The 72,089-nt window shown below is 33.3% G+C and overlaps 6 protein-coding genes across 6 annotated transcripts; 4 read left to right on the top strand and 2 right to left on the bottom strand.

The window, feature by feature from the left end:
• Positions 1–11,919: 11,919 nt before the first annotated feature.
• K441DRAFT_549609 (uncharacterized protein) lies at positions 11,920–12,126 on the top strand (the record flags this gene model as incomplete). Its single annotated transcript, XM_067643014.1, has 1 exon — positions 11,920–12,126. A coding segment is annotated over one exon (207 nt), but the record flags the coding sequence as incomplete, so codon positions are not given.
• Positions 12,127–27,814: 15,688 nt separating this feature from the next.
• K441DRAFT_549252 (uncharacterized protein) lies at positions 27,815–28,042 on the bottom strand (the record flags this gene model as incomplete). Its single annotated transcript, XM_067642996.1, has 1 exon — positions 27,815–28,042. A coding segment is annotated over one exon (228 nt), but the record flags the coding sequence as incomplete, so codon positions are not given.
• Positions 28,043–33,432: 5,390 nt separating this feature from the next.
• K441DRAFT_549501 (uncharacterized protein) lies at positions 33,433–33,594 on the bottom strand (the record flags this gene model as incomplete). Its single annotated transcript, XM_067643007.1, has 1 exon — positions 33,433–33,594. A coding segment is annotated over one exon (162 nt), but the record flags the coding sequence as incomplete, so codon positions are not given.
• A 12,513-nt stretch (positions 33,595–46,107) lies between these two features.
• On the top strand, positions 46,108–46,725 carry K441DRAFT_505774 (uncharacterized protein; the record flags this gene model as incomplete). The annotated part of the gene is made up of 2 exons (XM_067642049.1): positions 46,108–46,275; positions 46,675–46,725. Coding segments are annotated over 2 exons (219 nt in total), but the record flags the coding sequence as incomplete, so codon positions are not given.
• Positions 46,726–57,527: 10,802 nt separating this feature from the next.
• On the top strand, positions 57,528–57,728 carry K441DRAFT_550045 (uncharacterized protein; the record flags this gene model as incomplete). The annotated part of the gene is made up of 1 exon (XM_067643037.1): positions 57,528–57,728. A coding segment is annotated over one exon (201 nt), but the record flags the coding sequence as incomplete, so codon positions are not given.
• Positions 57,729–63,489: 5,761 nt separating this feature from the next.
• Positions 63,490–63,645, top strand: K441DRAFT_549581 (uncharacterized protein; the record flags this gene model as incomplete). Its single annotated transcript, XM_067643012.1, has 1 exon — positions 63,490–63,645. A coding segment is annotated over one exon (156 nt), but the record flags the coding sequence as incomplete, so codon positions are not given.
• Between the last annotated feature and the right edge of the window lie 8,444 nt (positions 63,646–72,089).

The following is a 72,089-nucleotide window of genomic DNA, read 5'->3' as shown; positions in this document are numbered from 1 at the left end:
TCCGTGTGGCGTTTCTTGGTAAGAATTTGGCCAATTAAATAACTTTAACCGCCGGTTAAAGTTCTATAACATCTTAACTACCACAAATTTTAATGCGGTAGTCGGCTGTGATCTTGGCGTGACTTTTCCTTATCTTGTACCCAGTCTGGGGGTCTTAGCTTCTTAGGGTGTTGCTTATAAAAGCGCTGTATAGCTTATTCGCAACCCTTTAGGTCTTCCTCTAGCTGCTAGGTTATATCCTTATAATATTTCTATTTAATCTTATAAGTTAGGCCCTAGGGGTCTTTATTGTGTATATTAAGGATTTTCTTAAACTCCCATTTGTCTTCTATGTTGCCGTTATTATCTCTCTCTGCCACTCGTCCTTATATATTACGGCGCTCTGCGGTATTAATATTTACTTAACTAGGGATCTCTTTAGCAGCCTAGAGGCGGACCTTAGATGTATAAAAGGATTTATTTACTCGGATATAGTCCGGGAGGTCTATTATAACTACCCCTTGGTATACTGCGAGTACGGGGTACAAGCCGTCCTATTTGTCGTCCTATTTCTTCTTAGGTCTATTTATCTTTATATTTTCTAAGCTAACTATAACTATATTACCTTCGTAGAATAACGCACTCTTATCCCTACGGGTATTAGCATTATCTTTATAGCGTTACTATAAAATCTAGGCTAGGGCCTTAAGCTGTATTAATATCCGCTTAAAGCGGTTGGCTATAGAGTCTGCGCGGAAGAACTCCTTCTTTACTTGTACTAATAGTGTCGGTAGGTAGGGGCCAGCAGGCTTAATTCTAAGGCGAGGGTTAAAGCCGTAGTTTGTAAGAGATAGGAAGATGCCTATACTTTTATTAACTTAGTTATTTATAGCAAACTCGGCGAGCGGCAGGTAGTTAACCCAGTCGTCCTATATAAAGCTAACAAAAGCACAAAGGTATTTATTTATGGCGGCGTTAATAATTTTAGTTTAGCTATCCGTTTCTAGGTGCTAGGCTAAGCTTAGTCGCAAGATTGTCTTAAGGCGTTTACTTAGTCGTCGCTAGAAGTCGCTGACAAATTATATACCGCGATTAAAGATAATTGTGCTTAATACACTATAGAGCTTATATACGTTGTTAATAAAGCCATTAATTAACTCCTCTATTAAGAGTCCTATTACTAGAATAAGGTATTATATTTTAGTTAGGCGGTCTATAATAATAAGGATATATTCGTATACCTTACTATAGTGTTAGCATACTAGCAGCGTTGTAATATAGTTAATTAAGATATTAGTTTACGGGCAGGCGGGTAATTCTAGTAGCTTTAGGAAACCGGGCGGGGCAGAATAGGGGGTCTTAGTGTGAAAGTATAGGGTATAGTCTTTAATAAAGGTAGCCGTAAACTAGGAGATTCCTAGCTACCAGTATATTTGGTTTAAGAGGTTAAGAGTCTTAACCTAGCTAGGGTAATTAGTAGGGCCGCTGCTATAAGAGCGATGGGTAACTTTTAGGTAGAGGTCTAGGGCGTTAGGGACGAAGAGATGTTAGCGGAAGTAAATCTATCTGTTAATGATACTATATTCTAACTTATCGCAACAGAGTAATTTCCTAATTTTCTTTAGCTAACGGCGAGCTTTCCAATTACGTAGGGCTGCTACTATATCTCTTACAAGTTCGTTCTCCTGGTATCTTAGCCGGATTAACTTATCTAGTAACTTTTCGGCTATTTTAGGGTCTAGAGCGGCTATAAACTCTACGTCGTTAGAGTTACGGGACTTATATAGTAATTCTTTTAAAATTATAGGGTTAACTTTTTAGGGCGGTATAACGACTTAGGCTTAGTGGCGGAGGCGTTTATTATTAGCGTCCTTAGGCCTTATTCCTAGTAGCTAGCTTAGGGCATTAGGGAGCGTAGCTTTGCTGCCAGGTCTATATATAATTATAAAGTTAAACTATAAAAGGAACTCTGCCCACTAGACTTAGCGCTAGTTTAGCTGCTTAGTAGTTATAAACGTTTATAGGTTTTTATAGTCGGTAATAATTTTAAACGGCTCCTTAGTCCCTTACAGCTTAAGACACTATTCCTCTAAAGCCTTAACAATAGCTAGGAGTTCTTTATTATAGATCTTATAGTTATATTCTAGCGCGGAGTGCTTTACGGAGAAGAATGCGACTAGTTTTAATTTTCCGTTGTCGTTATACTAGGAAAGGACTTCGCTAGAAGCCTAATTCAATACATCTATCTCTACCACTATTTTCTTCATATAGTTATAGTATACTAGTACTAGTGCCGAAGTAAAGGCTCCCTTAAGGGCCTTAAACAATTTGGCTTGTTCTAGTCCCTATAGCCATCCAATATCCTTCTTTAGAAGTTTTGTTATAGGTATAGCAATAGCAGAGTAGCCTTAGATAAATTGTTGGTAGAAGTTCGTAAAGCTAAGAAATTGTTATAGTTCTTTAATTAATGTTAGGTCCTTCCATTCCTATAAGGCCTGTATCTTCTTAGGGTCTATAGTTATACTATTAGTTAAGATAATTAAGCTAAGATATTTTGTTTTAGTAAAGTAGAACTTAAACTTATTAATATTAATCTAAAGTCCAGCATTGCCAAGTCTTTAGATGACTTCATTTATATACTTAGTATGCTCGGCGCGTGTTTTAGAAAAGACAAGGACGTTATTAAGGTAGGCAGTGCAGTAGTTATTAAGGGCGTTGTATAGAATATAGTTAATATAGTTTTAAAACATAGCGGGTGCGTTATAGAGGCCAAATGGTATAACTAGTATCTTATAGAGTCCAAACCGGGTAATAAATGCTATAAGCCATTTATAACCCTCCGCAATCCGGATCTGGTTAAACGCAGCAATTATATTAAGTTTAGTAAAGTACTTAGCGCTATAAAGTACGTCAAGTGTCTTATAGATTAGTAGCAGTGGGTATTAATTCTTAATAGTGACTGTGTTTAGGCCTTAGTAGTTATAGTAGATTTATATACTACCGCCGGGCTTAGTAGTAAGGAGGAGTAGTACGGTAGCTGGTAAGGTTAATTCACGGATAAAACCCTTATCCAGTATCTTATTAATCCACTTCTTTATATACCTAAGTTTAGTAGATAAGAGTGGTCTATTTTTATAGTATAGGGCTTAGTTTCTAGGGGTAATCTTAATTTTATAGTCCTATGGTTAGTAAGGGGGCAGCTTATCTACATTTTTAGGGAGAAAGTGCTTAATATATTTACTAAACTCCTTTAATAGGCGTTGTAGAATGTCTTCGCGGGTTAATCCTGGTTTACCTTTTAGGAATTTTTTAATATTAGTATCGACTATCTTCCAACATAAAAGCTTAGGTTTAGTTTTTAGATTTATTTTAAGAAAGTTATAGAAATAGGGGGGGAGCGCTTTACGGGCTTTCTTTATTATATAGTCGCCTTCTACTAGCCAGCGAAAAGACCTTTTTAATAGGTTTAGTACTTCTATTAGGCCTATAGGCAGCTCTTTAAACAGCTGTCGGTGCTTATCTTATTTAACTAGTTTTACCAGCTCTGCCATATAGATCCTTATTACCTTTACGTTTTTTTATTTACAGAACTAGGTAAAATTAATAGCATAGGTGCATTTAATATTGTCTAGGTTAGGGCATGTTTAGCTCTCTAGTGCTACGGCTAGGCTGGCATAGCTTAGTTAGCCTAGGGGGGCGGAAACGAGGCGGTAGCTCTGTATGGTACGCGCGGGAGACAGGTATAAGGTTGGGCGTTACGGTGGCGCGGTTTCTATTATCCGGGTTTTAGTAGTTTTATAGCCAGTCCTTGCTATAACGCGAGCTATAGTGTGCGTATATAGCATATAGCTTAGTTTTAGGTATCAGGCTAGGCGGCCAGGGTTTAAATAGTGCCTAGGTTAGGGTTAGTTTCTTAGTAGTAGCGGTGTAAAGCGAACCTTCTTCCTTAGTCTTAGTAGGGCTAGCTAGCTCGTCGTTTTGGTCTTAAGTGCTAGGTTAATCCAGTCTTCTATTATTTTATTTCTTTGCAGCTATACGGGCTCCCCTTTATTAGGAACGTCTTCTACTATTAGGGCTTTATATATAGTCCTAGGCACTAGGCTTAGTAGTACTAAGTGTCCATATAAGGCGTCCCTACTAACATTAGCTATCCCCTATAAGAGGTAGTGCCTAAAGTAGTAGTCTAAGTTAAAGCGGATTTTAAGTTTTCTAAAGCTAGGACGGGGCTTATGCTTCTAAAGCTAGGGCATACTTAGGATAATTAGGGTAGTAGGCAAGAGTTTGGTAATAAAAAAGAGTATAGCTTTAGTATGGAGGCCGATTAATATTTAGGCGGTAAAGTAGTCTATAATAAGCAAAGTTAGGATACTATCTGCAAGGCGTAGTGGCCTAGGTGCTAGTAGCTTCTTAGTTATAACGTTATACTTTCTTATAATAGACTCTGCGTCAGCAAATGCTATTATAGTACTACTGGAGTCTACTAGGCTTACTATATTAATATAAACTTGGGGGTATAGGTTACGTAATAAGGAGAGTTGGGTTTAAATAAGGATTAATTTCTTATTACTATTTGCTAATCTAAGATTAAGTAGCAGTTTACTAATAGAAAGGACTAATTAATTTAGTAATAGGGACCTAATCTTCTCGTCTTCCTCCTTATATGGTTTAAACCCTTAGGCGCAACTTAGTTTAAGGGTCTGCCTTTTAATGACTAGGGTATAGAGCTGTCTTAGCGGGGCGGTCTAGTGTCCGTCTAGCTGGCGGTGTTTATCTCTATTTTGGTCAGGGTATAGGAAGATAATACCTCGCCAATAATATAGCCGTGTTCGTATTTGCTAGCGCGAAGTCGCCAATACTAGGCGTTGTTAACGGGTTGGGCTCCTATATAGGGCATAGTTTAGAGTAACTAAGCCGTAGGGTTAAAGGGGGGGGGTCGTCCGCCGCGGCCATAATAGGCTCCGCGGTCGCCGCGTCCATAATAGACTCCATAGTCGCCGTATCCGCGGTTATTTATTCACGTTGTTTAACGGGGTGGCATTAGGACTAGGTTTACTATCTTAGTGGGGTTATAGGTATCCTTTTAGTGGCTAGGTAGGCTATAGGCAAGGTATAGTCTATTATTAACACGGCGCTTACGCTCCGTGTTTAAGATTTTATTAAGGTCTATAGGTTCTCCAGTTACTACTAGGGTCGGGGTTAACATAGGGGCAGGGGCTTAGGCAGGTAGGCGGTGGTTAGCGTTCTTCTTAAGGTTAGCTTAGTGTGCATAGTTCGCGAGNTTCTTAGCGAATATATCTATCTGCTTACTCCAACCTATATAGTCGCTGTTGTTAATTTTATAGGCTAGTTTAAGTACCAGCTCTTCCATCTTTAGAGAGATNAACTTTTAGAGTAGGTCCACCTTCTATTCGTCTGTTTTCTTAGCGCGGACTATTAGCTTATTAAGCTCTCCCTTTTAGGACTAGTAATTACGCTCGCCTTAGGGGAAATGGTTAAGCTTATTCTTTACGACTTAGGTTATATTAAGGACCTCGTAGTAGGCAGTAAGGTCTTTAAGCATATCTTCCTTGGTAGGCCATTTTTACGCAAATATATTATTTAGGTTCTTGTATATAAGCTCTAAGCCCTACTTAATAAACTTATAGGCCTTATCCTCTAGCATATCCGAGATATAAAGGATCTAGGACTAAACTATGTTAAAGTAGTCCTAGTCCCGGTTGAAGACTCCCTTAATCTTAATGTGCTAGGTCTTAAAATTAGCTTATCATTCTAGCGGGGTGCCTTTTCCGCTAAATATTAGCGGGTCTTTAGATCTTCGTTTTTTCTGCTAGGTTACTACCGTTATTATAGGGGTTAATTATTTTAGAACGGTAATAGTCTCTGCCTAGGAGTTAATAGTTCCTATCTAGGAAGCGATAAGGGCACTAAGGTTTTCGTTGGCTTTCTTATTGGCGGTGTTTATATTATATATACACTATAGTCCTACTTTAATGTTATTAAAAAACTTATTAGTATAGTTAATAAGGGTAAGGTAAGCTTTGCTAGGCTCAAAAGTCTTAGGGTATAGTAGGGAGCGGTGGATTGTCCACGCGATATTAGGGTATGTCTCTATAAATAGGTCTACAAAAACGTCGCGGGGGTTCTAGGTTTCGGCTATTTCGGCGTCGTTAGTGTCGCCTATTTAGGTACTAGGTAAAAACTAAGGATTGTTCTAGAACTGTGCTAGGGATATATCGGTTTTAGCAGAGGCGCGCGCAGGTCGCGATTGCTCTAGGGCGGAGGTTAATTAGCTAGGGTATAGGGAATTAGTAATTATGATGGGGCGCAAATTAAAGATACCACAAACTATTATAGTGCTGCAATAAAGTAGACTAAATAACTACGTTATGGTATAAAGAGGGGAAGAAGGTAGAAAGGGGGTATTGTATATAAATAGTAGGGCCGGCCGCTAAGTCGCTAGTGGTGGGCTAGCCAACAGTAGGGAACAGTACGAGACAGTATAAAACAGTATGCGTCAGGTCAGTGCCGTGACACATAGTATTTAGCTAGCCTAGTAGGAACGTATATAGATAGAGTTATATAAGAAGGTAATAAAGGTAAGGTAATAGAGCGGGGCGTAAAATATAGAGTAATTAGGTAAATAAATATTCACGGCCTTATAAGCCAACGTTTGCTATATAGTAATAGTACCAACCCCTAACTTTAGCTAGCTTTAGCCACCTTAAAACCTAAAAGCCTTAACACTTTCTTAAGGCGCTAATACCAAAACCCCCTAGTTATAGACGTCTGTAGAGGAGATCACTATTATCCTAACTATCCGTATTAGCCGGTTCTATTAACTTACTAATTTCGCAGTCTTATTTGTTAATGCGATAATAGAAATAACGGAGAAGCGGGTAATAAACTCTATTTACTTAATTTTATAGGAAAATAAATAGAATAAGTGACGACGGAATGGATAAAGTGGAGAAGATATAAGGATAATTAGGCTATAAATGCAAGCGGTAAAATAAAGGGATTTAGACTAGCTTAGCCAATAGGTATAAAATGAAACTAACTGAAATAGTGTCTAAAATATTCTAGGAACATTTTAGAAATACCATTTCGGCTAAGCCTGTACTTATTTATTTAATCCTAACTACCCTCCTTTACTCTAAAAATATTAAGTAAACTAAAAATAGTTAACCTTATAGCCATTCTTAATAAGTATTACTCTAATACTATATTACGCACTATATTTAAAGACGTAAGCGGAATATCAATCTTTAGCCCTTTTTATTTAGCTAACTTCTTTTAAAAAAGTGGAAATCCTCTATAATATTATTAAAGCTATTAATCCTAAAAAACTCTTAAACCCTAATATAAGGTTAAGGACCGTACGTGCGCAACAAGCTGTAAATAAAGTAAAGACTCTCGTATTTAGGACTTCACTTATACCTTTACTAGCTAAGTAGAAAGAGGAACTAGCAAAGTTCTTTAAGCCTTAGAGCCTCTAGCCTAATAACGCTAAGTTTAAGTCTAATAGTATTAAGCTTAGTAGTGTTAAACCTAATCCTAGCGGCGTTAAACCTAATCCTAATAGCACTGTATCCAATCCTAGCGGCGTTAAATTTAAGCTTAATAATATTAAGTCTAAAACCAAAAGCACCAAATCTAAACCTAAAATCGCTAGACCTAGACGGAGGGATATTAAATCTAAGTTTAAAAACGTTAAAGCTAAAACAAAACAATCCGACCTAAAGGCAGAATTCTACTAAAAAATCTATAACATATAAAAAGTTATATATCGAAAAGAAGCTAACGCCATCCATTAGATTTTCTATATACTATTCTTTTATAATCTTCTAATCCAGTTTACTAATAGGGAAAAAAACAATATAGGACTTCTACCCTATGGAAAGGGACTTGGTTCACTTATTAAAAAGGTTTATATATAAGTTATAGGTAAACTAGCACTTTCTATAACGGCTAATAATATCGCCACGTAGGCAAAATTTAGGTAACTATATTATCTTATCGGTGCTAAGGTAGGAGAGAGCGCTTAGTTCCTACTTATGGATTATATCTCTAGAGATAAGTAGGTCATATTCCTAAGTTTACGTTATTTAGTACTTACGTACTACCTTAAATAGATAGAAAAGGTCTTAAAGACAGCCTCTAGCTTAGCTAGCATTTTTAAACCTATTAAGAAACTAATCCCTAAAGAAGTAAATAAATATAACGCGAATAAAGTGGTGAAGGGGATCCGCGACTTCTAGTTAGAACTATACCGATTTTACTTAGAATTACTAGGGCCTACGAAACGGTATCTAAGTATAAATAACTCAGGATTAGCTTGTTTAAAGCGGCGTTAAATACCTAAATAAACTATTAATTAAACCTTTCCTAAGTCTAGCTCGCAACCCCCAGCCAAACTAAAAGCGTATTTAGTAAATTAGACGGCGTAAGAATAAGTAGGCAGAACAAATTATCTAGACTCTATTAAGACGAACAGTTATAGCATTTCTAGTAAGATTTAGACAATATTAGTTTAAAACCCTACTAACTTACTAGGCAACGTATATTAATAGACACTACTTAAAAACTTCGATTTCGCCAATTTCCGGTTAAACTTCGTAGACTTCGGTTTAGATTTTGCTACCTTTACGCCAGAATTAGCCAACTTTAATCTAGACTTAGATAACTTTAACCTACTTAATCCCAGTATAAAAGCATCTTAACTAGGCTAATAGGAGATAGAATACTACGTCCCTGCTAATAAAAGCCGGCTTGCCGGATATATAAAAGATAGTATACCTAGGCGATAGGACGATATGTTTATAGGTGGCTTTATTAATAGATATATCTTTATTAATAGATATATCTTTATTAGCGGATATATCTTTATTAGTAGATATATCTTTATTAGTAGATATGTCTTTATTAATAAATATGTCTTTATTGGTAGATATATCTTTATCGGTAGATATATATATAGATAGGCTCCGGATATTAAGAGGAATAATAAACTAATCTTTTAGTATTCCTATTCTGGCTTTATCTTTTAAATAAAAAACTACCTAGCTTTTTAAAAGTAGCTTAGCAGTTAGCATATATACAGAAACCTATACTAGCTCCGCTTATAGTTATATAGAGCCCAGTTATAGATAAAGTCCTAATTTTATTACCTAGCCCTTCTGTAACGCATTTCTCCAAATTAGGCTCTAAAGCTTTAACCCAAACATTTCCTCTATTACTAAGATACGAGGACACTAATTTAATATAGTTAAGAGCGTCTAGTAGGACCTCCTTTAAATATTCGGGTATGGATAGCGTCTATATTAGGGAAACTATTTTTATAAAAAGGAAGGGTATTATATAGGGCGTTATATAATTAAGTAGCTAGAATAGCAAAGTCTGCCTAAAGATCTTAGCATTTAAATTAGTAAAGTTTAATAGAAGTATAACTACCGCTTTACAAGCGTAAGTTACCGTAGTGCAATAAAAAGGATTTAATAATGCCTTTCGGTAGAGGGGCTTAGTAGGGCTTAGTTAGGCATTCGCTGGCCGGCTCGTTAGGCTTATTTTAGTTAGGCTAAATCCAATAGCTTCGCTTATATTCTGCAGTAAGCCTTATTAATTAACTAAGCCCCTTATAGCTAGTGATAATTATAAGGCTAAAGTCGCGCGTGGCGTCCTATTACTATCTAATAGGCTATTAATATCGCCTTTTATACCATCTAGCCTCCCAAAACGGCTTTAAGCTATCCTTAACTTTACGGATTACCAGTAGCCCTGCATTTAATTACTTCTATAAAGCGAGGCGGTATTTACCCTTTTTTTATAGCGTTTACCATCTCTATACATAAATAATACTCTATTATCTGCGATCTCAGCGTATATACGCAGGTTAGTTAATCTTAAGCACACTATACCCTCTATTACGCACTAGATTACATTCTAAAACTAAGAATTACCTATTTAGGCCTTTAACGGCAAGAATTTACTTTTAATCTAGATTATAGAGTTACATTACTAATACCTTATTTATTTTAACACCAGCTCTTAACAGTTTACCTACCTATAGGATTAAGCCATATACATATAAGTTTAATCCAAAAACTTCCAACTAAAGCGCCCTTATTATTATAGTGCCGACTAAAGGTATAGGCCGTATTTAGTATAGCCCAATCCTTATTTACCGCATAAATAGTCGTTCTAAGACCTCCCGCCCGACCCTTATCTATTATTACCTCCTTACACCAAAATATTATAGAGAGTAAACGTTAAAATCTTCTATATCCCTATATCTTATTCCAAACCATAAAGCGATTTAAGACATTTGATTATATTTATCTCTTCCTTCTAACCATTTCCTTCCTTTTCTACACCGTCCAGTCTTTAAGGTTGTAGTCGTTATCAATTATATAGAAAAAGCAGCCCGCTTATATATTGTGGATAGTAGCAGGAGTTATAGCCAGCTATATAAGAGTTTAAATTTTATAACTACTAGCAGATTTTAATGGTACTGCTAGGTTATAGAAGGTATTCTCCACACTATATCCTAGCAAATTACTATATATATATGCGTATAAACCTACTCTATATAGAATATAGCTCTATACTAATTGGATATTTAAACCTTCCTAGAAGTTCTAATACTTATATAAAGTAGCATTTAGATACTTTTATATCTTGAAATAGTTCGGTTACCTCGGAAAAGAAATTATTATTTTAGTTTTTTCCTAACCTCCTATACCCTTAAAGCCACCCATTTAATCCTCTTCGCTGTTAATTAATTAACGACCAATATCTATAGAGTTTGGCGTCTTATAACACTAGTTTTATAGATATTTCTAATAGCCGGGCTCTCTATCCCACATAAAATACCTTAGCTTACTAAAGCTAAGCCACTACTTATAGAACAGCCTTAAGCTAGTAACACTAAAAGCTAGGGGGATTATATAGAGGATCTTTTAGTAATCGTACCTTACCTGCGGCCAAAGGGCCTAGAAATATAGTTTTTAATTTATATAGTGGGTATCATATAAGTCTTAAATAGGCCACTAGTGATTTTACTATTAATATTAGTGGGTACACTTCTGACTACTCTTAAGCCTTTTAGTATATGTATTTATGCCGTTTTTTAATAGTATTTACTAACTAGTTTTTAAAGGTCCCTTACCCGTTTAAGAACTTTAGTTCTATATAGGGTCGCTACTTTACTTTCTTATAACACTGCCTATACCACTAGTAAAAGCGCAAGTTATAACGTCTTTAAAGCGCAATATTAAAGAGGGAGCCCTTAGATATATTATAAAACTATTAACGGACTTCTATAATGATAAAAGCTCTGTAGAAGTTATAGAGGTTATAAACCTAGGAGAACGGTTTATTAATTTTATAAATTACCTATTGTTTAACACAATGCCTTCTATAATTAATATTATCACTATTACAGTCTATCTGTCGCACTTTATTAATGGATATATTGGACTTATCGCAATAGCCGTAGTTGTCTTGCAAATCTGGGCCGAACTCGCTAAGAATCCTAAGCTTTTTTGGATGCGTTAAGATTATACCACAATGTGATATAGGGAAAGCCAGATTAAATATAAAGTAATAAAACATTGGGAGCTGGTAATTTCAGCTAACTGTTAAGATTATAAGAACCGCTAACTTTCCTCTATATTATCGGATTTCATCATACTAATACGGCGAATGTCTTGGCTGCGCTTATTTGCCAATTTAGCGGCGCATATAACGAAAACGATCGGCCTAGTAATCGTAGTATAGCTCTTAGCTTTTCGTATTATAAAGGGTCTCGCACCTCTAGGCAGCTTATTTATTCTAATTCAATCCTAGCTAAGCATATTTGAATTTATAAACTTTAACATAAGATTATATAATATTCTTATAGATTGCCTTAGTTTAGAAAAGCGCTTTTCCAAACTTCTTTAAGCTAGGCCATTTATTGTTAACAAAGAAGGAGTAATAAGCCTTAAGGTTACCACTAGGCGTGTTAAATTTACTAATATCTTATTTTCCTACGCGGATAGTAACCGGCCGGCGGTAAATAAGATTAGTTTTACAGTTAAGGGCGGGAAGACTGTTGCGCTTATTAGACAAAGCGGAAGCGGCAAGTCTATAGTCTTTAAGCTCTTATAACGGTTTATTAACCCTAATAAAGGGGACATTAAAATTAATAGCCAGAATACCTATAATGTCACGTTGAGTAGCCTATAAGATAATATTGTAATTGTCCCTTAAAGCCTTAACTTACCAAATAAGTTAATTAAGGAAATTATTGTATATGGGCTTAACACTAAGGCTAATAAGATTAAGGAAGCCTATAAAGCCGCTTATATATATAACTAGATAATAGGTCTTAAAACCTAATATAATACCAATATTAGGGAAGAAGGTGTTAAACTATTAAGTAGTAAGCGTTAACGCATTGCTATCACGAGGGCCATTTTTAAAAATCTAAAGATTCTGCTTCTTAATAAAGCCTTATTTGCTGTGGATAATCTAACGGAGGTACCAATTTGTAAATTACTTAAAAGTTAAGCAGAATGCCAAATAACTTTAATTATTACTTATCGTCTTAATATAATTAAGCACGCCAACAATATTATTGTCTTAGAAAAAGGAGAGATAATGGAAAGGGGAAGCTATACCAAGTTACTTAGTTAATGTGGGCTATACCATATAATATAGACTAGTAGTAAAAAGTAACGGATAGAGGTGGGGATAGGAGCTAAACGAAATAGAAAGCTAGCATATATACCTTATAGATAGTGATAATTCCACATTAGTAGGCTAGTAGCACGGGCGCGCTAAACTTATAGCATATACCGAGACTTCTATTTCCTACCTTACCTACTATATAAATTCTAGGCTTTTAGCTTTTCGTATTTAGCAAAGAATTTTTCGGTATAGAGAAGGTCTTAACGCAACTTAGCTATATTAAAGATATACTTATTAGGCGGGGGAAAGATCCTATATATATAACTAAATCGAAGAAAAGCCTAATAAAACCTCTACGCAACTTAAGTATTAAAGAAAACTTTAAAGAAAAGCCTAATTTTAGTTCTAGATCCGCCGAGAAAGTAATAAATAACGCAAGTTTTAAATCTACTAAAGACGAATTAGATGGTGGAATAGAGGAACAGTTATAGGAATTTGTAAAAAAATAAAAATAGAAATGCGTAGAGGAACGGGTATAGGAATGCGTATAGGTACCCTTTATAATGGTATTATATAGTCTAATAGTAAGTATAGTGTAAATATAACTATTACGCAAAGAGGGAGAACTGTTACTGTTATTAACATCTAAATTATGTAATATGCCGACCTATTTAGAATCTAAGAGGAATAAAATAGGATCCGCTTTGACCGCTAATATTACTATTAGGTACTAACCTTAAAGGCACTACCCTATTAGGTACTAACCTTAAAGGTACTACCTTATAACTTACTACCCTATTTCTTGCTATTATATATCTTACTACCTAATTCTATTACCTATTTATTACCTATTACCAACTAAGTAGCAATATCGACCTAGTAGCAATTAAGTAACAGTTAAAAATCATTATTAGCCTTTTGCCACCTATTTAGTGTATATAGTAAGGCTCTAGAGCCTCTTATAATAAGACAGAGTTCTTATAAGTAACTTGTCCGTTTAATAAACTATAAGTATTTTTAGTGTTCCCTATTCCATTATAGTATAAGACGGCGAGCGTAATTATATTAAGGATTCTTGATTAATTTTGGAATTTCAATCCAAATATGTAAGGCGCTTTATATTGTTTATACAAGAGGCTTTAAGGCTAAGCTAGGATATCGTATAAGGCGTTATATAAGGTGTTGTTGGACTAGTAGCTACGCCTAGAATCTTAGCTAAGATAAAATATAACTTCGGCCATACTCCTTACTATTAATCTTTATGCCCCGCACTGCTTATTATTATTCTTTATACCTAAGCTATCTTAGCCATATGCAAGATAAATAAAACGTGCTATAATGTAAGTCTGCCCACTATATTCTTACGCCATAATGATTAATAGATTAGTATAAATATAAAAATGGGTTAAATCCGTATTAGAGCAATCGCATCTATAATATATCTACAGAAATAGCGTTGGCATAACTAGCACTAGTATAACCAGCGCTAGCATAACCGGCGCCAGTATAATTAGCACTAGTACAATTAGCACTAGTATAATTAACACTAGTATAATCAATACCAGCTTAATTAGCACCTGTATAAACTTAGTCCTATATAAGAAATTTTATACCAAATATAGTCTTTCCTAATGAAGAAGATAGTATTAGTGTAAAAGCGCGGATTAACCTATAAATAATTGTTATATATGCGGCCATACTATATACGTGTATTGTTTAAATACAGGGAATAGAGAATAGTATTATATAAGTTCGGCCATTCTAATTACTAAGCTTATCCTAATTACGGAGCCAGTGTAATTGCGGAGATAGTCTATATATAGAGATAAAAGAAAAATGTCTAAATTGTAAATATAAAGCCTATATAACTTATAAGGGGGGAATAAAATAGAATATAATACGGGATGTAATAAGTTGGACCTATATAAGCGTACCTACTTATAGTTTTATAGCACTGCTAATAGCGGAATAGTGTAAATATTAAAACGTATAAAGTCCTTCTGTTGGGTCTTATAAGTATTAGCATAATTGGTATTTCTAGTGCTATCTCTAGCGAGGTTAAAGGATACTTTTAGTTAATAATAGAAGGTTTTAGCCAGGCGGGTATTACAACAAATAACATAAGCTAGCTAATAGGTAGAGACACAAAATTAAATAAGTGATCTCTTTTATTTAAGGTGGCTCTAAGAGCCCTAATATACATAAGGAAACAACCCTAGTTCGACCTTTAGTATCCGTAGTTGTTCGGAGTCCGACGCCTTAGCAGTAAAGCTACCTCCATGGCCAATAGAAGGAATCGCTCTAAGTACTAAGATATTTTCGTTGCTAAAGCCCTAAAAACGTAACCTAAGTAGGGATCCCTACGATAGAACTATTCTTAAGTCCGTAAATAGTATAGCGAAAGATTTATATTAATACTACTAACTACGGCCACCTCTAATGCTTAGAATTCACCGCTAAAGTAAGCCATTATATACTGTTTTCGCATCTCTATACATATTTATAGTAAGTTCATATCCCCTAGTGGCCGCACATCTTATAGCGGCCCCGTTTAGCGACCCTAAATCAGGCCTCGACCTTTACCAACCTTTACTACCCACGGTATAGCGGGAACCTAGTGTGTAAGCATAAAACGTGTCACAGTAAGTAGCGTCTTCTTATATTTAAGGTTTAATATCCCTTTCTATAGGCTTATTAGTATCTTTACTCCTCTATTTCTACCATTACTTACTTATCTAACTTATTACTAAGACTTTTGCCTTTAGCCGCTAGGAACAACCTATATGGTAAAGCTTTTATTATAATACTATAGCAGGCAAAAGAGTGCTAAAACTACGCTAAGCTGTAAAAGTAGGTCAATATTATAGCTTAAAATGTAAAAGCCTCCTAGGAAATATAAAGCACTATATAATAAGAGAACGAGCAACTCTAGGCCTTGCTAGTAATTAATAACGTCTCTAAGGACTAGATAAAGACCTTTTGTTTATAATATCCATACCAGTCCAATAAAGAGACGTTAATAGTTATTTTAGAGATAGAGATAAATTATAGGCACTTTCTTATAACGCATCCGGAGTCTTAATTATCTATATAGCAACACACCTTAACGACTTCTGATAATTGTTGCGGTAATACCACTTTAAGCTTTATAAAGGCCAAGCAGGTTACCTAAAATTAGACTCTATTAGGCACACAGTTCTAGGATATAGGAGAGTAATTTCAGTTAAACTAGCTCGCCCTACTAATGGCTACTAGGACTACTCATAACGGAGAAACTTTAATTTATGCCGAACCCACTCTGGAAGGTCCTAAAGTTAAGCATCGATTACTGTGTTCTAATTGCCGGGTTGTGAAGACGAAATGCGATAGGAACTCTCTATATAGTTGCTGTTAGATATATAGTAAAGAGTATAACTATAAGCGGCTGTACGTTTAACGTAATACTATAGTACCTCTTAAGCAGCAATTGGAAACAAGGGCCTATTAGGCGCTAAGCGGTATCCAAATGTCTATATATTCTTATTTTAGGCACTACCGCCTTTTTAGCTTAGGGGTCTATTTCTAGTAATTCTTACTTAGCGGAAAGATAAAGGGCGGGGGTTAGTAAAGGCGAGTTTAGCATTAATGAGGCGATAAAGCGCTAGCTATAAAAAGCGATAGTATGGCTAAGCTAGGGATTCTTATTAGCTTAGGACTTCGTAATTAGGATAGCTTAATTAGGGTTCATTAATTATAATCTTTTCTATTTCTTTCTTTTTTAGTAATAGTAAAGGAGGAGCGCTTTATCCTCACTTTTCTAAGAAACGATACCTGTTATATATATAAGCATATATATAGACTTGTAAGTTAGGTATACCATAGTGGCTACACAAACGGTTTTGTATAATATTTGCCATTAGTTATATCCAAGATATCCTAAACTATAATATTGAAAAATATTAATTCAATTTTATAGCTATAGGCTTAGGACTAGAATACCTAGAAGCGCTTTTCTTTAGAAAATAATATACGTTAAGGTAATCTAGTCACCTTATCCACCCTCCCCCGTTTTTCTCTAAGCCCCGTATCCCTAATCGCATCTTAAACCGCATCCTAAAGCCTATGCTTTTGTTAACGGCGTATAATTAGAAACAGGACCAGTGCTATTAAAATAATAGTAGTGATTATAGTAATCCCCGTAACGACTATACCGCTTATACCACTAGGACTTTTCTTACCTATATCTACTATATCAGCTTATATCGCTAACTTTATTATAGGGTTACTCACTAAGATAAGAGCTTTTAGAGTCTTATAGAGTTTTTTTAAGGCGTAGTATAGCCTTTGCAAGTTTTTATAAGAAAGATTAAGGTTACGGTTAGTGTAATGTGTATTATAATCCTTGGTAGCCGGTAATTACACCTTTTAACTACACGCCGTCCCTAATAGACCGTTAAAGTTAAAACTTAAAATCGGAAAATTATTTTAATATTTCCATTTAGTCTTTTTAATTTCTTGTTTTACGATTTAAGTTTTATATTTCTCATTTATAATTTTTTCTCGTTTCTCGCTTCCTATTTCTTACTTCCCGTTTCCCATTTCCTATTTCCCGTTTTATATTTCTGAGATTAGTAATACCAGATATCTTTAATAAGAAACTAGAACAAATCGCTACTAAAAATATCATTTCACAGCATTCAAGAATATAAAATTATATTCTTTTACCTTTACACCAGAAACAAAATGTAAAAATATTCTATCTCTAAGTTTCTCCTTTAATCTATCTTCTCTGTCTCTTACGCTAGTGTTTTGCTTATACTTAGGTAGAGCGGACATTAATTTTAAATAATTATAGCGTCCTAGAAGGATCTCCCGGTTTCCCTTAAGGAAATAGTAAACTATACTATACGCTAGAAGCATTAGCCTTACTAATACTAATATTAAGTTCTCCGTATCTTACCTTTCTTTATTAGTAATAGAGACGCCTATATAGCCTATCTCCTACCTCCTAATAGCTGTGATGGTAATGCTCTCCTACCTATAGACCCTATATGTAAACAAACTTAGATAAATTATAATCAAATATTAGGGAGTCCTATGTTATCTGCACTAATAGGAGATACTATACTGCTAATATATTAAAAAAATGGCCACGTTACCCTACTAAATCAAACCTTAGGTAAGGCCTCCTCTAGAGAAGTTTTTGTTTATAAAATAGCAGTTCCTTCTCCTCCTAACTTACTATTAGCAATTTATTAGGTATAGAATAGTGACGGAACTAGGGGGGATAGTTGTGGGCGCCTTCTTACACAAGCACCTTTTGATAATAGCAGCTGCTATTAAATAAACAGCAGTCCTAAGTCTCTTCGCCGTTAGAACCTGCTATAGCGACAATATAAGGACTTTAAGGGTAATAGTTTATAGTGTAGCACCTAAGTTAAGCTGCCCCAGGACCTTGTTTATAGTAGTGTATATACACTATACTAAGTTTAAAATTGGCCTATATCGCCAAATCCGCCAGTTTTGCCAAACGGAAAGCAGGAGATATACACAACTTACGTAGATGTTTAGATAATATAATGCGTCTTAGATGCTAGTTTATTTATAGTAGCTACTAAAAGTATAAGGAGGAATTGAGATTGGATACGCTAACAGATTGTTACCGTCTTATTTAAGCATTTATTATATATTTACTGCGTTAACTTTAAAATCTAGTTATCTAGAAATTGTTTTAAATCTATATCCTAAGCTATAGGTTAAACGTTTATTTACAAATTCTATCTAAAATATAAGCAGTACTTTTAGGAGTTAGGTCCTTTTAAATCTCCTTTAAAACACACGCTTTATTGTTAATTAACGTCTATTAGAAGTGATAGCTAGTAATACTTAAGCTAATATTTAAAATAGTTAAGGCCGTTAATCTAATTTGTTAAACGGTTAGATTAAGAATAAGAACTCTGCTACATTAAACGTAGCTTTAGAGCCTCTATATATACACCAAGAAGTCGTTATTAGCTTTATGTAATCTACGACGTATTTAGTTAATTAGTTGGAGCTTTACACGTCAGTCGTTTAATTAAGGACTAATGCGACGTCTAAAGTTTTGTAAGTTGACACCCCCTAGCTGCATAGAGCTTTCCGAGCTGTAAAAAAGGTACAAAAAGTCACGATATTAATTTGGTGTTAAGTTAAATATACCCCTAAGAGCTCTTAATTAAACGTCCCTTAAATTTATTCCTTTCCTCAATATTAACCAGATTTAATTTGCGAACAAACGCCTCATTCTTTTAATGCGGTAGAGCCTTTATTAAATCGTCCGCAGCTATGCTAAATATAGGCGTCTAATTAACCTTAATTCTTCCTATTAATCATAAGATCAAGAGATAAAAAATTAATAATTCTATCTATTAAACGTGGCTCTAGGGCCTCTATATATATATAAGGAAGGTATAAGGAACAGAAATAGGTGGTAAGTTATAGGGTAGTAAGCAGTAGGGTAGTAGGTTATAGGGTAGTAGGCAATAAAGATAGTAGTAAGACGGTGGTAAGCAAACCCAATTTAGGTCGACACTTCCTTTCTTAAGCTTTTTATTAGCTCTTCCTTAAGGGCCCTCGGCTTAAGCTCGTGACATTTAAGGGTTAACTAATTGCTATACCAACCGCAATAGGCGTACGTTTATCGATCGCCATAGTATAGTAAGTTGTTCTTATTGTCCCAAAAGACTCTATATTTATTAAACTTTTAAAAATAGACTAGGCTTATATAAAAGTTCGGTATATATACTGCATTCTTAAACTAGATTCTCCTAGTTCCGTCTAATATCTAAATTGTAATCTTAGCAGTTCTAAAGTCCTTAATTAAATCTAGGCCCATTCCGGCGTATATAAAGTCATTACTCAGCTAGAGCTCATTAACGAATCTTAATTAATCGTTAATAGTGTATATAGTGGTTCCAGAATTAAGGATAACATTATTACGGAGTAGATAACTAGGGAGTGTTCTAGTATTTCCCTCCTTTATTATAAAATTATACTCTAATATAAGGTTAGTTTGTAACTGGTAAAGATATAAAAAAGTCTAACTATCTACTCCTATTAACTTTGGTACTAAAGGATACTCTAACAGAGCTAATCCGAGGCTTATAAGGGCTCTTAAAGTATTATCCTCTTTCTTCCACTCCTATTCTATAGTGATTCGCTCTATTACTTGTCCTAGTCTTTCTATAGCAAGTTTCGTATGTTTAACAACTTTATTATTTTCGTTAAGCTTTATCTTAATCATTTCAAGTTTACGCTAAGTTTGTAGCTAAAAGTCCTAAAACTATAACTTAGTTCTTAACTGCTTATTTTATAGAGATATAATAGTAACATAATCTTTAACAAGCTCTTCTTTAAGCGTATAAGTGTAGAGATATATCTAATAGCGATATATATTAAGTTCAATAATAGGTTTAGGAAGGCTTTGGGTATAATCTATATCGGCTACAACTTAAGTAAGGCAAACAGTATTAATGGGAGAATTTGTAAAATCCTTACTTATTTAAGACGAATGTAGCTAATCTATATAAGTTACTCTTAAGTATAGGGAGGTTCTAAGGCAAAGAAATTCTAGCTTTTAATTGATTTTAAATAGAATTGTGCTATAAGCAGTAGCTAATGGTGACCGATTTCTAATAATATTGCATTTATTTATAGGCTCGAATTAAAAAATATATCACTTAATCGGTATATACGACTATGGCTTCCACTAGGCTAAAACCCTTATAATAATGTAGCTTAATTACCCCTAGCGTTTTAAATGCTTAGATTATGCCTCTTTAGCGCCAGAATCTGGGGTCTCTATATCCTTTCCCTACTTTATGGTCTTGGGCGCTTAAAATATATAATAATATATAAGTAGTATGCAACCTCCTTATTTAGCTGCAGCGTAGACTATAAGGCACGCTAAGATAGCCGCTAATATTATATTAAATGGCATTCTCTTCCAATTCTACTTACCGGCTAAAGCGACCTTTAAACTCGCTAATAAGATATATTTCAACCGAACTATATAACCAGTCATAAATAACAGTATTATTAGTCTTTACTTAAAGCGCTGGCAGCGCCACTTATTCCTTACTAACCTTCCATTTTCGTTACTCGAGCCATAGCTTAAGTATTTTTTAGTATACTCTAGACCCGCTAGTATTTAACACTAGGTAATTTACTAAAGTTAAACCTTACACCCTCTATTAGTAGGATTTAGCGGCATTACTATAGAGAGGTGCTAGGAGGTTTACCCTAGACTATGCATTAGTTAGGGCTTTAAACTGCTAAAAGACTTGTTTAAATATTATAATATTATAATATAAGTTATCTTAATAGACTTATTTTTTAAATTAAGGGGTTAGGGCAAGGCGGGGAATAGATAATTTCCCTAGTATTATAGAAATAGAAAAGTAGTCCCCAAATAATTTAATTCCGCTTCTATAGGGGCAAAAAGCCCTTATAGTAGCTTCGTAGTGGGTTACAAACGCTAAGCCCAGCCCCTAAGCCTAACTATCCCGCCTAGGAAAGTGGCGTCTATAGGCTTATAGCCCATATAGGTTACGCAATCGCGTAATTATTAATTAATGCGGGGTATACGCTAGTAGGGGAAAGAAGTTTATGCGCTAAAATAAGCCGTGCGTAATAAATTCCCGTGCGGGCGAGTGGACTACGTAGGCTCTAAGTTAATGCGGGGCATACGCTAGTAGGGGAAAGAAGTTTATGCGCTAAAACAAGCTATATACAACAAATTCCCGTGCGGGCAAGTAGACTACGCGGGCTCTAAGCCCACAAGGGGCGTAAATACGTTAGCGTAATTGCTAATATAGGAAATAAGCCCGTAAAGAAATAAGCCTACGCGCTAAAAAAAGCTATATATAATAAGAGCCCCTACGGGAAACTGCCTATTAATTCGCTTAACTAATAACTAAAAACCTAGATCCTAACCAGAAACTTAAAATGGAAAACTAACTTTAGCTAAAGTCTAAAACTAGGTAAGAATTAGTAAAGCAGAAATCGGAAACCCAAAATTATATTTCAGGTAAATGAAACGCTATTACTTTTCGTTTTTTTATTAAAAAAATAACATATAAAACTTGTCGCTTTCTATATTTATATAAACAGCACTATAGCTATAGGGTCCACTATACACGGTTTAAAATGGACATAACTAACTTACTATAGTATAAAGATAGTCTCGACAGCGAAGGCAAGTACTATAGAAAAGTGAGGTTAATATGCTTACTAAATAAACTACAGTTATATGCTTTTTACGCATAGAAATCCGGAAGCTTTATAGTATAGAGTAATAGCATCATGATTATGTTATAAAAAGCTTAGATGCGATTAAAAGACAGCTATATTTTGGCCGAGAACTAAAAGATAGAGGCAACGGAGAAAGTACTTCTATTAATAGTAACAGTTATACCTCTAATAGTCTTCTATATCTAACTAATTACATAGCATTAAAACCCTTAATAGAGGGTAAGACGATTTTCAAGTCACTTATAAAAGGGATTAGCAGACATATTTTTTAGGCCCTAATTTAAGAAGCTTCTTTAAAAGAAAAGGGTAGTAATTGGAAAACTATTCTAGTAAGTGCAGGCATAAAGTAGGTCCTAAGAAAGTACTAATAGTAGATATATGAAAATGAAAATAACTTTAACACTATAAAGAAGAAGCTGTTTCCGTATAAAGAGCCCTATAAACCTAGCATACTAGACAAGTTCCTATATAATAGATCCTATAGGCTTAAAGAACTAAAGAAATTCCTATAAGAGAAGCCCAACGAATTTGGTAATAAGTAGAAGTCCTATTACACTTCCTCCTAACCCTTTCCTACTATACTAGTAGAGGTATACAATCCCACTTAGCAGATTGCAATAGATGGAATAAGCGCTAAAGAGTATACACTAGATATTATTCTTTAACTCTTTAATATATAAATCTATAAGCCTACTAACCTTAAACACTACTAGTACTTACTTAGGATGTAAGTATTTAAGCTTAGAAAGAAACTCTTAGAGTTTAGGGTTATTATTATATATTAATTATCCTTTATTAGTAATACGGTAAATAAAATCTTCTGCCCGTATTAAGGGACTTAAGAGATTATCATAAATTATATGGAGCTTGGAAGAGGTTAAGCTAAAAGAGATAAAAGCGTGGGTTTTAAAACGTAGACAGACTACCAGGCATTCTATAGGCGTTCTACAGTTTCTTATTAAATTTCTACTTTATTCTTCTGTATAGCATTATACTTATAAAGTCTTGCCTACTAAATTACGCCAAATCCCAAGTTCTCTATTATCACTTAATAATCCATCAGCGTCACTCTGGCTCGGTTTATTAATATTAGTAGTATTAATTCGCCCTTCTACTAGGTTACTTTAGCGCAATCTATTAATAGGGTGGCCAGAAGTCCGCAGCTTATCACTGTTATTCAAAACTACCGTCTCTTTATCACTATCTTTATTACTATCCTCTTTCTATCCTTAATTATAAGGTGTGAAATATATAACGCTAGGGTAGTATATACAGATTATCTCTTAAGCTCTGCCTACAGACCTGCAAAAATTATTAGTAGTAGTAATTCTTTAATTAACGTCTAATATGGATCCTACTGGCCTACGCAGACTACTCTATTATAGGGGGGAAAACTTATATATTTACAGGAAGAAAACCCCTATAGTTATTAGGGGAGGAAAAACCCTATAAGCAGCCTTAGTAGGATAAAAAACCCCAATTTGCTATACTTATACGTAGTAGCGGCCCTACGGGCCTACTATATATCCTCTTCCTTAGATATTTTAAACTCCTTAGGAACTACTGCTTTCTTCTCTAGCTTATCTAAAGCTAGGGTTCACTACGTCCTAGCTAGGCCTTGCTAATCGATCGCCGTATACTTATACTTATCTCTCCCATATCTTAACTATCTTGTCCATCCCCTATATACTATCTCTTATTAACCATTACTATATACGCCTTGCCTCCCCCCCCCTAAAGCCATCGAAGGTGTAAGGGGGATTTATCTATTCTAACTACCGTAATACTAATAAGCGAGCGGGATATATTATTGGGTATCTTTTATGCCTAGGCCCTAGCTAGGCCCTTTCTAAGAGTCACTACTCCGTTAAAAGAAGATAGGGAAAACCGTGGGTCGCAATCTAGGCTGCTAGGTAGTATTTAGTAGTTAACGGTAAGTGACCGCATGCTCCGCGGGCGATTGCCCTAAGGGTTAGGAGGGGCCGTATATTTACTCGTTCGTTTATTCGCTCGCAATCGCTCATTCGTCAATATAAGGTCGTTAATGCTTTTAATTAAGGGTTTTAGGGGACATTAGATTCCATCTTATATCCGCGAGGATCACATAGGGTTAAATAGGGGCGTAGCAGTTGTCTACTATAAAGGGGGTTACCGTTAGTAGTGGTTTTTAAGATCTCACCATCCTATATAAAAACTTTTCACTACCCCCTATAATATTTCAACCACCACCACGACCTCCTACCTGCAGCTATGCGACGTCTCTACATTAGCTCTACTAAGTCCGAAGACCAATAGGTTTGTAAGCCTCACTATATATAGGTACAGAGTCCGATTTTAAGGACCTATAAGAATTATTAGTAATCTAATTTAGGTTTGTCTAAGGCATATATATAATAGGACTTATTTAACGAGTATAGAAAAGAACTATATTTTAGCAAGGCTTAGTATCTAGGGAAAAGGTAGCTTAATCTAAGGACATTTAAAGGCAAGGCGAATGCTACCTTTATAACATTTCCTTTACTGCTTAGCTAAGCTAAGACCAAGTTTAAAAAGGGAGATTAATATTACCCAAACAAGGCGAAGTACATTAGCGGCCCCTTTACCCTTTAGCTGGCGCATAATATCTATTAGCTATAATTACTCCTTGCTTAGTATACGCTCTATACCTAAAAGTATAAGCTACTAGACTAAATCTAACGGTGGCTGTTTAGGTTAGAGGAGGCATTACTAGGGGTAATAATTGGCTAAGCTATTACTAAATATAAATACCTAACTAAAACATATTATATTAGTGCGGAAGAACTAATATACCAGTCTCTAGCTTTATAAGCAGTGCTTAGCTGTCATTGCTTATTAAATTATAAGTAGTCTTAGTGCTTTAGCTCTTATTAGCATTAATATAAAGAAGCTTATATAAACACCGTATACTTTAGTGGCTAGAGAAGTTTGTATAAATTTATCAGCCGGAATCGTGTAAGTTACTCTAAGATTAATGTTTCTGCCTAAATCTATATAATATAGGTAAAAGCAATGCCACTTTCTAAGCGCTATACTACGGTTTCTAAGGCATATAGTGTAAGTAAGGAGTTAGGAGATAAAGCTGCCGCGTATTTAGCCACCTCTGGCGTAACTAAGAAGAAGTTTAGGAATATAGTTTTTACTCCATCTAGAACCGGATAAGGGCTTCTGTATATTAGTGTTTAGGGATAGCCCTAACAGTTAATTATCGTTTAAAGTTAATAATCCGGCTAAGCCAAGTTTTACGCCTAGAATTAAATAGGGGATTTATTTAATATTATAAGAAGGGGCTTAGACACTAGATGCTGGTAGAGGTATTAGCCCCCTAAATATCCGGAAGCCATAGGCGGTAAAGAGATTATCCTATAACTGTTAATATAACTTAGTATTACGGCGAAGCAGCTTATATAGTTTAATATTTTTAAATTAGAACTATACTTTTAGCGTTAGTCCTATAAGGGTATAAAGGGCGCTATCGCGCAGTTTTTTTTTGCTTTATAATACTTACAATTTTTAATTCTTTTATACTAGCCCTAAGCTCTTACTAGCTATACTTTCTCTAGTTAAGGATCACTTGCAGCCGTCTAATTCTAAATAGGTGGGAATACTATCTTCGCCTACCCAAATATCTAAAACGGAAATTTCGTATCTCTATAACACCTAAGAGTATAAGGATATATATATCTTAGGAACAAACTATACGGAAAGCTATAGTAAGGCCAGCCCTATATATTAAGTTTGGATTATTAATCTTCTTACCTAATAATAGGCTCGTCTAACCCCGTAAACATAGTCGCTAGTATTAAGGACGTTTCTCTAATACCTCCTAGTAAGATAGCTGGATAATTATAGATCTTTTAATTACACTAATAGCTAAGCAAGTGACGATAAGGCCTACTTTATAGATGTTTTTAATAATAGCTTAGATTATAAAAACGAAGACGGATAGCCTATTAAATTCCTAAGAAGACCAAACCAAATTTTAGAAGGCGTAACCGAAAACAGTGCACTTAAATACTAGGTGGAGTGGAAGCCTAGGCTGACGAGTATTAAAGCCGCAAAGAGAAATAAGAATTTAAGGTATTACTTAGTTTACATTATAGGTAAAGTGGCGGTTTTGTACTAGAAGCCTATTAAAGAGCCTATAACTAACCTAATGTTCTATAAACTTAGATCTTATTATAAAAACAACCTTAATAAGTTTATTAAGCATATTATAAGGTTCCGAGAGCTTAGAGAGGCGCTTAAAAAGAAAGATAGAAAAACACTTATAGCTTTAGTAGATAAGAGTGGAATATAAAAGGGACTTAGATTAACCCTACGAAACGCTATTAATAAAAGTAGTAAAAAGGAGATTAACGGCGAATCTTTAAAAGCAAAAGAGAAGTAGAGATTACCCCTAAATATATAGAGTGTAGTAGGCTTAGGCCTAAATAATTTAGAAATAGAACTTTCTTTTATAGTACTTTAATAGTTTTTAAACAATCGCTAAGTATTTCTAGTTACTGTTAGGCAATTTAATTATTTCCTATATATAACACGCTTTAGTTTTATCTAGCCTACCATTTCTCGGGAATATATCTTATTAATACTAATTTACTCACAGCCGTCTCTTTTGGCTAGAATCCAATATTAAAAATGCGTATATCTTGCTAGCATAAGCGTACCGCCTTCCTCACTACGCTTTCAAAAGTGGGAGTCCTATAAACTACAGTAATATTAGTAAAGAAGAAACCCCGCAAATAGGCATACTTACTAGAGATTGCCATATTACCAGCCTCTACTAACTATTTATTTTTAATATATTAGGGCAGATTTAACGATCTATCCGTTCTAAATAAGCGATTGTGTGCCGGCGGCAATACTATCTAAAGGTTAGCTATTAATCCTTACGTTACATTCGGAACAAAGAGAGCGATAGTAAAAATCCCCTAGCTATCTATCTTAAGTAAGAGATATAGGAACTAGCTAGCCTAGGCCTCTTAATCTATTAAGGAAGGTTAGAAGTAATATAGATAAGGTATTAAAGTTTTACCTAATATCTCTAAGAACCATACTAATAAAAGTCTATATACGCAAGCGCTATAATCTTTATAAGCTTTAAGGAGGTACTTAGCTAAGAGTAGATAAGCGGCGATCCTAACTCCACTTATAATAAAAAGAACTTTATTAAACTTATCTAAACTCTACATTTAACTATACGGGCTATTAATGATTATAGATAACTAGCTTGGCATTATTATTAGTGCATTACTAAAACCTTTACACCTTTGTACTAAGAGGGTAATAGTAATACCGGCCTTATTAGAGTCTTATAAATACTATACAATTAAGTATAAATAAGCTTAAAAAAATCCACTAGAGTGGCGAGCGATGCCTAGCAATATAAGATATACGTATTCCCCAGGTATAACTTTCCACGGTTTTTTAAAAGTAATTAATACCTATATAGCCTATATAGAGTCTAACTAATATAAAAAACTTTTTATAGTAACTTTATTAGCTAGACCGGAGCTATAGTTTTAAAAGTATAAACGGATAAGCTAGATTATATAATAAATAAGCCATAACGTAGAGCTGATTAAGAGATAAATTACTAGTAGAGTTTTCCTTAACCCGATATAAACCTATAGTATACTTATAAGCGCAATCGCGGAGACTAAGTGTAATTTAAGGAATACTTTATATGTATAGTGCCGGAGATATAATATAGACAGTCTATTAAGTAATATAACAACTAAAATAAGCTAGTATTCTTTTAGTATAAGAGTAAGTATAGTACGGAGTAATAAACTAATATTTCCTAAGCGGAACTGGGAACTACTAAGAAGTTAGTAAAACTATATATAAGACCTTAAATTACGCAAACGCGGCCTACCTAGCGGTAAAGCAAGCTATATTGGCTCAGATTTAGATAAAGGACTTTATTACCAATTAGACTGGTCCTACTACTAAGATATAATAGGATTATGTTGATAACAAAAAGAGAGCCATAACGTTTCGCCAACTTGGCGCGGCCTAAAATTCCAAGAGTATAGATAACGATATTTGCTATAACATAAAGAAGAATAAGAATCGCTGCAAGTACGCTTATATTAAAGCTTCCTTTTTAGCGCTTAATAACTAACGTGTAATTAAGTCTTTTATAAAGAAAAGAGAAGATTAACTTATAGGTAGGTGCATTAATTAGCTATAAGAGCTTTTATAAAGTAAATGCTCTAAATACGGCTCTAAGGGAGATAAGGAAGATTGTAATTATTTATATAGTATTCTATAATGCTGAATTTCCTAGGCAAGATGTACGTTATATACCAGTACCTAGATATATACTTTACTTATATAATTTAGCCTACGCAGATGGTTTTAAAATATATAAAGACGGATTTTAAAATCTAGAAACCGTTTTTAGGGAAGGTAGGGTTTATAAATCGGCGATTTGCGATTTTATAATTAATCTTAAATCCAGTATCTAAGATTACTAATCCCTGATCCTTAAAATCCGATACTTAACTTACTTAGCATCCGGCTTCGCCTTCTTTTCTTAGTATACACACCTTCTAACTAGCCGCTTATTAGTTTACCGCTAAAGCCCTAGTATTAATTCCTTCTAACGCGCGTAAATAAGGGGGCTATATCTAGAGTACGCTATTTAGGTGCATCCAACGGACGTCTATTATCTTACTCCCTTCTTATTAGCATTGGGGGAGAATAAGGTATAGCCGAGCGGGAAAGTATTACTAGCGTGCGTAAGCCTTTAGACAGTTAAATTTGTGGTATATATATTAAGAGCTCGTATCTAACAGTTAGTATAAGCTAATAGGCAACGAGAGTATGATTAAAATCCCAACCGAGTGCCGCAGCTAATTGGAGTAAAAGTTCGAAAGCTATAAAACTGGTGTTTATTAGACACGGCTTCTATAGAGAAACGATTAACTGTAGGACACTCTCCGTAGACCCTTTAACTGGTCCTCGCGCGCGCGAGCTATAATATATCCCCTAACTCTATAGCCAGATCTATAAGACTAAAATATATAGTCTTAAAAAGCTTAGTATTAGTAGTAAAATCTAAATTTAGTAGTATATAAATGTCTACCATTCTTCTTATAAGCTTATCCGCTAACTTTATATTAACTTATTAATATTTAACCACTACTAAGATTTAAGCTTTACGTATTTTTTCCTCTCTACCCTTAGCTATTCCTATTATAATGTCTACAGTATAAAAAATTTTTAAACGCCGTAAAGAAGAAATTAATAGGAAATGTTATAAGCTTATAAGAAGAGTCCCTAATACTAAACTCGCCCTTATTATTAAAAGAAATAGAGTTAAGCATATTTTCTGTTCCCACCTTAATAAGAACTAGCCTAAATCTATAGAAGAGATAGTTAGTTTCCTTTAAGTTTTTACTAGAATGCATCTTGCTAACTAAAGTGTATAACAACGCTATAATCCACGGAACTACTACCCAGCTAACTACTAAACTATTAATGAGTTTTAAAAAGCTAGAGGGCTCCTTACCGGAGATCTAATAGTAGCCTACCTAGTAATAACAACGTCGTAAACCCAAACCTCCTTTGATTTAAGCTTTAACGGTAGTTATATTAGCTTTAATAGGCTTAGTAAAGGTATATAGACTTCTAGGTTTACTAAAAATATACTTAACTAACCCCTTAATGGCTTTCCTATTAGTTCTTATAATAGGGGCAATAACGTTACGAGAGATAACTAGGATCCTAACTAGGAATTAGACGAAGACTTCTTAGAAGATAATAATAATAATAAGGACTTCCCCTATCTTGCGCCTATTAGAGAAAAGAATAAGCAATTCCAAAATATATCCAATTAGCTACTATTTATTTACGCCCTTTAACCTAATACTAGACAGTTAAGCCACAGAGTTAAAAAAAGGCCTTATGCTGCTATAGCCGGTTAAAACCAACCTTAAAATATAACCTAGGCTTAAACAGCTAGGGTAGCTTAAGGTATAGCTATATAATAAAGGGCAAGTCCGCCTAACTTAAACGGGTCTTTCTTTGCTAGGTTATATCCCACTAACAGATTTATTAAAAACGCGTAGTATAGTAGTCGCTCTCCTAGCCGTCAGAATAGGGTTTATGCTAAGTCCACATCACTAATACGGTATATAAATAATGGATTAAACAGAACCTGGTCGTTTAACTTGCTTTAGATAACACCACTACCTCCAACCTTTAAACCTAGCTCTTATACCTAGCAGTTTCGTTTTAAATAATAGATAGTCACATATAATTAAGTGGGGTCTTTAGTACATTTATATTATACTAATTTATTAAAGTTAAACCGTTGTAATTTAAGATTAGATGTCCACGACTGGTAAAGGACCGTTAGGTTCCGGGTAACTATTATAATATTTTAGTATTAGAATTCCGCATTATCTTAGGAATGGCTAAGGACTAAGCAGCTCTTTTATTTTGTTTTAGACAATCTAATTATTGTTACTAGGTTAGCAATCTGCTTTTATACTCTACGGTCTTTTATTTTAATACTATTTTACATTTTTTTTCCTATTTACAATTTATCGCCGTCTTTAGTGTTAAGTAACTGTAGCCATCCTTTATTCTAGTTTCCACTAATACTAATATTACTATTTGGGTTATTAAGCTCTATTAATAGTTCTAAAATATTTCCTAAAGTATTATATATAAAATTGCCCTTAGGTAATAGCGGTAGTAGCGGCAGTAGCGACCCTTACGGCTTTCTAGTTTTAATTATAGCCCTATCTTTTTAAGCCTCGTTCTACCTTTTATTAATATTAATATTAGTCTAGCTTTCCTAAATAGCGCTTTCGTTGCTAGCAGTAGTAGATACTATAGGAAACGCCTTACTAACCCAGAAATCTAAGTCCTTTACTAAGTTCTTTGGGCCCAATTCCTACTCCATCTATCCTAGTACAGGCTTAAGCTCCCGATTTAGAAATATCAGCTTCCGTTATTTCCTATATATAATTAGGCGACGGTCCTACTTATTAACAACCTCCTCTGCATCCTTATCTGTATTTCTCGCAAGCGCTAAGCAATATTTCTTCGCTATTTTGGTAATACTATTTACAAACGTCCCTATATCCGCCGATTTCCCAAAATAGTAACCACCATTCTTAAGGCAGAGATCCTTAAGATTTATGGTCTAGGTCTTAAGCGTAACTAGCTAAAGAACACTAAAGCGGCTAGTATACATATCTCCTACGCATTCTATATACTATTGTATAAATTTGGCTATATATTCCTTATCCTTTAGAACGTCTATCTAATAGTACCTAAAACCGTAAACAAGTTAAATTAAGAAAACTAAGATGTACTTACTGCCCTTAAACTTTATCTGCCTAATCTCTCTAATGTCTACAAGCTAGGTAGTAGCGCTCTCTCTCTATAGCAAATTAGATTTACGCATAACAACATTATTATTAGTCTCTTTAGTAATAGTATAATATCGCTAGGTTCTCTTCCAACTAGCTTATACTCCTAAAGCGCGGCCTACGGCTTTAAGAGTTTCCTAATATATAGCAGCCTAAAGTTCTTCCATCTGGTATATAAAGTCATTAATTATTTAGGCCTACTAGGAGCCTACGAGTTCTCTACTCTTTAGCTAGGCTTAGGTTTTCTTAAGTTTAGATTTAAGGTTAACGATTTTATATTATAACATTTTTGCTTTATCGGCATTTGCCTCCGCCTTAAGGTTAGGATTCGGCAGTTAAACCGTTTAGTTACAAAGTTGCTATACTTTAGTCTGCAGCTAGGCTAGCCTATTCATTAATTAAGTAATCTGTTTATCTTTAGCACAGTCCTATATAGTTATTAAATTAGCCTAAACTTCTCCATCTAGGGATTAAATAATAGTTTAGACACCAAAATCCTGCATTTATACTCTTCTTATTTAAAGCTTAGATATTAGTTTATCTTTCTCTCTTTTCTAGGCTATAAGTTAGGCTTATAGTCCGCCATTTTCTGCTTTAAAGCTTGCTCTAAGTTAATTTATTTTAGCCTCTAGCTGGGCTTACGTATTCCTTAATTAAGTAATATATTTATCTTTAGTACGGTCCCATACAGTTAACAAATTAACTTAAACTTCTATATCCTAGGATTAAATAATAGTTTAGACACTTACTTTGTTTTTTTAGAGCTTAGAGGTTAATTTATCTTTTTCTATTTTCTAAGTTGCTAGCTAGACCTACAGCTTAGAATTTTCTACTTTAAAGAATGCGGTCTGCTTAATATATCCCTCTAATAATTACCTTTGCTTCGCTAATTCTGTATTTAAAGCTTCTTTATATCTTATTATTAACTCTATCTTTTTCTCTAGTAGGAAAATAGTCTCTTACAGGTTTAGCGCACTAATATCTTCATTAGAGTGATAACTTATAAAATTATTAATATTGTTAGAATTTTCAAGTTCACTAATCCGAATTTGCTAATTTTGGATTTTTATCTCCGCTTTCCCCAATTTAGCCTTTTCTCGTTAGACATCTTATACTGCGTCTTAATAGAGTCTTTTAAGATCTCTAACCTTGTTTTATAGCTGCCAATTCTTATCTCTCTCTATAGTTAAGTCCTGTTTATACTATCTTCTCGTATCTCCCTTAAAATCTCTCTCTTCCTACAACTCTCCTTTTAGGCTTTTAATCTTAGCACGTAACTAACGCTTAATATCCTTAAGCTGTTCCACCTTTTAGGCTAATAAGTCTCTTTATAATACAGCTAGAGGAGCTCTAAGGATATAGTTAGCGTTAGTATACCTATAAAAAGAAGTTAACGTTTCCGGGAAATCGAACTTTAAATTATTAATAAGTATTTAGATTTTGATATCCAACGCCTTACCTATTAGGTGCTACTTTTAAGAAAGCTATAATATAAGTCACGCTTAATATAAAATGAAGTTATTTTAGTGCCTTAAACATAGTCTATAAAGAAGATCGATAGAATAAACAAGGAGGACTAATCCTTAATATAATTATCCTTAAAAGGTCGGCCATAGCGACGATCGCTAAGTAACTTTGCCTTAGAGGTAAACTAAGGAAGCTATCGTTCTCCATAGGAATGCTTTATTAACTTTAGCACTTACGTAACCTAAGATATAGGTCTACTAATATCATCCCCGTAACTAGGCTTTGCTTACTTAAGAAAATAAATAGCGAGTTCCCTATTAGGATCCTATTTCTATAGTTTAAGGGCCTAATCTATACGAAAACCTAGAATAATGGTAAGATTTCCTAGTTTATACTAAAGAGCTAGATTTGGCTCTTTAATAATGGGTTTTTATTTACCCTACTCCTTTTTAGGGGCCATAGATGTTATCTTAAGAAAATAACGTATATAAAACGCCTATAGTGTAACATAACCTAACCATCTGTCCCCCTTAAATGTTATTAGGGATAGCGGTGTTATCTAGTCCTCTAGATATTTAATATTGAGATTTTCGGGATAAAAATAGACAGCTAAAAAGCCACGCTAGATAATACGTTTTTAATTAGAGCCTAGGAGTTGTTTAAGGATAGTATAGCAAGGTTTAAGATACTTTAAATTTTTAAAACAACTACGTAGAGTAGGAATTAAGCAAGGAACTAATAAAATATTCTTAAGAAGCGCATCTCTCTTATAGGAGTCTATAATAGTAGGAAATATTATTTTTAATTATATCTAACTTTTAATAGAAATCCGGTTTCTTTTAGAGATAGCAGGTATATAAAGCTCCAGTTTCTATAACGTAAGGGCATTAATAGCAGAAAATGAGATGTTTAAAGTTTTATAGGGTAGAATAGTTTTACGGCCTAGAATAGTTTCACGGCCTAGAATTTAATTTTAGATAATTAAAATATACTTAAGAGAATTAAGGATCTCCTAAATATGCATAAGTAAGAGCATATATATAGTTTAGAAACATACCTCGTCATACTTTAAACCTAAAAAATAATATAGAGTGCCTAGCTAAATTGGGTAAAAGAGTTCCGGTATATTATTAAGTGCGTAAAATATATCTTAAAAGCGCTTATTCTTTAACAGCTGCCGTAAATCTTTCTCTTTTGTAGCTATAAGCTAACTCCGCCATCGGTTCTCCAATTTATTATTATTTCTTTAACAATAATATAAGATCTTATAAAATATTTCTCTGTTTAAGAAGGGCTGCTCGTTTCCAAAGGCCTCTATAATATTTGTTAAAGCGTTTAAAAAGAGTTCTGGAAATTACGTTAGACATTTATAGGGGGTATAAATATTAAAACTTACGCTTAGAGTAAAGCTTAACAGTCTACTATTAATTATTTAGATCTAGAACTTGCTCAGCAGCACAGATATGGTATAATCTATTAAGGCAATCAACTTGGGTTATAGGAAGGTAGGGAATCTTTATGGTATTTTTCTTCTAATAAAGTATATTCTTATCAATACTAGAGACCCTAAGGGCATCCGCGAGTGCGTTATTATCTATAATAGCCTTAATAAAATGTTCCTTAGTTAATCGGTTGTAACTAGTTCTCTTAAAAATATTTTTTAGGACTATAACTTTTTTTTTAAACGGCCCACGATAATATTTACGCGCTAAAGGATGCCCGAAATTAAGTACCCTAAGGTTAATCTTTATAACCCCTCTAAAACACTACGCTTTAATAGCTACGAAGTCTTTATCTAGCGTGTCCATCGCTATTACCTCTTCTTTTAAGTATAGTACGAGCTGTAAAAAATCTTAAAAGTAGTTATAATATAAGCCTAGTTTATAAAAGATCGGAAAAGGGCGAAATGTCATCCGCTACCCTAAAAACCGCGTATATCTAAAAGTATAAAAGATTTAGGGTTTAAGGATCCCGGAATTCGGTTTCTTAAATCTAGATTTTAATTTTTCCGATCCGGCATCGCTAAACTAGATCCCAAATTCGTTTTCTAGAAAATTGACTAAGCACTACCTCTAATAGTGTGTTAATTCTTCTATATTTAAGGCGTAGTTTATTAAATTATGCTAAGGAAGCGGTTACGGAGAGCAGCTTATACGCCAGAATATAAGATAACTAGTTAATAGTTCGTCAAGCCAAGCGCTTTTAAATCCCCTAGCCCTTATTAATAGCCGTATAGACATTTATGTTAGAACAATATAAGTACGGATCTATCTCCGTCTCCGTCTCCGTTTTCCTTAGAGCTCCTACTATACATTTCTTACGTTATTGTTATTGTAATAGATTATCTTTAAAACCAAGAAGATAGTAAAAAAGTGTCTTAACTTATATCCTATAACCAAATTATATACTTATTAAGTAATAGATCAGACTTTTATAACAGAGTCTCCTAAATACACTTATAAGGATCTGGGCTTATTATAACTAGAAGATTCTAAATCTAATACTAACTCTGGCTCTAAAGAGAAAACCAATATTCTAAAAAATGCTATAGAGGTGCCTCTACGCCTATAAAAAAAGAAAGTAAATAAGTCTAACGGGCAGTTCTAATGCACAGTTAAGGGGTACGCCTCCCATTTTACAGCAATAACTTCCCTCTTAAGATATACCTGCTACCTAGCAACGGCAGAACCGCTATATACTCTTTACGCTGCCTACTATAATCGGCTAGAGAATTGTTATTATATAGCCTATAAAAAGCAATACAAAACTTTAAAAACAATTAGTTAATATTGTAAAAGCTAGTACCTAGATAAATACGAAAACCTAATAAGAGTAAAGATCCTACCGCAAAAGTTTTAGCCAGCAAAGCCCTAGCCTGTAAATCTTTAGCTAGAAAATCTCTGACCGCTAAAGCCCTAGCTAGTAAGGCCTTAGCTAATAAATCCTTAGCCAGTAAAACCTTAACTAAAAAATCCCCAGCTAATAGAGCCCTAGTTAGCAAAGTATTAGCTAGCAAAGCCTTAGTTAGAAAGCCCTTAGCTAGAGAAGCCTTAGCTAGAAAATACTTAGCTAGTAGAGCCTTAGCTAAGATATACGTATTTAAAATAACCCACTCTTTTATTTACTAATATTAATCTATTAATTAGTAATATATAAGCAATCTTTAACCTCTATTTAAGAGAAGCGTTTACTAAGCTCTTTAACTGCCTTAGACAGTAGCGCTATTTCTACTAGCAGCCGAAATTATAAGGTTTTCTCGTAAGACTAATACTTTCTCAGTACTAGGCTCGATTTTGATTACTCTCTACTTTAAGGTAACTAGGTCTTTAATAGTTTTAATATAAACCTACAAACTGCGAAACGCTAAAGACGTAATAAAAGCTATAAGCCGGCTCCTATCTTACTATACGGTACGCCATAGTTAATAGGTACTAGTACTTTATGGCTTCTTACTAATTTTAGATAGCTAAGCTTAGGAGCACCTAAATTTAAAAGCCTTAAGTAAACCTACTTCCTCAACGGACAAACAGCCTATTGCCCTTAGGGAACTTAATTAAGATGCTAAAGCACTCCTAAATACAGAGATTTAAATAATAGGTCTAGGTTACTCCTTAAATTATATAGGAGAGGCCCTACCGCAAAGATACATTTCAGAATCTCACCACTTATCGCCGCGGCAAAGCTTATTTATTAACCCTTAATATAGAGCCGCCAAATTCCCTATTACAGTACAGCAGCTCTTAGAATTTTATAGTGTAAAGTTTAATTACTTTAAGGCTCTAGAGTTAGTTTTTCCGTAGCCTATTAAGGGAGGATGCCCAATAATAGCTCTAGGTGAGGGTATAACAGTAGCATTTTCAATAGGATTTGCTTTTAATTTGCTATAGTACATAAAATTAAATCCAACGGAAAAACCGCACTAAAGGATTCCCAAAAAGCATAAAACTTCTCTCTACGCGAACTATAGCCCAGCCTATTTTTCCTGGGCCTATAGCAATTAAATTATATAGGAATGCTACTACGGCTTCTTCCTCGCTTTGTTTCCTTATAAAGACCGTAAGAATACTATTATCTGTAACTAAATTATTATTACTAACCGTATTATTTGTATCTATTTTGACCTTTACTTTATACTATATGTTTCTTAGCAAATATATATCTCTATAAGTTATAATAGGAATTACTAAGTTAGAGGCTTTCTCCTCGAGCTTCTTATTAGATAGATCCTCAATACCTTCTTCTATAATCTCTACTGTTTATATATAATAGTAGAATGTCTTTTACTACCTTATTTTAGGATGCTGTCTATAGGTTAAAGGATATAGGTATAAATTTGTGGCCAAAAGAGGGAGAGCTAATAAGCTGGAGTTAGAATATAGCCCTATATAAACTTCTTCGCTTAAATATACTTAGTTTGCTCTTTACCTATTATAACTGTTTTATAGGAACATAAAGCAAGTTAGATATTAGGATGGGTTGCGATAAAGAGTAAGTAGTTGCGTAAAGAAAAAAGGATATAAAAATATTGGCGCCCAATACATAAATTCCCGTTTTGGAAGGTAGGGCTATACAGTACCCCACCACTTAACGGAAATTGCGTTATTACCATTCTGGTTAAAAGCAAGCATTAATTACGTATAGCCGTAACGTTTAGCTACCCGCTTTAAAGGTAATTCGAACTAATTATACGCAGTTTCTATTAGAATTAATTTAAATAAAGGCAATAGCCCCTAAGAATATAATGCCATAACTTTATATACCTAAGTCTTCACTTTTGGTCTTCGTTGTTCGGTTTCTAAATAATAAATTAACTTTTTTTACGTCGTCTAAGACAGTCCTTTCGGCCTAGACTAAGTATTTAATCGGCTAGTCTATCGGCTCATTTAGCGTGTTTTTTATTAACTTCCTTTTCTGGAAGAGATTTATTAGTACAAAGATAGTGAATAAATACTACTTATACTTCGCCTTGTTCCTTAATACTAGGTAAAGTATATAATAGCTAAGAGTTATATAAAAATCTAGCTTAAGATTAAAACATTTAATATTAACTAGATTAAAGTAATATATATATATTACCTAGTTCTATAACAAAGGTTACCCTTTCTTTTATTAGTTGCTTTTAAGAACCTTTACCGATATCCATTATAAAAGTTGCTTTATCGCCTAAAAAGGCCATATACTATACTGCAGTAATTTTAGGATTTCCCTTAAATTGTAGGTCTTAGCTAAGTTTAGAGGATATTCTATCAAACTTATAAGGTAAATAGTCTATAATATAGAATGACTTCTAAGTATAAAAGAGTATTAAACGGACAACCTATAAGTATATTAGCGTTTAATTAACTTTAAGAGAGTTAAAAGGCTATAGGCTACATTATTAATAATAATATCCTCCCTAATAATATTACTCGGGGATTTATTCTTAATAACCCCTTTTAGGTAAAGGGCGCCTTTAGACTATAAAGTGTATACAGCCTCGCTTAGATTAGTTAGTAAAGAAAGCATCCGTCTAAGTCCGAGCGCTTATATCTATATACTCTGTATATCCATAGCTTAGTTACTAACACGCTTATACTGGTTTAAAAGTAAGGAGTTATCTTAGTAGGACGTGGTTAAGTTATGTGCAATATTTAGGTCGTCGCATATATTGCAGAAAATTTTAAAATACTCCCCCCCTAGCGTCACCATAGCCTAGGAGAAGCCGAGTAAAGAGGGAAATTTAGCTGCGGGAGGTATATTTACGGTCCGCTTCTTATAGATTATAAATAGACTACGTATACCTATTATATTCTAGTAGTCGCAAGAGAGAGAGAGAGGAGAGAGAGAGAGAGAAAGAGAGAGAAAAGAGAGAAGGATAGAAAGTAGGGTGAAAAAGAGAGATAATATCCAATTAAACCTATATTTAAAATGCTTTTCAAGAAAAAAGTAAGGCTTTAGGCGCGCTCGCTAAGCCTACTACTAAGCTCCTAACTAGTTAAGTAGTAAAGCGTACTATACCACTAGTGATATTTTACCGCTATAAAATGTCTTTAACTAAAATATACGCTAATAGCTAAAATAGGAAATGTACAAACTATTAAGAAATTAAAACGCTATTCGTATTAACTTAAGAATATATTCGCGGTATAAATAATAGATAGGACATACAATAACTGCGTTTAGGTTAACTAAGAATAGCAAAGCACGGATACCTAATTATTTTAAGCTGCAAGTTACCTTTTTACCTTAAAATTTGGCGCCGTAGGTATATATATATAACTTAAGTGGCAGTCTTAATGCAGATTTAGAAACAAGCTCGCAGGACGCAATTAATATAAGTATTAAGTTTAGAGTTGGATCGGATTGGATTAAAAGTATAGCTTTCTTTATTACCTTATAAAGTCGATTTCGCCTATAAAGATAGAAATTGATATAATTAAACTGGGGTTCTTAATAAGAAGGCGTAAGTAATTATCCGCTACAACAGAGCAAGTCTGAATTCGCTTAGTAATCGCCGCAGGCCATTACATAGAATACCTTGTTTCCATTATATATTCCCACCTCCCTCTATCTAAAAGGTGGGTTAAAATCATATAGCAGCTATAGAATTATTTTTTATAATAGTAAACGCAATATCACACTAATTATAACTAATTATATGCCCAAAAGCTGCTCTACTAATACTATCTCGCTATAACTCCATAATTAGTCTTAAGCACAGTACCTTAGCTAAATAAAGCTTAGTTCTAGAAATCTAGTAATATAATAGGTACTCTTACCTAAACTAGTAAAGAGTCCTTACCTATAAGACTTCTCTTTAGGCGGCTTGCTTCTAACAATTAGGACACTCTATACGCAGCTTCCAATTAAGACTCTATGCTTATTTAATAGCTATCTTCTTCTATATATCCTACTCTTTAATTTTAGTATATATAAAACTAAGCGGGCCAATAGTTATCTTACTACCGCTTCCTCCAGATATAAGGAATTAATATCTTTAACTAGAAATAGTTCTAAACGTTCTTTTAGTGTATATTTAAACATAACTAAGTATATATTATAGCTTAAGTTAAGTAGCTCCGAAGATAGCAAACTTCTAAATAAAATGTTATTAACGATATAGATTTACTAATGCACTTTCACTAATAAAAACCTGTAAAGCTCTGTTGTTAAGTTAGAGAATATTGTCGTGGAAAATATCTGGTATATATTTGGTCTAGGTTAATATTTAAGATCTAGTTCAGAATGATATTAAGTCCACTATATATAATTTAATATTTAAAGTACCGAGGTGGGGAATATGCGTGCGATAGGGTTTAAAGTCTAAAGATTAAGATTTAAAGTTAGGGGATCTGGCCTAGGACAACAGATAGAGAAAATAAGTAAATTTAGAGCTTATAAGAGATAAGGTGCCCAAATTGCCGTATAAGGTACTAAAATAAAAGATAATAGATTTTCCTAGTTAGCTGGGTTATAGGAATAAGAAGGTAGAGCGTTAGGGAGAGTAGGAAAAGGGCTGTAATACTAGACTATTTAGAAAGATTACTCCAATACAAGCGTAAGATAAAGGAGAGAAGTAAAGTATAGTAGCTAAGAAATAAACGCCCGGTATATATAATCTCTATATATATTTAGAGTAGCTAAAGAGCTAGAGTAAGACTATATAATCTCAGCAACTATAACTTCTTCCGTCCTAGGTTAAGGAGAGAGGTAATTTCTATATATAGACACGAATAAGCTATAAGGCTGCTCTAGACTTAAAATTTATAATAAGTTTTATTTTTCCCATTATATATAGGTCGCTGGCCACTGTTTACAGGTTATTAGCCACTTTTTATAGGTCGCTGGCCACTGTATTTAGGCCACTAGCCACTATTTACAGGTCGTTAGCCACTATATATAGGTCGCTGGCTACTATATATAGTAACTCGCCAATAAAATAGACTAAAGCAACTTTTAAAAGCGAGGCTCCGATTTTAACTGCTAGTAGTAATAGCTCTAATTCGTTAAGTTTATATCTAGCGCCTCCTATATATAGATCTTCTAGCAGGATTTATATTCCGCCTTAGAGCTGATTTCTACTTTTATATTATCTAATAGTTCTTAGGTTAATTATAAACGATATACTAAATGTGGCGATTTATATATCGTATTAATAAAGTATAGAGAGAGCTAATATATAGCTGGTTTCGCCTAGTAATACTAAGTATACATAGTTACCTTCTTATTGCCCTAATTTCCTCCCTATATTTATCTCCTTGCGGCTCTTAAACCGTACTCTAATTTGCCCTATCTACTAGCCATTTACTCTTTAGCATAGATTGCTTTATTTCAATCTCTAGCTTATTTACGCTAGCTGTTAATTTCTTTATCTACTATATCTGGCTACCTATTATACCGGCTTCTAAATTGGACTAAGATTTTAGCTACAGCACCTTAGTTAAGGAATCTTGCCTAGATATTATATTATTCGTTAAGACAGATTTAGAAAAAGCTGTTCCTAAGCTAACCCTAGCTTATTAGACTATAAGCCTAGTAATTAAAAGTCCTTCTTTTATCCGTTAACTATTCTATTTAGAAGGCTATTAAAAGGCACCTTAACCTAACGACTTCTTTTAACTTTAGTATAAACTTCTCTAAGTCAATAATATAGATAAATATAATGCGGAATATGCCAGTTATAGAATAATACACTTTTTCACCCTAAAGGAACGGTATTTATTCTATAATATTATAAAGGAAAATAAATCCAAATCGCTAGAGCATTTTCTCTACTTAGATGAGTTTTATCTATCACTATTTAATATTACTAAGACTATTGAACTTTAAATAAGTTTAATCTTAAATACACTATAACTACTTTAATTTAGCTATAGAAGAAAGCGAAAATGATTTTATTAAGCTAGCGCGAATATATTAAGGAAAAGGGTGTAAAGAATGCTAGGCTGTTATAGGCACCGGAAATTATAATGTAGTAATTTAACTAGGCAGGTTATAGCGTTTATATTTATAGTAGCTACTTTTTATACTATTTAGTAGAGTGTTTAGTAATAGATTCCAATATGCAATTATAATAAAATCTTTACACCCCTAAATTAGTTGGCTTGCGCTATTATAGAGCATCTAGTCTATATAGCCGGATAATCTAAAATTAGTGCCCCTATAGCAGATAAGAATCCATACCACTAACATCTTTACTTTAATTCAGCCGCTTAGTAGCCCGTTAGCTAGTGAATATATTTATAAAACAACTCTTATCTCTACCCTAATATTCTATAACTATCCCTCTTTCTTATTATTAACACTTAACCAACCTAAAGCCTAAAAAATGGATATTAGAAGTCTAATTTGCCTAGTTATACCACTGCAAGCGCCTAAGAGATTAACGCTACTAAAGGCTTTAACATTAATCTCCCTACCTTTAATACTGCCAATTAACTTTATAACACTAGATACTTGGCGGATATACGCGTTAATAGTTTGTACTACTAATGCTTTCTAGTTAATTAATTACTCTACTAATACCTAATATAGTATAATATAGCTAGGTCTTATTTTAATAGCCGCAACCCTATTATAGGTTTACTACCTTTAAGATTAGAGTATTTACTATTACTGGACTTAGGGGTTTTAGGATTAGTTAGTCTTGTACTAATATATCCTTAGGGAATATATATATAGATGGTTTATACTATTAATACTCCCTCTTTAATTACTTTGCTAATACCTAATAGAGTAGAATATAGCTAGCTCCTATCCTAATAGCCGCAACTCTAATACAGACTTACTACCTTTAAGATTAAAGTCTTTACCTTTACTAGCCTTAACTAATTTAGAATTAGTTAACCTTACGCTAATATACCCTTAATAAACACACACGTTAATAGTTCGTACTGCTAGTACTTACCTAATTCTTACCCTACTAATGCCTAATGTAGTATAATATAGCTAGATATTCTCCCGAGAGCGGTAAGCCTTCTACTAATAGGAATGTAACGCTTATCTCCTCTTTTACTATTAGTAAGCCGTCTATAGATACTTCTTCGCGAAGTTATCTAGGCGGAAAGAAGTGTTGCGATAATACTTGCTATACGCGACCGAATAAATAAAGAAAGGGAGAAACGTGGGAGAGGATTATAGAGTTTTATCTAGATATAATTGTAACGAATTATAAGAATTATTATCTAAATAAGTGCGACCTTTTATTATTGCCAGGACTTAGTAATCCTAGTGTTATAACTAGTAGGGAATCTAGCGTTACTAATAATATATTAAGTGTTTCCTTAAATAAGTTAATACGCCTATACTCTTTCCGTTCGTTTTATTATTCTTTCCTTTATATATGTTTAACTAAAAGTTCCTAAAATGCTTTAGAATGTTAAAGTAGAAAGATGCCTTAAAAATAAACTTATTAAAATAGATAGTTAATAAAGGGTTTAGTTAGGATTAAATTGTATAAAAGCTAGGGTTAATAAAGAATAATTATTAGCTAGAGTACCGTTATGCTACCTCTAGCGATTAAAGGCCCAGCATAATATGGTTAAATAATTAAGATATAGACCTATTAAATTTAAAAGCGAGCTTAGTTAGATTTAAATTGATTGCCGTAATACTTAAGTTATATATACCACTCTAATATATATTAAGATACGAATTATATATACCCTACCTTGCTAGCTCTAAAGTATCTTACTTATTACTATTACAGTTTATACAGTAGTAATAATCTTAAAATTAATCGGCCCCTTCCCCCTAGTTTATACCTTTTGGGCTACTCTAATCTTCCCTTAAAAGGTATATACTAGACATATAAGGAAGATAAAATTCTTATCTCTGTAAAAGGTAACCTATATAACGAGGTCGCCATCGTAAAAAAGTTTCTAGGCAGGATAGAAACTATATATCGCCTTTAATATAACTACCTTAAAAGAGTAGAGCACTACCTAAGCTAAATGCTACTATTACTAATATCTAGCACTAAATCTAGCATTACTAGCGAGCAACCTAATTTCATCAGCAGCAATTATAGGAAAACTCCCACTCTGCTTAAATGCCGCTAACTCTACATCCCATTCTTCTATATCCCTACTCCTACTATTATAAATCCCCTCGCGGATAACATTAAGCTATAACGCTAGGGCCGTGGTTTTAAGTGGACAGATACCAAAAAGGCCCTTCTCTTAGAATTGGGCGGTGTTGATCCGGAATAGTTATATATTATAATAATATTTCTAAAAAGGTCGGGACTTTTATATAAAAGAGAGTATTATAGATTAGCCCCCACTAAATAGGCGCAGGGACTAAATTAGGATCCTTTATAAATAAAAAAATACTAAATTAAGGGGAGTAAACTTGGGATAAAAAGTTATAGGAGTGGCTCTAGAAGGATCCTTATAAATATATAAGTAAAAGTTTAATAAGCTATAAATTAGCCGTTAAGAATTATATATCTATTAATCTAAACAAAGTTCGTGCTATAGTAACCCTATAGGATATCTCAGCCTACTTAAGTAGAAAGTAGCTTTTTTTAAACTTATATACGCGCCTTGTAACCCTAGGCGTTATATAATATTATAGCAGGTATAAATAAGTGGTGTCGGCTAGTCATCCGCTATATTTAGCAGTTTGCGCCTTATACACTACTTTATCTAGCTATTTACTGGCCTTCCGCCGTGTATAAATAGCTATCCTCCTACCTCTTAAGAGCGGGACACTTCTTACTTAGCCTCTTACCCGGCTTAATAGATACTAACGCCGATATATAGCGCAGAAAACTCTCTAATAACTATAATGCCTATATAATAGCAAGAAGCCACTAGCAAATCCAATTTGGAATAACTAAAGGCGATATATACTCCCGATTTAGGCCCTAGTTTAATTAATTGTATACTAACCTCTAATACACCTATAAAGGGAGGCTAACCTTCCTTAGTTATACCACTTAAGATATAGTAAGAGAAGGAATTAAAGATAGAGGAAAAGGTAAGAAAGTAAGCATAACTTCTACAACGTATATTCTAATCCGTAAAGGCCAAGAGAAATATTTAGGATATTGTTTTTATAGAAGAGCCTAATAAGAATATTGTATATATTAAAGACTACTTAAGACGCTAAAAATTTATTAACTACTTAGAACTAGGGAGGAAAGCGCAAAAAAGGCCGCTAAACTAACCTTACCGTACCTCTACCTCTACCTCCCCTACTTTAAAGTTATATAATAAGTACGGCGGAGTAAATAATTAATCTAGTTTAAATTTTGTTAAAGAAATAGGTAGCTGAAATTAAGGACGGGATAGTAAAGCAGGTAACTATACTAAAGGATACTACGTAGAACTAGTGCGACGAACTTAGAAAGGGGATAGAAAAGCAGATTACTGCACTAAAGGACGCCGTAGGGAGAGAGTGTAAGGAGGTTAAGAAGGGAATGGTAAAGAAGCTTGAAATACTAAGGAATGCCTAGGACGTTTAGCTTAAAGCTCTTAAGGATATAATAAGATAGGCTGAGAACCTACTAGGGCAGACTAGTAATGGTTTTTAAGGGACATAATTAGACTTGCTTTTTAGTAAATCCTAGTATACTTTCCCAAAATTTAGATATTTGTTAAACGTTAAGCTTTATAACTTTATACTAGTAATCTCTATCTCCCTAATAGCGTTTATAATATATTGCTCTCTTTAATGGATTAGATATTAACATTTAAGCGGTCTTTATTTATATCTCTTTGCTATTAAGCCCTTCTATAGCTTAAGCATAGTATTATATATATGCGATATTACGTAAACTTATTAGATAGGCCCTCTTACTAAAGAAATCCTTTTTATTTTCCCGTTTCTTAGTTCCTAATTTTAGATTTCCGTTTTCGGTTTTCTAAATCCTAAATCCTAACTTTAAAACAACTTTTTATATTCGACGTTTAGTAAAAATAAGTAATAATAGTCCAATAGAATAAATACCTCTTACGCTACCTCTTCTTCTATAGACAAATTTTAAATCCTTTTATGGTAAAGGGTAATCTACCTTATATTCGCTAGGTTAAGTCACTGGCCTTATATCCTTAAAATATACTTTAATACTACTATATAGCCGGCTACTTAGACAATAAGCCTTCTACTACCGGATTTCTATTACTTATTTAGATCCTATTAGTATAAAGCTAATATATATATCTCTCTTCGTCTAGAAATGCCACTGCTTTTGTTAATAACTAAATTACCACAGCGCTCTAAAAGTTTAGCGTTATTATAGGCTGCGAAATATAGACAAGAAGCGAAGTTTTATATTCTATTAGAAGTAGGAGCTAATATCTAAGTAACAGACGATTTTAATTGGACGCCGCTGTTATTAGCTATAAGTGACGGTTATAAGGTGGTGGTAAAACTACTTCTTATACGGGATAATATCGATCCAAACTCTAAGGATAAATTTAGGGCTATACCACTGTTATTAGCTGCAGAATATAAAAGTAAGGCAATAGTAGAGCTACTACTTACGCAGGATAACGTTAATCTAGATCCTAAGAGCGCTCTTAGAGATATACTACTATTATAGGCCGCGACAAACGGGCATAAGGGGGTAGTAAAGCTACTACTAGCGTAGGATAGTATTAGCCTAAACCCTAAGGGCTTCCATAATTAAATACCACTATTAGTAGCTGCGGAGCGTAGGTATAAGGTAATAGTAGAGCTACTGCTAATAAAGGACGGCATCAGCCTGAACTCTACCAATATTAAAGGTCGGACTCCGCTCTTATAGGCTATAGAAAGTAGACAAAAGGGGATAATAAAGCTGCTACTTACGCGGAAAGGCGTCGACTCTAACTCTAAGGATAGTAATAGTCGGACACCGCTCTTATAGGCTGCTTAATAGGCACGTAAGACTGTAGTAGAGCTATTGCTTAAGGACGGCGTCGACGCGAAATCTAAAGATAAGTATGGTGAAACGCCGTTATAGTAGGCAGTAGAGGGCTGGCATAAAATAAGAGAAATGTATTTATTAAATACGCGGCTAGTAGGGTTTATAGACGAGATATATAAGCTAGTGGTTTAGCTACTACTTAAAAAGGATAATGATATAGGCTTTGACACTATATATACTTAACTTTCCTATAAATTAGAAGACTAGTTACTAAGAAAGATTAAAGGCTATAGTTAACTTCCTTATGCTAAGCAAACTGTTATCGCGGACTCTGACGTCGTCCTCTCCCTATTTATCTTTATACCAGCTACCTCCTAATTTTACATCGCCATTAAGTTATAGGGGTGTAGCCTCATCCAAAAGATATCTAGCGATTTTTTAGCAGTCCCCATAGATCGCGTAGTTAATTAGGCCGTGAAATTTTGGCCCTAATCTACGTAATAGAGGTTTCTTATTTATCTATATAACGGAATTGCGTCTATTTCTAGTTTTCGCCGCCTTATAAAGGCGCGTAGCTAGCTAAAATACACCTAGTTTTTTTAGCTAAGTGCCTACAATCAGAATAAGATCTAGAACTTAACGTTTAGTATCCTAAGATATAGCTATAATCGCGTCCTTATCTTAATTGTTAATTTCTCTATTAAGAAGTACATTAGGCCAAAGCATGCTAATATCTCTAAACTATTTCCCTTTGCCTTATCGGTCTATATCTCTCCTAATATAATTAGAATAAGCTAATAGTTCTAATCCCTAAAAGTACTTTAAGTTAAAGGCTGAGCGCTATTTATACTTATAGCAGATTATCCTATCTAGTCAACTATAGAGTTCTATTATCTTTATCTATAGGCCCTTCTTGGTTAGAGGAGAGTCCGGAGATAATAACTGGAATTTATTATAAAGTCTATTAACATTCTACGTAAAGTATTAAAGGATATACTTATCGTTTTCGTTTATAAGTTAGTAGAAGTCAGTAGGTATAGTATAAAAAGCTAGCTTATTTATAATACAAAAGCCCCTATACATATTTTAAGTTAAATAATCGTTATTATAATTATTAATGTCAAATAGGCTACGTCTAAACTAGCGCCTAGAAAATATAAGGTTTCAAAGGGTATAAATAACATTCTCGTACTTAAGTTAATAGGAGTTAGTAAGAACGGCATAAGAAGCTTTCTTATTCGTAATACAAACATTACTATACATATTTTTGGTAGAATTACCATTATTACAATTACTAATCTTAAACGGGCTACGTCTAGATTAGTGCCTATAAAGCGTATAAAAGTCGGGAACTATAAGTATTAAGAGTTAAAAAAGTAGCTTTCTACGGTTTCTAACACACAAGACTTACTTTTCACAGCTACTGAAATGCCAGCACCGCTTAGAATAATAATCTTCTTCCTTACTATAAACACCTTTTTAAAATCCTTAAGTAAGATTTCTTTAAGGGATTTCGGTTTAAAATAAGGCTTACTATCTTTAGTAAAATACGGTTGCCTTTTAGGGTGAATTTATTTAGGCATTTTGGTTTAATAAATTAACTATATAAAGAAAGAAGTGAGGATAAAAGATATATAGAGTAGGTAATAGGGGTGCTAGTAATTATACTTTGTTTTACACTAATAGAGATACTAAAGAGGGGTAAGTTAGTATAAGGTAGATATAAAGTGCATTTTAGGAACAGAGCTTCGCTATACTCCTATTATATACCCTATAGTCTAATCAATACTATTATAATATATAACGGGCCATCTAAGTAAAACCATCTAGGGGTTCTATATAAACCAGCGAGGTAGAGTATAAATAGCCTTACTACAATCGCCTTAGTTGCCTAGATAGCCGTAAGTAGTAAGCGCTAATTAAGGGTCACCTACTAAGCAGAGCCTTAGGTGGGCGCAGAAGTTTCATTTAAGTAAGTAGGTTAGTGTTTCGTGCTAGGGCCTTAGGCATATAAATAATTTCAATAGTAGAAATTAAGAATATTAAAAGTAAGAAGGCTGAATAGGCTTACGGCGGCTCAAGCTGTCTGCTATAGTATAGCATCCCCTTACCTATTCTAGTTATTTCACTTCATTTTAAAATTAAGGGCCTGTTAACTATAAATCTAGCATATAAGCTAAATATTTAAGACTCGGCGTTACTAAGGGTCCTTAGACTAAGGCAGTATAGCACTTTAGTGACCTATTAGCTCTATAGGAGTATCTACCTTTCTAAGATTAGAATTTATGCAGTTATAGCAAATAAAGATAAGGCAGAGCGACGGCACTGCCTTTTAGGGTATCGTCTTGGGGCTTACATAAAGGTTAGCTTTCTAAATATAAATAGGCATCCTCTAGGCCCTTTTGTTAAAGAAACTATCCTACACTAAGACGTTAAAAAGACAGCATACCTATTCTTAATGGCTCTTATTTACGGCTTTATTGACGTTACTCTCTTAGGGGATCCTGTTTTCGGCTTAACCCTAGTAAAAATCTCTAAAAATTCTATAGTTAACAGCTAGGTAAGAAGTACGGCATTTCTAAATAACTTAAAAGGACTAGTCCTAAGCCAGATAATAATGGCATTAGAGTAAAGCATAATCACAGGCACCTAGTTTATAGCGGTTAATAGTATAACTGGAACCAAAGGGGACTTAATTAATAAATCTAGCTAGGTGCTTAACTTTAAAGGACAATATAGTGGAATTAATAAGAATGCGCCTTTAATTAATAATAAAGCTATAGATAACGCCGAATTCCTTGCCAAAGTTAAGGGTACATTTCTAGATAAAGGTACGTTCCAGTATCTCCTTTATAGAAAATCAGAATCTTAACCTGCTAACTACTCTTTTTTTTTTAAAGAGAAGTAGTATTTAAGAAGAATCCGAACTTTTAGGAGTAAGGTACGAAGATATATCGTCTACTATAGCATTAGATTAACCTACGGACGACAACTATAAAATTACTACTTATAAACGCAAATCTGCTTCCCCTTATAAATATAAACCTACTTCACCTTGCAAGCAGAGGTCGGCGATATAGCATAAGTAAAAAGCAGTCCCGCCTCGCAAGAATACTCCTATTATGCCTTAAAGATCTACTAGAAAAAGTAAGCATATAGCAATAGACCTCTTTAGGCGAATACAGTACGGATATAAGCCTAATTTAGGTACCTTAACAGATAAAATAGACTTAAAATAGATTAAAATGCAAATAAAGTAGCTAGCATTAATAAAGGTAGTAAAAGGTAAAGAGAATTATACTTTATAAACGAAGATATAAAAGTTTAAAGAGATTCTAGAATTAGAGTTAGAGTAAGCGCGCTTAGCTAAAATAGAACCTCTAGAGGTACGGGAATATATATATTAAATCCGATAGGCATAGAGGCGTATACTCTTAGGTTATAAGAAAAGGAATAGAATTAAGAGTTATAGAGATATCCTTAATAATTTATATAGCTATTTAGATATATTCTACTTCTAAAGCCTATAATAGCAATAATAAGTAAGGTTATTCTATATAAAGAACTAAAATAGACTTATTATGCTTTTAAGGCTATTAAAGTTAGGTTAAATAACGTTTATTTATAGTTAATACAGTATTACGTGTAAGTAAACCTATATTAATTAATATTAGCCTAAGTATATTGCGATTAATCCAATAGATGCATTTACTAAAACTAATTATATAAATTCGCCCCCTAATTACAACTTATCCTAATAAGATATTATTTGCGTCGCAAGACTAAACGCGCTAGGAGTACCTTATGGAAATGGATAAAAGAAGCTAGTGCTATTCTAATAAGTAATATTTACTATAACACTTACCTAATCCACCTAAAACGTATTATAATCGCCGCTGCCACCTATAATATCCACAAGAGAACACAATATGGCGCGTTAACTAACGCACTACCTTAGCTAGATAAGCATGGCCCTTATAAGAGGGATAAGGGGTAATACTATTAAAGAGCAGCCGTGCTATTCGGCGAGCTTTGGGGAATCTTAAAGCTGGCGGTTTAGTCCCTAAAACAGTTATAAGGTCTTATAATTATAAAGAGAGGGAAAAAGGTAGGATCTATAAAGTTTAAGGTTGCCTTATATAACGCGTTTTACGAATTAAATAATCTATATAGCCCTATTAGCATAGCTCTAGAAGTTTTTAGTATTAAAACGTACTAAAAATCTAGTTTATCTCCTATATTCACCTACGCAATAGGATTTATTAAATATAGGAGAGAATTTTTAAAGGGAAAGAAAATGCCCAAAGATAGGGTAGGAAGGAGAAGGAGTATAATTCTAATTATATTTACGCTATGCTATACTCTTAGTTTAGAGGGCTTCTCTAGCTTAAATATACGGGTATATTCCTTATATTTTTAAATTAGGATTTAGTTTTATAGATCCCGGAATACAAAACTTATATATATATAATGGCTTAGTTTTTAAAACCATAAAACTGGAACCGGATTTTCAAATCCTAGTTTTAAATTACCATTTAAGGTTTAACAAAATAACCCTTTTAGCGATGTAGCGTAGTGTATATATAGTCGGCTAAGCGCACACAATACTATTAGCCTTAGAGTTATTACTATTATATCTTATTCTTAGCCACTTTATTAAAATCACTTAGAGAAAGATTATGTTATGTTTATGGTGCTAAATAGACGCATTATTAGGAAGATTATAAAATCTACCACTTAAGACAAAAATTTTTAAGTTATAGCCGCCGGGAAAGCACTATAGAAAAAAGTAAAAGAACTAGTTTATCTTTTCTCTTAGTATAAGGTAGACTCCTTACTAGTAAAGGGAAGAAACGAGATCTAAGTAAGCCTCTTATTAACCGCTAAATGGCACTAAAAGAACCGGTCCTTTTGGCAGCGCTAATTAGGATAATATATAGCCCTAAATCCCGGTCAATACCTCTACCCGCCTCCCCTACCACTGTATCCTCCACTACCTTTAATAACCATTATACGAGAACTAAAACCTTCGCTAGTTTCTCTAAGCCTACTATATAGGCCGCGAAAACTAATAAATCCGCTTTAATTTATTAAGGATAATTATAGGAGGCAGGTACTATCCCTATATAATAAAGTATAGCCTCTTAACTCTCCTTTACCAAAACCACAACTAAGGCAAATCCCGTTTAGATCTAATAATAGAAATATTTCTAAAGAAGGAGAATCTTAGCCTATCTCTAGTTTAATATTTCTATTAAACCAAACTTAAAACTTTATAAGGAGAGCTTAGGGGAAATAGGCGGAATGGGCGGAATAGGCAGAATAGGTAGAATGGGTATAATAGAATAATTATATAAAATTTAAGCCTTTAACTAGATTTTAATATCTAAATATAAGGTATACTAACCGTTTATATAGTACTTAAAAGCGGTTCTCTTAAAATATCTCTATAAGGCTCTTAAAGTAATATAGTATTAGGCTCCCTATTTATACAAAAGATAAGAAATAGCTAGGTGCTATTTAATAAGCGGACTTAAAGGAGTAGGGTTATAATAGGCCCGGAAGGTATTATAAGACATCTCCTAGTTTCTATTATAGTAAGGTCTTTTAACTTTAGGCGTAATTAAAAAGGGGTATATTTAAAGGTTAAGATCTTGGAAATAAGAACTAGAATACGAACTAGGATATAAACTAGGATTCCAAAAATAAGAAAAAGGAACTAGGATTCTAGAAACGGAAAAGTAGTTTTTTATAAGCGAGCGCATTAATCTTTCTAAATCTTACAGCATTTACTTTTAAGACTTTAAAAAATAGATAGTTTATTTAGTACTCTATACATCTGGATTATCCATAAACTATCTCTATATTTATTATTCTCTATCTAAAGTCACCAAATAACTATAAAAGTCTATAAATTACAAGACTAACGCTATAAGAACACCTCCTATATAGTAGCTTAATCTAAGTAACAGATCTCTAGCGCTATTAGAAATTTTAGGCAAGATTAAGGATAAGCTTTAAGAACTACTAATTAACGCAACCTTACCTACACTTAAGAGAACTATAGGGTTAATAACTATAGGAGATAATAGAACCTCAGAGCTCTTAAAAGGGAAAGGACAGGCATTAGTAGTAGGGAGCACAACTAGGGCTGCTTTAATAGTAAAGTTTTAAGCATTTTCTATAAACTGGTCTGCCTCGTCTCTAGGGTTTACGCTAAAAACTATACCGGTATGGCAATAAGACTTACGGAACGTTTGTGCGTAGTAAAACCATTAAGGTTTCTTAATATTTACCTCAAAATCTATAACGAACTTACCGCTTACGTTTATATGATTAAATTAATTAAATCCTATATTAAAGGAGCCGTTCTTCTAGCAAGGGTTTTTAAGTTAACTTTATATTAACGTATAATTAAGACTAAGGAAATTAAATTAAAGTACTATTCCGACCAATATACTAATAAAATTAGGATTAAAGGCAAGCTGTCTAGCAGCTCTAACTAAAATCTATACTACTTAATATAGTGTAGTTAGTGTATAGGTTGGGAATAGGCTATCTAACTAGTAAGTATATTAGAGTGATATTAAATCATTCTATGCCGTAGTGTAATAGAAGTAAATAGTACTTGCGAAAGCAGTAGCGGCTAAAAAGGATATAATAGCCTAAAGAAAGAATATGGTTTTGGGTAAGGACGTAAAACGATAGAAGGTGCGACTATTTAAGCTTATATAAAAGGTAAGAAGGGTAACGGAAAAAGGCATTTTAGATTTAGATTTTGTAGTAAATTTAATAAACACGAAAACGGATTTTATAGGTGAGAAAATGGTTTTTATAAACGGGAAAACGGATTTATAAACGAGAAATTAAAAACTAGAATTTATGCCTATATGCCCCCCAGGGGAGGCAAACGTTTATTAGCTTAAGAGTAAAGGTGCCTATTTACTAAAGTACGTCGTTCTGTAATAATTATTTAAGAACCTCTGCCCGGTAACCTAACTTATAATTTATTCTTTAAGCAACCCATTAAGCAGGTACTTAACTTACTAAGTTAACTTTTATTTCCTTAATTATATTTTAAAGTCTATTCTAATTTCCATTTCCTTAGTTCTACTTTAAATTTTACTCTAACCTCTATTTCTAGTTCCGTATTTTACCTATAAGAACGGCACTTTTTATATTACCCCACGATAGTATCTTATAATTGGTTAAGATGGCCACTTTTACTAACAAATTAGTAGCTAAATATAAGAAATATTTAAAATCTGTTAACGACCTAAGTCTCCTTAAGTTAGAAGTAGAAGTAGGCTTTATAGCGTAGAAAGCAATAAAGATTAATAAGGCTGGGCTATAGGGTACTAATCTAGAGTATTACCCCTAGGGCACTCGGTATAACAAATATTTCGCTATAGCTATAAGTTAGCTGGGTAATTAAATAAAATTAGAGGAGGCTAGATAGGAGGGATCCGGGGGGGAGTTAGAGGAGGAGTTAGAGGAGGAGGAAGAGGAAGAGGAGGAGGAGAAGGAAGAATAGGCTAAGCCTAAGAAGAAAGAAAAGGGTAAGGCTAAGGAGAAAGAATAGGCTAAGCCTAAGGGGAAAGAATAGGCCAAGCCTAAGGGGAAAGAATAGGCTAAGCCTAAGGGGAAAGAATAGGCTAAGCCTAAGGGGAAAGAATAGGCTAAGCCTAAGGGGAAAGAATAGAGTTAAGCTAAAGGGAAAGAAGAGGGTAAGACTAAGGTTAAAGAGGAGCCTAGCGAGGGTGCTAAAGGGATAAATAGTATTCTTTATAAAAGTATAGAGAACGGTAAGAAGAACGAGCCTATTAACCTTACGGGTAAAGATGACTTAAAGGAGGACCTTAAGTATAGTCGATTATTATATTATAGGCCTAGTCCAAAGAAGGTAAAGGGTATATCTATAACGACTATTAGGTGGATTAGCGGAAGGGGTATTAAGTATATTAATAAATATAGACTAAAAAGTTATCCAAAGTATTAAATCAAGTTATCTACAGCGGATTCTTAGTATAAAGAGAATCTGCTAGAGAACTAAAAAGTTAGTAACTATTTTAATTAATATAGAGACTAATAACTAAATAATGGCAAATATAAATATACGAGGCGTTATATTAACGATATTTTTAGAGTTACTTAGTTTATAAAGGATATAGTTAATATAGACACTAAGTTAAATTTGCTTAATCTAGATATAAAAGGAGATAAAAGGTACGGTCCTTACTACGTCTTAATTAATTAGGATATTAACAGCAAGTTAGAGAAAAAGTAGGAGATTAGAGTAACTTTATAGTTAAAATAGGGAGCGTATATTACCAACTAGGCGCTTTATAATTCTACTACTATTATAGAAACTAGATTCTCTAAGTTTATACTAGGTAAAGAGCTAGAAAGAAGTAGATTTCTTTCTATTAGGCTTGCTACGGGAATAGCCTATATATTCTATAATTAGTTACTTAGGGGATTACCTACTCTAATAGCCCGTTTATTACCTACTTATATAGGCCAGTTATTATCCACTTATATAGGCCGGCGATCACCCGCCGTAGACTAGGCCGTTAACGAAGATTCTATATTTAAGAAATTTAAAAAAGATTACTTTATAATAATAGGAGTTAGCGATTTCCGTAAACTTAGTTTTTAGGAAAAAGGGGAATGCCTAATAGTATAGAATATAAATAAGATAAGCTTAGGTTTTTAGGGTTTAGGTTAAGTAACTAAGTTAATTACGCTACGCAGTTATCCATACTTTATTATTACTTTTGTTTAGTTATTACTAATTCTTATTTTCGCGTTAAGTTTGTTAATTTTTATGTAACCTACATATTGTATTAGTTAAGTAATTAACAATCCTCATTTTGTGGCTTTTATATAATCTAAGGTTATATTTATACCTTCGTTAAAAACCTTCCTAGTATCCCAAAAATAAGTAATTAAAGAGGTCTAAATACCTTCCTTTAGTTATCTTTATATAAGTCTATCTCTTAATAACCTAAAAGCCTATTATAATGCCTACCTAGGACCCTTATAGCTAAATTACTCACAGCTTTAGAATAAATAGGTAGTATAACAAGTATTTACTAATAAGTGTACCTTAAAATGCGGCTATGCCCATTTTATACCTTAAGGAGTAATTTTATAGTATAGATAGTGTTTATATAAAGCTAATAGCCTAAAGGCATGCTACTTAATCCTCTACGTCTCTTTTTTAATTTAGCGCTTTAAAGACGAATTATACTTAGAATTTAAGAATGCCTGGAGACTAAGAATGCTTAAAAAATGAGAATGCTTAGGAAATAAGAATGCTTGGAAATAAGAACGCTTAAAAAATAAAAATGCTTAAAAATAAGAACGCTTGGAAATTAAGAATACTAAACTATAGGTAAGGTATTTTACATTTCGTAGCACGAGTAAAATTCTCTAAACTTTAGGGGAATATAAAGAAGACGTATAATCTAACGCTTCTATTTCCCTTACCCTAGAATTTTCCGTTACTAATACCATATCTCCACTATAATATTTACAGTTTGCCTTATTAGATTATTAAGACAACCTCTTTTAGAGGACGCGAATTTATTTATCCTTTAGGGCTAACGCGTTAAGAATAAAAGTTAATAAGCGGTTAGACTAGCTATTATTAGTTTATAAAGGTAGAAAGTATAAAGATATAGAGTACTTAAATTATAAGCCGCTAAATCTCAGCCCTTAGGTAATCGTTGTCTGTAAGTATATAAGTGTAATCTTAAGTATACTGCTAGAGCGTAGTAGTAATATTATTATACGCAGTATACCATATAGCGTTATCTATGGATAGTTAAGTTAACTACTATATAAAGTTTGCGCGTAGCTAAACCTCAGCATTAAGCGCGTCCTGTATTTAGTTATGCGACTAAATTTTAGCTTAAAAGTTATACTGCTTAAAAGGAGGAAACATCCAAATAGTTACTAGATTTAATAAGTTATGCTTTAACTAAAATGGCTATACCCATTAGCTTTTATGGTTGTCTAGCATTAGGGGTTTAGAGGATTCTTTTAGAGTTAAGATGTTCAAAGGTGCTTTATCTATAATTTTAATTAGGGCAGCCTTTGGACTTAACTCTTAACGCTAATAGGGAGGCTTAGAAACGTGCTTGTTAGACAACCAGCTTAGGCAAAGTAGTTAAAAATAGGTATACTTAGGTATACTTTTAGTGGGCATTAAAGGTGCAAAGTTAAAAATTTGTTAAAAGCCTAATAATAGTAGGGAAGCTTACTATAAATCAAGGACTCTATCTTAAAGGCGCTTCTTTATACCTGTTTAAAAGATATTAAGCTTAGCCTTAAGCGTAAATATTAAAAGTCGAAGTTTAGAAGATGGAACTGTATTCTAATCTTAATAACTAAGCTCTAATTCGCGAAAACCGAATTCGATTTCCTAATAACGGTTTCCCGGATTTTAGATTCGTACTAGCCGATTCCTATCTTATAAGGACATTTAAAATGCGCTTGCCTCTTACTATAGTAGATACTTCCCCCTATAAGCAATTATGCCACTATATATGGATTTTAGTAGACATATAATTGAGAATACGTTTACCAGGCATTCTTAACCGTAGAGGATACTAGACCTTAAGGAAAGTGCTCCAATAGCTCTAATAAAAGCCGCCCTTATATAGAAAGCTAAAAGTTATACTAATATAATCTACTAATCCATTATATTTCTTAGCGTACCAATTCTAAAAGCCTTTTCAAATCAAACAAACACTGCCGCTTCCCTAGAAGTCTTAGTCGCGATATTAAATAACACTTTTGGTGTTAAACAGCTGCAAGAGCTTATTACCCTAGGCACGCTTATATAGGGTAAAACTAAATGGGTAATATATTAGCGTAAGTATATCCCTAGCATAATTATATCTAAGAAGCTTAAAAAAGAGTATAGGCTAGTAGAGAAGGATATTCTTAGGCAAGTAGCGTATAATAACATTATTAAGATTAAGCAAGTATTCTTAGAAGGCGAATTTCTAAGAATTAGTGTTAAATACTATCGATTTATACTTAAAGAAATAATCCATATTTGTATTAGACTAGAAGAAGCGCAGTTATAGTTTATTACGTATTTAGTATATTTTTTAAGCTCTTTAACTTATAGTTAAGTACTAAGAGTTAGGTTTTTAACGCACTTAACTACCGTAGGAAGCTAGGAATTTCACATTACCGGGTCAGCCTTATATTAATTTATATATCCGGCCGAGACGTATAAGTGCTGCTTTATAAGTTTTCTGTAAAGAGCTCTATTTATTATACTAACTTTAACGTAGTAAACTTTAAAAAGGCTATTAAATATGCTCCTAATATTATCCTAAATACTAACTTAGAAGATTTGGGGTTTGTATTACTAGCTTATATAGAGAGGCGCCCCCAACCATAACTTAGAGATATAAACTATATTTAAAAGCAAAGGGCTATTAATAAGGTATTCGGCTTATATAATTCTAAATATTAGAGTAGCTACAACCAATTAATAGATTTTTTGGATAATCTGTTTAATTTAAAGAAGATAGCGTTCGCGAAATTCTCTAAGCCAGTAAGGATATTTTATTATTTTCTTACCTTAATTACTAATCCTTATAGCATCATTTTATTACATCTATTAAGGGAGATGGGCGGTGTTTAGAGCATTATCTCGAGCTAGTATTATTTAAGTTGTTTACGTTATAGAATAAAGGTGGTAATGGAATAGGAGGCCAAGTATAATTTTAGAAATAGTCTTTACCTTTTTAAGTATCTATTTAAAAATCTATTATCCGTTTTTTAATTCCAATATCCGTTTAATAAGCTATATAAGATTGGAAAAGTAATAAATTAGTCCTTTTAGCCTAAAAAGTAAATTGTCTTAGCTTAAAATAGAGCGCTTATTTATTTTAAGTAAAAATAGAGGTCCTTTAGTGGATTGCTCTTAGCAGATATATTATAAACTACCCTTACCTACTACTTTAATATATAGTATATTACATATACCAACAAACCTTATTATCTTCTATTAATTTGTTAATTTAAGCCTCTAATTATCTTAAGAAGTATATTATCTAATGCCCCAGACCTACGCTATTATAACCCCAGCAAGACTCCGGATATTAATTATACATTAAACAACCCTACTCTTTAGTCTCCTTCCTTAACAGAGCTAGCAAATTTCTATATATCTATTTTACTATTCTAAAACCACTTTAATCGGCTAAGCAGCAGTTAAGTTAAGGCTTTAGAAGCTACGGTATTGCAGCTAAAAGGGTAATATATTTCCTTAATTATTTAATAGTATTAAAGCTAAAAAAAAATTAGGCAATTAAAGCAAGTTTAAGGTGAGGTGGAAACACTCCGTAGGGACATAGAAAATCTAGTAGAGTGGGTTAATAGGGTCTTATAATAGGGAAAGTTAATAATTAAAGCACTTAAACCTTTAGTTAAGCAGAAGCCTACTATATAAAGGGAAAAGCTGGAAAGTGGTAGCTTTGTAAAGGCCTAAATTTAAAAAACTAAGTTTAATAAGACAGAAATGTAAACCTAATAGTATTTAGTATAATTTACCATTACTAGTATCTACTCTCCACTTATTACCTTATATCTTGCTATAGTTATAACTAAGTAACTATATAGTTCTTAGCAATCTTATAAGTGGAAAAGATTACTATTTAACTAGGTTGTAAAAATAATAAGGTATAAATTAGATAACTAGAAATTGTTACTAAATATAGCTAAACACTAATTAAAGTTGTAGTTATTAAATATACTAGGCTGTGCTACTAACTATATAATTGCTATAACCAAATATAAAGCCGGGCTAAGTATATAGTAAAAACTAGTATAAAAGGGAAGTAAATCTTTAAGAGGTTAAGGTGTGCAGGAAATAATTATATTAATTAGTAGGAAGAAGAGTTAGCTAATTTATAGAATTTTATATCTACTATATTATTGAGAACTATTAACCTGCTAATTAATCTATATATTAGAGTTAGACTACCTCTAGGTTAATCTTTACCTATCCTTTAACATTAAATTAAAGGACTACTTACACCACTATACTAGTCCATAGATTTTAGACTATTACTTTCGCACTCTAGAAGCAGTTGGACTATTATAGCGTCCCTACATACTTTAGCTATAGATAATGGCGTTCTGCCTAAGGAGTCCTTTAAGTTAATATTAACACCCCTATACTTAACTAGAAGTTATACTACTATATTATACTTATAATTAACAGCCTATAATAGTAGTGTCTAACTAATACAGTCTTTTATATCAATATAAACATTTTCATATTCTAGAAGTAGTTAAACTATATTTTTATGCCCCCTTTCTACAACTAGTGATAGTAGTATCCGGCCGTTTTCCTACTTATAGTTTACATTAACGCTTTCTAAGAGTAGCTATACTACTACTATTTACCTAAACCTTATAGCGTATAATAGCTTATGCAAAAGGCCCTCTAGGTTAAAACTACTAAGTCCACTTCTAATTAACAGCCGTACTACTAATTTGTGTCTATTCCTTACTGCCTATAATAAATCCGCACGCCCGTAGTATCGATATTAAGTTACCACTCTAATTTTGGCGGCTTTAAGAGATTTTTAAGCAGTTATATCTTGTCCTCGTTTTGCAGCCTATATTAGTGCCGTGTCATCCTCCCGTTTAACATTATGGTAATAAAGGTAGGGATTTAAAATACTATAGAGGCGGTTATTTATCCAGGCGAAAGCGTTAATATATCCCTCCACTTATAGGTTCTCGGCTATTAATAATAATATTTTATATAGTAGATTAGGCAGCAATATTCTCTATAACTGTTTATTAGCATAATAAGTAGTTATACTTAAGCGGCGAGAATACTTACCGCTAAAGTGGAAATCTATATAAAAGCTTTAAAGTGGTAGTAATTATTAATAGGTAAAGAGCTCCAGAGATATAAAGCGCGAAGTGGGAATCCTATAAGCTCGTATAAATAATACAAGAATAGCGTATATAAATCCCTTCCTCGTGCCTACTCCTTATATAGGGCACTAAAACGCCATATTCTTACTTAGAAAGAGGATACCCGGAGCTGCCACTTTCTAAGGAAATTAAACTCTAGAGTTGCGATTTGGTTTTCTAAGCACGGTTAAAATGTTAAACCGCGTATTTCATTTTTCCAATCCAGCCCACGCTAAGCTAGATTCTAGATTCCGAAATCTAGATTTTGGATTTCATAATTAGGATGTTTAGATCCGGCGTTTATACATAATTCGCAACTAAACGCTAAGATTATAATATAATAGGCCCACTTCAGAAATATAAACAGCTGTTAGTCCCTACTAAATAGCAGAGGTTAAGCTAGTGCTAGTCGCATCTCTTTCCGCCTAAGTATAAACAACCTACCTTAGATAAGGATCACCTATATAAGGAGTAAGAGTGTATTAAGAGTTTATTGTTATACTTTTAGGTCTCTTTCGTTAAAGCCTAATATAACTTCTTTCTTTATTATGCTAATTAGCAGATAAACTAAATCTAAGCTCCTTAGGCAAATCCTTAGCGAGAAGAACGATCTATCTTTAATAAACTCCTACTATTAAGTCTACCTTTAAAGTAACTTAAAAACATAAAGAGATAACAGCCTATTAATATACATTAACTCTAAGATCCATAATTATAGTTTATTAGATTCCGCACCTAGCCTATAAAACGGGTATAAAATAGTAAAATAGATTAAATGGTTAAAATTAGGCTATTGCTTAGCGAAAGAAATTATAAATTCTCTTTCTACTTACGTCCTTGCTTCTCTTTTAAACATTATATATTACTTTACTTCGGACCTAGGCGGGCTTTACAGTATATTAAAGCATTTAGCATACTAGGCTACTAAGCCTCTACTATATAGCCTCCCTTAATCTACTCTTCCTTATATACTTGTAGTTCTTAACACTTTATCTACTATATTTAACCCGTCTATTGCGGAAGCCAAGCTCTAGACTAATATAAGAATAGTTATAAAAAGTGTTAAGGAATACGAACAAGAAGATAATATTAAAAAAGACTTAGGTGCCCATTTCTATAGCATTTAAGTCCTTAAATTAAATTAGAAATGAAATTGCAGCGTTTATTCCTCCGTATTACGTAAACGCCTTCTTTTAGCCTCTGTAGAGGCTGTATGGGCCCGCCAATATAATAGATTTCTCTTTAATATACGCTATATTAAAGCGCTTTCTACAATTATAATAGACAAATTTTGCTTAGATAAGTTATCTTTCTATTTTATTTAGTTATCTTATCCTTAAGGATTTACTATGCGAGAATTCCAAAAGCATCTATAAGAATTAATCCGTAAAATGCCAAGCCAGGCATAGCTATAGCATTTTATAGTACCTTTAACTGCTTTTACTTTACTACTAGCAAGTTATACGCCAGGATCTTATTATAAGAGTCATATAATATACCAATTAACTATTTAGCTAATTGGCGTAGATTTCCTCCCGTCGCTTATTTTTAATGCGCTTTTTATAAACACTTATAGAAACGCGATTTATAATTATACTATCTATAAAGATATACAACAAAAATTTATTTTGGCTATTTAAGAGGAAATGGAAGCCTTATTTATAAAAGTGGTATTATAGCCCATTACGGAAAGTGCCTTACTTATACATCATTAACGACTTAAGTCCTTTTGGCCACAATTCGCACTATTTAAGAGCTATAAATCTTACTTTTACTGTCTAATAAGGATGCCTAAGAAGGTCTTTAACTGCGGCCATGCGGTCTATAATGTGTGCATTAAGACCTTTAGTTAAAAACCAAAGTCGGAGAAGCATATATTTATTATTTCTTCTTATTTACTTTATAGGATACCCTAAAAAACATCTAGCTTCTAATTCATTCCACCTATAGCCGGCGCTTGTGTTCTTTATATAGATAGAGGCGGTATTTATAGCGTTATACCTCTTACTTTCCTCAATTATATTAAGCAATAAGTTTAGCATTTCAGTTGCCCGCTCTAGGATTATTTTAACTATATCTATAGGACCTTAGTTAGTACGTATTAGTTGCTAGTTAAATAATTCGTCTCCTAATATACTTTTAAGGCGGCCTAATTAGCATTAATATATACTTTATGCCATACGATCTCTAAGAGTCTCTCCGTCAATTTGAGGAGCTTACTGGAAAGACTTTTCCACAAAATTAAAAAGGACGCCTTTTCTTAATAAGAAGATTTTAAAGACTTATTAGCGCTCTTATTAGAGACTATTAGTATAATTTATTTACTATTAAGAGCGCGTTTTAATAAAGTCTGGGCATTTCTTCTAAAATGTTTAATCTACTAAAAAACGACACAAAGGTTATAATAACGACGACGACTGCGTAACTAACTATGCCTTATCTAATGTCGAACTATAATAGAGGATAAAGACCTTGGGAGTGCGGTATATAGGTTAAAAATATTTATTTATCCAATTTTATTAATATTGACTTAAGGGTACCAACTTGTTTAGGCTTAGCGACTAGAGTATAATATATTAATTAGTAAAGCGTAAGTCTCTAAAGCCTACCTTCCTAACTTAAGTTTCCTACTAACTACGCCGGGAAAGTGCTTCCTGCATATCTACGGCTCTATAGTATTTTAAGCCTAAAGTACTTAATAACCTAAGTACTTACTAAGATGGTGGCCTTAGGTGTAATAATCCTTATTTTATCGCTTTTTAAAAATGCTAATTTCTCTAGCTAGATAAGGGCTAATTAGATTTTATACTCTCTCTAGGGACTAGCACTTCTTCTACTTATAAATATAAGGTAGGAGTACAATCCCTAGTTATAAATTAATGTATTTCGCGCCTAGTCTAGGCATTTATAGCTAATTTAGATAGAGAAAGAGAATGGAAAAAGTTCTATAATAGCGTGCTAATAAAAGCGCGTAGCCAATACCATCGTCTTAATGCATTTTTTAACGGTCCGGAGCCGAACATTAATAATTTATCTTTACTTAAGGATCTTAAATAATTAGTATATAATTCCATTATGTCTAGTATATAAGTAACCCTAGTAAAGGATTTAATCTATACTTCTATTTTCTACCTTAAGCTTAATAATATACCTTATTTTATTAATGGTAACTTCCAGTATTAAGGGACTATATTTTGCCGTTTAACTCTTAATTATTAAGGTAGAGAGAACCTTTATTATACCCTTATTAGGACCTCTTCCTTCTTCCTTGTTTTTAGGTGGCTAATAGCTTATATAGAGTCTATACTAAAGGGCGTCCTATTATTTAGACAGCGTATACACTTTACTATAGAAAGTATAGACAAGGAGGTGTATATATTAATTAGAGGGATTATAAGTAAGCTAAGGGTAATTAGTAGGCTTCTAAAGACACTTTAGTAGTTAGTAATAATTTAAGGTTTAGATGCCCTATTTAGCTATATTAATTATTAAGCACTAAAGAGGCCTTTTTTAAGCATTTCGTTAAAACTTAAATAGCAGGAATAGCTAAAATAGTATTAAATGGACTAATGCTTACGATAACCAGATTTGCATTTGTGGAAGTAATTTAACCATAAAGTAAAAAATATATATATTATTATATTGCTTAATATAGAATTCTGTTTAAACTTCTGGTAACCCTAACTGTTCCTACCTCTTGTTCCTTTAATAAATTTGCCTAAATACTTAAGTTTTAGGTTCCTAAAAATAAGTTTGCAGAAAATATAGCCAGGGCAATTATTATAGTTTAATTAAAGGATCTATTATATCCCTTAAAACTAAAGGTTAATTTTTCTAAAGAATAAATTTATATTGGCGTAAATCGAAATCTAGATTCCGAAGTTGTTTTTCCAGAAAATAAATTCGGAATTTAGTTTAGCGTATACCGGATTAGAAAAATTAAAATCTAAACTCTATAAAACTACACCTCAAATATAGGAGAATTGATATACTATTAGAGGCAGTGCTTAGGATTCCGTATAAATGCTCTAGCGTCAACCTTCTTATATAACTATAGCCCTCTTAAACTTTCTTTATTTTCTGCCTCTGAGATTTTTTGCTATATCTACCTTTACTTACACCCCTCCTTATAGGGTTAATTAAGTTAAGTTAACCCTTTTACTAGGTCGATAGCCCGGTAATAATTACTTTTATAGCTATAGTAGCCCTTTATCTAGTTGACCTTCCTTTAAAACTCCTCTTTATAGTTATAGATTATTTTAATCTAGTGAGTCTAAGCTTACTTAGTTGGTTAGCGAATTATCTATATATAGCTCTAATAAGTAAGCTTTATCTTATTACTTTTACGTATATTTATAAGCTCTCCAGCTATCTAACAACTAGACTTAGTAATATTATACTCTACTATAGAGAAAGAAAAAGGGGGTTAGTTTTAAAATAGGCCGCTATTTACGACCGCGCATTTACTTTTAAATCCTTACTAAAAAAAAAAAAGGTTGATATCTACCTAAGAGATCCTTACGGAAATATATTATTACACCTCCTGGCGGGGTAAGGAAAAACCGTTTTAATAAAGCTACTGCTTAAGGCGGGAGTAGATATCTTAGAGCGCAATATTTCCGGCTTTACGCTATTATATTTTGCTGCCGGACAGGAATTTATAGACGCTATTTAACTTCTTATTAACGAGGGCGCGGATATCTCCGCTAATTAGATTAGGGATCTAAGGAGGGACTTTTGGGATATAAGCCTGTTTAATTAAGGCGCTAATACACTACTATACTATACGGCTAATAACGGACATATAGATATGCTTCGGCTATTTATTAAGGTAGGTGCTAATATTAACGCACTAAGCCAGTATAGGCGCACAGCGGCGAGTAGTATAAGTATTGTCTTAGGTATAGCTAATATTCTTAAATTCCTTATAAAGCTTAGGGCTCGTACTCCTCCTATAGTAAGGGTTTTAGCTCACATACGCCGTTTAAGGAAAAATTAAATTAATTAAGTAGTGTTACCGTAACTTAAAATAAATCTTCGGTCCGTAATATTTAAAGGCTATTTTTATATATAGCGTGAATATATATTAGGCGAAGCTTAAAAGGCCATCTAGAACAGTTTCGCTAATATATAATTTTTATATAAGTAATTAACTAAAAGGCAGCGTTAGCTAATAGTTAGGATATAGAAGAAAATCTCGGTATAGTCCTTAGTATAATAGCCGTTTTACCGAAATAGAAAGGTAAATCCGTTGGTTAGGCAATATAAAGTTGTATTTATTTTAGTTCTTTTAAAAACAAGGCATATCTAATAAGAGTCACCCTACGCTTTTTCTGTGGAATTTACTATTAAAAGGAACCCTAACTATTTATTAGTAGAATATGCTTAAAGAGATACGTAGGCAAGTCTATAAAGGCATCTCTTAATAGTTCTATTAAAGTATCCTATATAGACACAAAAATATTTAATAGTACAATCCTATAACTAAAAACACTTTAATTAAAGCATAAGAGTAATAAAATACTTATAGACCGTTACTAATATTACTTAAAGCTAACTATTATTGTATTAGTAAAGTATAAAAGGTTTACGCGCATTACCTACTTACCATTAACGTCCCTAAAAGACTTAACCTTAACCCTTATACTTAGGAAGATAGAAGCGCTTATCTTTATCCTTAAATATAAGGTCTAGGCAGTCCTCCTTATTTAGGGGCGTTAGAGGACCATCTTTTAGATTATCGTTGTAAGTAGGTGGGTGTCCCCTATTTAACGGCCGATAGTTATAAGTGTTATAGCCCCTATGGAGCTAGTAATGGAAGTTATAGGCTAGCTCTCGCGCTTAACTAAAAAGGTTACGTCTTAGACGGTCCTATAGAAGATAAATCGTCTCTAAAAAAGTACTTTATCCTATATAATAGAAAGGTCCTAAAAAATATCTGTAGATATAAACGATAATATATATATTCTCTTAGTCTTTTAAGCTATAAAATGATAAATATATAAACAAGAAGAGTAATAGTAATAGCTTTAATAAGGAGTTTAAAGAGCATGGCAAATTATTCGGTAGAAGAAATTACTTAGATATTATCCCATTCTATTTTATATATTATTGCGGGTATCTAGCTTAATAGAGGCCTTTTTTTCACTCGCTTCCCTAGCTAGCGCTATTAAAGTTAAGGTTATATCTCTAAAATTAGTTTTCTATTTCCCAATTCACGATTCTATAATTTGTAAATCTAGATCCTATTTCCCAAATCACGGTTTTAGGATTTAGGATTCGCGAAACCAGAAGAGGGATTAAGAAAATAGTTTCTCTATCCTACTCGCTAAAAGGCTACCTAACTTTTAAATTAACATAAGAGCCCTTTATGGGGGTAGACTAGCTAATACGGAGATACTAATATACAATAACGTCTCTATAGGGGAGGGGATGTTATTCGCACCTTATAAAAGCCAATTATAATTACAATTATAACCATACTACGGTTAAAATAAGACATATTATTGCAATAAGGCGGTTAGGTTGTCTACTTTCCTAGGTTTATTTAGCCCAGGCAACTCGCCCTACCTTATTTTATATACGTTTCACCAAATATTGCTACCTACGCCTTAGCCGCCAGCTATAAGCCCCTAGCCGAATCTTAGCAAAACTTCACTTATATAGTAAAAGAGTATAAAATAATAAAATGTTATTCTATCTACTCTACTAGCACCTTTAAATCCTTCTATGCTTACTAGAAAATCTCTTTTATCTAGGAATAAAGCCCCCTATCTTCCTTCTCCCACCTCCTATCTATTAGGAAAACCACCTTTTATAGCTTATTAACCTATAGGACTAGTGGCTAGTAGTAAGGTGTAAATACCTTAACTATATAATTAAGAAAATACCCTTCCCTATTTACTAGCCCTAATTTTAACTTAGCCAACTTAGTAGTATTCTTATAGTTCTAACGCTTAAACTTAGTTAGACCAATATCTTTACCTAGCCCATTATAGTATATATATATCCAGAAAAGCACCTAGAAGAACAACTCTAGATTATGCCTAAAGGAGTGTTTCTCGCCTAAAAGCACTCCTATAGCTATAAATGCTCTTATACTAGTCTTACCCCGTACTCCTAAAGGTCCTTCTTACTTCTCTTTAATCGCGAGATCGAAGTTAATTAAGAATACCGGCTAAGAAGGATTATTGTCTTCCTCGTTCATTATAAGGTTGCCTATTAAAATGTTATATTAGATAATACCAGCCTATATATATAAAGACTCGTATCCTTTAATACTACCCTTTAGTACAGTAAGTATTGCAGCCTAAGAGCTTGCCTTATAAAGAGGTTTTCTATAGTTACTAGTAATAACATATTAATATACGCAATTCTGCATAATAGAGCGCTTAGTTAAAGAGGTTAAATATAGGCACTTACCGGGCGGTAATGGGGCGCTATAACTAAAAGACCTCTTTCTACTAAAACTGCGGCCTTTCCTTGTACTAATTTACGCTACAGCTAATCTCGGAGGCATTATTAAGCCTTTTAGCTTATAATTTATCGCTCTTTTAATATCTAGCCCCTTACGGATATTAAAGATGTTATTATCTTATCCACCTATATAAATAGTCTTATAGTAATAGTACCTAGCCACGTTAACTACTCCTTTCTCCGTTACCTTAAGTAGCAGTTTACCCTCTTCCTTACGCTCTAGGTACTGCCACAAGTCTTTAATAACAAAGGGTATCTTAGGTGTCCCTTTACGGTATACTTTTTAGTAAGTAGTTACTTAACTAGTGATACAGCGTGTACGCTTTATAAGTTTGTTAAGGATAAGACGCTTAGTCTAACCGTTGCGCACAACCTTAATATATTATTTACTGTCTAATATTAGAATAGTAGGGTTAAACCTAAGCTACTTCTTATTTATCTAGAGAAATCCTAATATCGCTAAGGTAAATTGTAGTCCGTCTTTATTAATATTAAACGATAATAATGCGATGCCTTCTACCTGGTTATACTCCTATAACTATATAATAGATCCACAAAGGGTAAAGCCTAGAACAAAGCGATAAGTATTCTAAATAGCAAAGACTTCTCTTATATATTTCCCTAAATTAAACCATGCCTATAAGGGTATATTAGTATTTAAATTACTCTTTAGCTCTTCTGGCATAAGTATATACAACCAATAGCATTAAGAGCTTTCGCCGGCCATTAGATTATCTATAAAACCAATATCTAGCTTTCGCTTTGCCGCAGACCCTTATAAGGGCTGCTTAGTATATACAACAAGCTTTTGTTATATCTTTAAGGCGGACCCATACTCCTCTATAAAGCCTAAAAATAATCCAATTAGGTTATTAAACCACTTTAGGATATTATCTTACTCTACACTTTTAGGCCAGTTACGCCAGCCGCCCTTAGCGTATAGTGGATTATCCCCTTCCTTATATTTCTTAAAAATGGCGGCGCTTACTGCCCTAAGGCCTTCCACTCCCCTAAAGAATACTTTATATAAGTTAGGAATCCCAACGTAAAGAGGGCCTAGCTCCTCCTTTAGAACATTATCCATATATTTCCTATATTTAGACGAGTTAGCGAAGCTACTTATATTACGTTAATATGGGGTTTAAATATAGAATAGCAGCGGTCGGGGGGAAGGTGTAAACTCTGTTACGGTGGCGATAGTATTACTCTATACGTCCTCATCTAATTCGCGATTAAGAACTATTTTTAGAAAAGAAGTAAACCGTTTAATATTAAAGTCGTTAGAATTAACCAAGGAGCTAAGTCAGAGAAGGCTACTATAAAGAGTGCTACGGCTAGCGCTAGATAGCAGTAATTAAGTAGTAGGAAGGTTTTATAATGCTAGGATAAGGTTAACTACGAGATTTTTAAGCCCTATATATATTAGAGGGGACTTATTAGATAAATTAACAAATACCTTTATTACCTATTTAATGCAATAAGTCTAGAGAGCTAGGGATGCCTAGATCCTAATAAGTTAAGTTAAATAAATTATAAAAGTTATTTAGTCCTTCCCTAATAGGCTTTGTTTTAATTATCTCTAATTTAAAAAGATTTACCATTATAAGCGAACGCGCTAAGAGCTATATTAAGAGGGCCGCGTAGTAAGCGGGTAAGCAGGCAAGGAGGGGAGATTAAAAAGGCTAGTATATAAGGACGGTATAATAGTAGATAAGTATAGGGAGGCTAAGAATACGTTAAGCGCGTCTTGCAATAAGGAAATAACTAGGGAGAAAAGTATAAGAAAGGAAGTAAGGTAAGAGCAAATATAGAAGATTAAAGATTAGGCGTGGAAAAGTTAAGCTAACCTAATATAGCTCGGACTAAGGCTTCGTAGGGCTTAGTTAAATACTAAGCCATAATAACTAGTTTTAGTTTGTTCCGTAACGCGTAAGGCTCTAATATAGTAGGGCTCCTAAGAGCGGGTTAACTGGGGTTAGTTATACAAGCGCCTATATATAATTATATGGCTGGTTCTAAAACAAGTTAAACCTAATATACTAGATATAGACAGTTAACCTCTTTTTATAGCGGTTAATTAACCTATTCCCTAAAATTAGGATCTAGTTTCTTAAAACCGGATCTAGTTTTTAAAATCGCGCCCTTTTTATAATAGTTAATTGGCTATCTCCTAGGGCTAGGGTTGGGGCTTAACTTTAGGGTTAGGTTGCGATTTAAGCCAGGGTAAAAATAGCCCTATACTTACCCCTCCTAAGACTATTAAGCCGCTTAGCTTAATACTATCCCTTACACCGTCGTCAGCTATGTATATATAGCCTATACGCGATCTCAAGAATATTAAAACCTTAACTACTAAAGTATTGCGGTAGAATTACTGACCGCCCGTAAATAAGTAGGTTTACCTTTTTAGCTATATTTAGTGTGTTTGGCCTAGCAAGCGTTCCTAATAGTTAATAGGCCTGTTTCCCGAAAACAGAATTAGAATACGGTCTTTAGAATTAGAATATAGTCTTTAAAATTGGACCTAGTTCTTAGAACAAGATTTAGTTCTTAGAGTTATAACTTAGGATATATCCTATATTTATTCTTAATATTCCCACCTTATTAATATGAAATTTAAAGTCAACCTATACCCTAGTTATCCTATAAAAACACCGAAAAGCTACTAAGCCATTAATTATTTATTACAATTATATATCTAAAGTAAAGATCACTATTAAGGTTAAAGCGAGCTATAAATAAGAACTTTTAAAAGCAAAAGGGGACCTTCTTAGAAAAGGCCGATAGATTAAAGCGATACTTTAACGTAGATTGCTATATTCTTATACGGCGCAATAGTCAATTTTATATTTATACATCCACAGATTAACCTATATAGCCTCCAAACCCATAAGACCTAGTAGGCCCTTTTCTTGCTATTATTATACGGAATATACTAACTGTTTTAAAGGAAAGGTTCTATCCTATTCTAGTTAAGAAAACTCTAGCACATTTTAACTAGGTTAAAGAGGATAGGTCAATAAAGGTTAATTTTAAAACATCTATAAAGTGACGACCTTAAGGACTAAGTAAGTTATAGGGCAGCTAACTTATTACTACCAAGCATATAAAGGTAGAGAACTTATTAAGCTTGCTTGCTATAAGCAAGTCTCCAACTTCAATCCAATATATAAGAACTTGTTTATTTATATACGGATAATAATAAGAGATTCTTAATATAGAAGCAACTATATAGAAACATAATACTAAGCTAAGGAAATCCTAATTAACGCCTTAATCCTTAATAAATGCTAAAAGAGATAAACGTGATTGCGAAAATCTTTATAAGAAATTTCTTATTTCTTAAAGTAGAAAGTACAGTTAAGGTCGAAGTAAGCCACGAATGAGAATTTTCGAAAGCATTTAGTAACCTTAGAAGTCTATCCCACCTTATGCACGGTCCTACCTTATACACGGCACCAAAATTATACAAAACACGTCTTTTTAAAATGCTTATATCTTAATAACCACAATAGCTATTTATATAAAATTTTAAATATAGTTTATTAAATAGTAAGAAAAGCTTTTTATAAAATCATTTTTATAAAATTAGACTTTATATAATACATTTTATTTTTTAACCTATATAAAAGTAATTTTCTTTTATATTTTACTATAAATTATATTATTTTTATATTTTTATTTTATAAAAAGCTTTTCTTATTATTTGATAAGCTATATTTACAATTTTGTATAAATAGCTATTATAGTTATTAAGATATAAGTATTTTAAAAAGACGTATTTTAGTACTATATATAAGGTAGGACCGTATATAAGGTGGGATAGACTTCTAAGGCCTTATTTGGTGACTTTTTTTCTACCTATAAAATTCCACCGTTTTGACCACCAAAATTCGACCTATTTAAATCTTTAACGCTAAATAGCTCCAATTATAAGCGCTATAAGTTAATGCCTTGTAGGGGTGTAGAATAAACTAGTAGATATCTATTATTTGGTAGAATTATTAATCGCGATTATATGCTTA

This window comes from Cenococcum geophilum, assembly GCF_001692895.1.
Source record: "Cenococcum geophilum 1.58 unplaced genomic scaffold K441scaffold_11, whole genome shotgun sequence".
Lineage (NCBI taxonomy): Eukaryota > Fungi > Ascomycota > Dothideomycetes > Gloniales > Gloniaceae > Cenococcum > Cenococcum geophilum.
Note: the sequence above shows the minus strand (reverse complement) of the source record. Positions and strands in the feature narration are given on the sequence as shown.